At 48.9% G+C, this 65,761-nt stretch overlaps 2 protein-coding genes across 4 annotated transcripts; both read right to left on the reverse strand.

Annotated features, from left to right (window-relative positions):
- Positions 1 to 10,364: 10,364 nt before the first annotated feature.
- On the reverse strand, positions 10,365 to 36,719 carry usp36 (ubiquitin specific peptidase 36). 3 transcript variants are annotated; one of them, XM_036552427.1, is made up of 21 exons: positions 36,618 to 36,719; positions 24,822 to 25,083; positions 23,672 to 23,893; positions 23,188 to 23,298; positions 21,619 to 21,721; positions 21,371 to 21,438; positions 20,927 to 20,997; positions 20,581 to 20,663; positions 19,766 to 19,877; positions 19,227 to 19,367; positions 18,971 to 19,071; positions 18,651 to 18,789; positions 17,440 to 17,790; positions 16,848 to 17,069; positions 16,109 to 16,236; positions 14,958 to 15,587; positions 13,681 to 13,925; positions 13,127 to 13,312; positions 12,641 to 12,756; positions 12,031 to 12,175; positions 10,365 to 11,448 (listed from the first exon to the last, which is right to left on the reverse strand). In XM_036552427.1, the coding sequence occupies exons 2-20, from the start codon at positions 25,072 to 25,074 to the stop codon at positions 12,044 to 12,046; spliced, it is 3,414 nt and encodes a 1,137-aa protein (XP_036408320.1). In that variant the 5' UTR covers positions 25,075 to 25,083; positions 36,618 to 36,719; the 3' UTR covers positions 10,365 to 11,448; positions 12,031 to 12,043. The 3 variants fall into 3 exon arrangements, with proteins under 3 accessions (XP_036408320.1, XP_036408321.1, XP_036408319.1); XM_036552428.1 differs by lacking the exon at positions 36,618 to 36,719 and adding an exon at positions 33,039 to 33,517 and having other exon boundaries at positions 10,365 to 11,418; XM_036552426.1 differs by lacking the exon at positions 36,618 to 36,719 and adding an exon at positions 33,039 to 33,517.
- A 2,204-nt stretch (positions 36,720 to 38,923) lies between these two features.
- LOC118794082 (metalloproteinase inhibitor 2-like) lies at positions 38,924 to 58,531 on the reverse strand. The gene is made up of 5 exons (XM_036552228.1): positions 58,019 to 58,531; positions 43,805 to 43,905; positions 42,997 to 43,105; positions 42,372 to 42,496; positions 38,924 to 41,374 (listed from the first exon to the last, which is right to left on the reverse strand). Exons 1-5 carry the CDS (start codon positions 58,146 to 58,148, stop codon positions 41,177 to 41,179), a joined length of 663 nt encoding a protein of 220 aa, XP_036408121.1. The 5' UTR covers positions 58,149 to 58,531; the 3' UTR covers positions 38,924 to 41,176.
- Between the last annotated feature and the right edge of the window lie 7,230 nt (positions 58,532 to 65,761).

Below are 65,761 nucleotides of genomic sequence, written 5' to 3' on the forward strand. Positions count from 1 at the left end.
TAGGTAGGCACTCACGTTTCCAAGGTTACTGCATCACCATAGATTCTGTTTAGAGCCACTCTTTCAAAAAAAAACAAACAAAAAAAAACGGAAATTATGGTTTGGGGGGTTGGTGGCAAGAAGTTATTCACTTGATTAGATATGGAAAAATGAAAAACACAAAAAAGCAAAGCATTTCTGTTTAAAAAAATGTTCTGCACCATATTCTCCGGCTGCCAAATAAAAAGAAATGCCCATAGCTCATGGGAAAGCAAAGATACTGTGCGATACTAGTGGCAAAATACATTCCCACCTGTCAGAACACTGTGAGTAACAATACATTCCCACCTGTCAGAACACTGTGAGTAACAATACATTCCCACCTGTCAAAACACTGTGAGTAACAATACATTCCCACCTGTCAAAACACTGTGAGTAACAATACATTCCCACCTGTCAAAACACTGTGAGTAACAATACATTCCCACCTGTCAGAACACTGTGAGTAACAATACATTCCCCCCATCAGAGGACTGTGATTAACAATACATCCCCACCTGTCAAAACACTGTGAGTAACAATACATTCCCACCTGTCAGAGGACTGAGTAACAATACATTCCCCCCATCAGAGGACTGTGATTAACAATACATTCCCACCTGTCAATACACTGTGAGTAACAATACATTCCCACCTGTCAATACACTGTGAGTAACAATACATTCCCCCCATCAGAGTACTGTGAGTAACAATACATTTCTACCTGTCAGAACACTGTAAGCAACAATACAGAAGACCGAGTAACACAGCAGCAGCTCACCTAGTGAAAATAATAATTATGAAATTGAATATTTTATCTTTAATTAAAACCTGAGTTCATGTCTTATTTTAAATAAGATTTATTTTGTTCATTCAGCATGATATTTCCTACACACTCAGGAGCAATAAATAGACTGCATGCTACAGATGAAATATGAATGACCGTGTAAATATGAATGTGAAGCACACCACCATAATCCCATATAATCCCCTTAATCAGCACACATGGTTGATGGGCACTGATAGCCCGGTATTGAATGAACTGAATTAGCAAGCAGAAGGTTGTAGGTTTCAATGGGGCAACACCGCTGTGCTTAACCTGAATCGCTTCCATAAAAATCCAGCCGTGCATACAGATAATAAATACACTGGGTTATGCAGGGCACTGTGGATAAAAGCATCTGCCCCACACACACACACACACACACACACACACACACACACACACACACACACACACACACACTCACTCTCACGCACACATATACACACACACACACACACACTCACTCACTCACTCACACACACACACACACACAAACACACACACACACACACACACACATATATACACACACACAGACACACGCACACACACACACACACACACGCACACACACACACGCACACACACACACACACAGAATAATCTTCCACAGCAGACATCAGTTAAATCTAGGACTGGATGTACTCAGAGGTAAGAGGTTACGGGTCTGATATCAGACTGATGACTTTATCTTTTATCCTCCAGGTGTGCTGATGCCAATTATATCTACCCCCCCCCCCCCCCCCCTCCAAAAAAACCTCATCCACAATTCACCACAGAGGTGAGAGAAGGAGACTGATGGGCGGCACATGCACGCACACACAAACACACACTCTCACTCTTGTAAACACACTCATGCTCTCACACACACATGCACACACGCTCACAAACGCAATCTGTGAGAGATGAGGCAGCAAGAGCAGTCCTGTGTGAAAAGGGCTAGGGTTAGGGCAAAAATTTGTCACTTTGTTTTGGAAATAAATTACAGAATTGTTGACTTGAACTGAGCAAGAGAGCCGTGTTTGTATTTTAATTCTATCTCAGACCATTTTGGAACTCGAGTTATTTTGGTTTGTCAGATAAGCAGAAATATGAAACATTTTGTGAGCTGAGGGCGGCCCCTTGTGGCCGATTCAGGTAACTGCAGAATCAGTTCACTACAGACCTCTCCGTGCCTCACGCAGTTGGTGTACCGGCGGTACCCCAGCGGGATAAACACACAACTTGGCATCCCACTCGACATTTGGCAGAAACCGAGTCACTGCTTGGCGTCTGGCCTATAGTCATGTGACCAAACCACAACTGCCAAATCTGAGTTGTTTAATGTTCCAAACATATTCTACAGCGAAAGGAAAAAGAAACCTAAACATATCGGCAAAACAACATTAATGTCCCTGTGTCCGCCTTCCCGCGAGCACCTCTCCCGTATGGGGAACATCTGGTACAGGCACAGGCTACTGTAAAATCACAGTTTCTGGTAAATCTGTGCTGTATTGAGCCAGTCAGCCAGTTCTAATGAACTGATATTAAAACTAAAGGTATATATAAGTCACATTCTCATTTAGTCACCAAACCCCTGCAAATTCCCCTCACATTGAGTCTTGGCCTGACATTTACCACGTCAGACGGCAATATTTTCTTCATTTACTTTTTTTTTCTTTACTTTTAATATGACTGGCTTATTTTCTTAGCGTCATTAGCACAGCAACAGTGTATTTCAGAAGGAAGTGAAACGGTGACCACAGGACTGTTTGATCCACATCTGTGCTTACAGCGACTGGGGATTTTTGTGTGTGTGCGTGTGTGTGTGTGTGTGTGTGTGTGTGTGTGTGTGTGTGTGCGTGCGTGTGTGTGTGTGTGTGTGTGTGTGTGTGTGTGTGTGTGTGTCTGCCTGTCACACGTCTTTGCGTCAAACCCAAAGATTTAGATTTTCCGTGGGGATTTTTAGGCCTCGGTGAGACCTGAATTTTTCAAGATTTTCAAGATTTTCTTTTGTCTTACATTTTGTTTATCATTATACAAATACATGCATGGGTATATTATAATATACAAAATATATACACAGACAGAGATTGAGAGAGGGGGGAGAGGTAGACAGCTAGATAGAGAGATAGAGGGAGAGAGAGAGCGAGAGAGAGAGAGAGAGAGAGAGAGAGAGAGAGAGAGAAGCACAGAAAAAGAACCGACAGGGCAAGAACGTGTATGTAGGCAATGATTATCAGCCTCTGCGCCCGGGCAGATCTGGGCGGCTGTCACTCACACCGCCTCGGGGGGAGGGGCCAGCTGGCTGAGTGACAGCACAGCGGCGGGGAACCCGCAGACGGCAGTCGCCTGCACATCTCCTCTGCTTCCTGCAGGTGATGTAACCGCAACGGCTGCACGTACCTGGCTGCACCCCCGCGCAGTCTGTCCTGAGGAGCTGCACGCTCGCCTGTGCGGTCTGCGCCTGTGCGCACCGCAGCGTGTGGGGTGGGCAAACCGTCAGTGAAACTGATTCACTGGACGGCCAGTCCACACTCGTCCTCACTGCTGCGGAGAGACGTGAGAGACGTTTTCGAAGAGACAACTCGACGTTAGAGGTGTTTTTGTGTGAGGCTTTCGAGACTTGCCACACTCTTCAGTTTTCAAACGTCACCCAGCGGTTTAAAATGAGACACGTCTGACATTCTCCCAAGAACCCGATTCGGCAAGTTCTCTAATGTGTCATTTTGCCAGTACATCAGCGTGCATCAACTCATGCGAAGCACAAACTCTTGGCTGCGATTGCAGAGCCACGATTTACTTTTACAAAAATATTTAAATAAATAATGTATATTTTATTAAACAATCTGGTTGATCGACCATTTCATGAATCCCTGCCACGCTGGTCCCTTCTTTGAATTTTATTCTTAAAATGCAGGGATAGTTAGTCTTTGCTGGTTTCTGTGAGCATCTCAGACCCACTCAAAACAGCAATGAAGAGCACTGAGAATTCTGAAGGATGCCGCAAGCTCCTGCCTACGCAGTGCCACTTTCGGCAGGAGTAGCAGGGTTCTGGAGGGCCGTCTGAGCTCTCCCATACCCCTCTCTGGCCCGGAACTGTGATGCTCAGTAGGGTTGGTCAGCAATCTTATTCGGAGTCAGTCTGAAAGCCTCGGGTAACCGAGGTAACTGTGTAGTGTAAAGTAAACTGTGGACTGAGAGTACAACTGCAGCTGTTGCGCTGTGTTACATCATTGTCATTTAGCAGACGGTCTCATCCAGTGCAACTTCCATAGTTTACTATTTAATCCATTTATAGGGTTGGATATTTACTGAGTACCGTTGCCCCAGGAGTACAGCCGCAGTGCCCCAGTGAGAAATCGAACCAGCAATCTTGCCCTGCTCCTTACCACTATGCTACACTGCCGCCCCTCTGTTCAAGCAGTGAGATCTAAGGCCGTTGCAGGGTCTGTATATTCAAACTCTATAGACTAATATCAGTTACTATACGTGCTGGGCCTATGGGCAGACACACACACCCTATGCAAACAGACACAAATAGACCCAGACGGGGGAGGGTGGAGGGAGGTATTACTAACCTGGTATTTTGACATGCATTTTGAGGATGTATGAAGGAGCGGGGCCCTCATTGACGCCGTCTTTATCTGGCCAGTGACTAATTTCACACAGACAGACCGTTAGGTGCGCTTTTGTTTCGTAACGACATGAAAACACTTTTAAGGAAGTGAGAAGCAGAGCGGTCGCCCGCTCCACGCGCACACCGGTCTGGTGTGGGACTCCGGAGGAGTGCAGTGAAACCGCATAGCGACTGATGGGGTGATGCTTTCTTTTTTTCTTTTTTTTTTACTGGCTTCTGTTCGATTTTCATCCTGTCGCAGTCTCCATTTACACACAATAACGACGCCCCCCAAAAATGCAGCCTTCTGCCTTCTGTTCATACATCAAAGACAGATGGAAACGTTAAATTACAAAACTTATTTGACCCCTCCTTTACAGTGAGATGTCATACATCTAGGAAGCGATTTTGAATATACTCCGTGGTACCGATAGTCCATTTCCCTATTTGATAATGTGAGACCTGTGCCATTTGATGGTGCAATTTCTTAATTAAAAGCTTCTCTAAGGTACAAAATTCAAAAACTAGGCTACCGGTCTACTATACTAAAATCGCACAGCGAGTCTCACCCAGCCTCCGAGTGGGATTCCGACCGAACAGATATTTTTAGATGCATTAAGCACTTAGCTGGCTGGGACATAAATAATTGATAAAACTCTCCCACGTGGTCAGCCGGAGTTGTATGTAACTCAAGAGCATCTCACGTGCAGGGAGCAGCTCGTGGCGCTGGGCTTCGTCATCATATTAAAGGACATTCTATACTTCCAATCTCTGACACACAATAATGAAGGCTTAGCCAAATCTGACGCGCAACCGAGCAGTTAGACATTTAGATTAGATTATCAGAGCTATTTTAAGATGTGCCCTGCCTCACATCTTGAACACTCTTTACAGTCCGCTGTAGCGACATTCTCGGGCATTTTATTTTTGCATCCTATTTGGAGGTTACACAAAAACTAAGCACGGAATATGACATTAGCTTGCAAATTATTGCGGAGCAGCGTTCCATTGGCTGTCGGCTGAAATAACCATCTTCCCGACACATAATAGCTAGTTGAATTACAACCGCCGTTGGCCCTCGGCACCTCTAGACATTAGAAAATCACTGATAAAACTGGTGATAGCGTGTAGGTAACTTCAGAACACCAGAAAGAAAAGAAGGGAATCGGTGAGCAGATGTTTCCTGTCGTCAATACCAAGCTAGCTGTCTCATTTCTTGATCATATATCGCAGCCATGGTTCGGCTCGGCACAGCGCTTAAAAATACGAGCCTTCATAATCTGCCACTACATGATCTACAGGGTTGGCTGTCAATCTTTTACACTGCGGCAAAAACTTGAGTAAAATCTTGGTTCCACTCATAAAACTCCTTCGCGTATCCACGCTATTAGGTAGCAGGCAGCACCACCGAACTGACATGAGCATCATGCACACATCGCTTCAGCAGCAAGATGCCTGGGTCCCTGCTTCCCTCTCACACAAACCGCGAGTCACAATCTGGCCGGCGGTCTCTATTTTACACCCCAGGATAGAGGCATTTATGATAGCAGTCGTGAAACACAGGAGAGGTTGCCTTACCGTAGTTTTCCTCGTCCATGCTGTCTCTATATCGCAGACTTCCTCCACGACGCTGCCGCCGTGCTCCCTTCTGATGTAGAACCACCCACGCAGCTCCGCCTAAAACCTGCCCCGCTCTTCCAAAGTCTTTCTCTCTTTCGCGTCTTCTTCGACCGTCACTCACTCCTATGATTCATCCAACGCCACCCCAGCTACACGATGTTCAACTGCAGGCCAGTGTTGCTATTCCATTGCGATAAGTCCACCTATAGTATTTCCTTAACCCTCTATGTTCAGTTGCTCCCTGTGAAAAAAATAGTAAAACTCATGATTCTACCTTAACTGCCTTTAATCCCCTCATTTTAAACTGACTTCCTATATTTTCTCTTGACACTTTCCCAACAGACGTTTCAAATTTACGTTAGAGACAAAATCCCCCGTTCTAGAGAAATCCCCGCCTGGCAACCCTGCCGCAGGCTCTCCCCTCTACCGCTCGTGATGGTACTGTACTTGTCTCCTGGCGCATCCATGCCACTCCACGCAGACCTCCACCCGCGGCCCCTCCTCCTTCTCCTCCTCCTGCCGAGATGATATCACGCGTTGTAACCCGTATCCGTTAACTTTTTACCCAGGGCCGGATAAAGACCGCAAACGTATACTATAGCCTACGATTGCAGTCCAGACTGCCAGTCCGAGTTCATCTATCGACTAGGGAGGGAATCGCAAATTCAAAACCTCTGTAACGCTAGCTCATTTCCACATATCAAAATATTTGCTCACCTTCTGACTAGAGGAATTTAGCGTTTCCTAAGATGTTTAACCATAAGCCTCGGTTATCACCCGAGGCTGAAAAAGATGGGCCTAACATAGCAAGGCTGTATAGCTATTGATTGAACAACATCAGTAGCCAGTAAAAACGCTCACATCAATTTTCGGGACAAAATTGGTATTTTGTGTTTGTATGGGGCCAGTAATCCACGAACGTAACGTAACATCAATGCGCCATTGGAGACAACTGCACCGACAGGAAGACTTAGCAGCTTTAAATGAAGGCAGTAGTAAAAAGTCTAGTCCCTTTCACACGACCTCATTTCACCTCCACACAGGGACAGAATGAGCAGGATTAAATAAAGCAAACTCATCCCAAGTACTTTCACAAAAGTGACAATTTTATTGCATCTGTACATTTATACATATTTTTTTTTGTATGAGATCCTATCTTAATAATTAAAGGTCTTTCCTTGGTCAGAAAAATGGTGCAAAATATAGAACCATAAAAGCAAATATGGTACATGAATCATTTTAGACTACAATCAGTGTTCAAAAAAAAGTCAGTCTCATTGTCATTAAATATGTCTAATTTCAGGTTAGTTTCACATGAAACATTCATACACTCTAGAACACTGTACTCGTATAGCAATATGCCTCTTTTAAATACCACTCACTTACTGTAATACACTACAGTAATAGCATTAGGGCATCACATGAAAGACACTGCATCTCACATCTATATGCAGATAATTTCTAGTCACAATCCAACAACCCATAGATACGACAGGTTTTGAAAAAAATTCTGTGTGATGCGCATGTATTTCAAACCGTGACGCAATTCATTTCAAAGTAGATCCAAGGCAACCTCCCTAAAAAATGAAACAAGGGAACAAAGCATACTCTGCGTGTAATTCTTAGACATGGGAACACAAGATGTGCTGTGTGTGACGTACACTGGCAAAGCATTTCGTTATCATTCGTTTATAAACGCAATATATCTGTCCCAGACAAATGGAAGACCCCACAGATCTTTTTTTTTTCTTTTCTTTTAAATATACTTTATACAGGTAAGGAATTGCACCACGGAAAAAACGGCCAGGGGATATGCGTGATGATAAACCACCACTGCGACTGTCTTCGTGTTCAATGTGCAATGCATGATGGGAGAAGGTTTTGTGGTGAGGGTTAGGGCACTGGGAGGGAGGGGCCAGCTTTCCTGAGGCACACCCCCAAAATGGTGGGCTACCGGTGTGAATGTTCAAGGCCAGGCTTGCATAGAGAGTAGAAAAGAGGGCAAGACCATGGATGAGGATGTTTGGATGCGTGCGTACATGCACGCATACACAGACACACACACACACGCACGCACACACACAGAGAACAATACAGGCTCTGTGCATGATCAGGACAGCACTACAGCTCAACGGTCCTAAAACGACAGACTGGAGGAGAGAGGAAAAGGGCTGCCCTAGACCCAAATCCTGTCACCTTTACAAAGGTACCAGTCCCACCTTTCCGCTGTTCTAACACAGGGGAGACCAATGAAGACAGAGGTTAACAGGGTTTACTTGCACAATACAAACAAATATACAAAATGTTAAAAAAGCATTCACAAGGACAGGAGTTTTAATATCTTGCATATAAAGAATAACTTCACATTGTTCAGAGCATGTACTGTACACTGAATATCACTAGATGGGGATACTATAATCAGTATTCTTAAATATAACATCAAAAAATATTTGATTTATATTTTGCATCTAATTAAATTGAACTGTACACACATATTGGTGAGGGAAGATAAAGCTTTGCAGGACTGTGGCTGTTCTGGGGTCAGTCTGGCCACCCTCAGCTGTGGTCTGTCAGAGGACTGGGGGGGGGGGGGGGGGGGGGGGGGGGGGCACTGCAGGTGTGAAGCACCCTCCTCAAATGGGACCACCAGCCCGTCCTCTGAGGGACATGCTTTAAACAAGGCAGCGGACCCAAACGGGATTCCCCCACATCGTTTCCCCAAAACATGGCCCCTTACAGAGCCTGTCCAACTGTCCCAGGATGTGGGCCACACCTGGAGCTCCAGGGAAGGAGGGACAGCTGTGATTTACGGGGTGATGAAGCTGCTATGGGGGGGGTGGGGGGGGTGGGGGGGTGTGAGGTAGAGCAGGATGGGGGTGAAGGGAAGATGTGTGAGGTCTATTACAGGCCTGATAAAGATGTCACCTGTGAGTGTGTGTGTGTACACACATATCCAGGACACACTGACAGGACAGAGCAGTTTGCTGTTAAGTTTCAATGAATTTGAGGATGAGAATGAGGATGATCTTGTAATTATTTCAGATTGAAGGTTATGAAAAATGCAACATTACTGAAACTGCACACTGCACAAGCACACACACACGTGCACGCACACACACACGTGCACACTCACACACGTGCGCACACACACACGTGCGCACACACACACGTGCGCACACACACACGTGCGCACACACACTTCGTTTCCAGTGTGGAGATGATTAAGACAGAAATTGAAGTAGTAGTCAACCAATCTGTATTAATGAAGATATGCTCAATACAACGAATGTGAAATTGGTTATACATCTTTGTCTAAGAGACCTGAGCTTTTTGATATCACAAGCACTAAATACACACGTCAGCCACTCTTCCCTACACACTCCCCTACCCAAAAGAAACAAACAAAAAATAGCAGCCTTGAAAATTTAACTGGCAAAAACCGTCAATTCTAACCGGTTACTAACCCTGAAAAAATAGATACTTTCATTAAAGGAAGTTTTCCGTTGAGAAATGACATCTTACACACGGATACAGTTTTTCAGTAAGCTGCTTGCATGCAGATAACGAGCAGATTCTTCCATCTAGCAGGAACGGAGTCGTGTTCTTGGCATATGATTTCGATTCTTAACGAAAAAGGCAACAAGAAAGCATTGGTGGAGAGCTGCTCCAGGGCTCTGAAAGTGAGACAGGTTTTACATCACGTCCTGTTTGTAAGATTTACTGTGGTGTTCCTGTGGGTGATGGTACAGCCCACACCCTGCTGCAGGTCTTGTGGTTAAGGTGTTGCAGGTGATCGGCCCTGTACTATTTATCTTAAGTTCCGAAGTATTTACTTCAGAATAAGTATTTAAATTCTGTCACACCAGTAAATTACTCCACACCCTCCTTGATGCAAATACTGAATTCTGATATAAATCTTCAAGTTTATGACAAATTATTGTGGCATAAAAAATCATATATAAAAACAAAACATGAAAACAACTGAGCTCAACAATATTACTACATGCATGAAAGATCAACAACAACAACAAAAAAATCAACTACAACACCCTCTCCTTTAAGCATGCTCCACTTGAATGTGTGGGCCACCATTATCAAAAAGAAATTTCCACAAACGATGTATGACAAAGAACAAAACCAAGCCTTGGGATAAAAAAAATCCAATTTTCTATGCAGCAAGAATTTGGGTAGCTTAAAATTCCTATAAATACTTCCTTAGCTGTAACCACCTACCAAAAATAAAACTGATGTAAAAACTGGAAGCTTGAAGTGAAAGCTTGCATTGTGTTGCAAGTTGGGGGGGGGGTGTTTGGCTGGGGATGGATTTGGTTAACCCCCCAAAGATTTAAGCCAATGACAGGCAGCTGGAGGTGTCAGGGGACCTCAGTCTCAGTGGTCAACAGTTTGATTGGACTCACTACTTGTAAAGGGGGGTCAGCTCATCAGGCTTAGCCACAGACTGGGAGGCTGTAAACTGTGAAACCTGTAGGATGCAGAGCCCAGAAGAGCCCACCCCCGGCTCCTGTGTCACACCCACTTGCTGCCTGCACTGAGCCTTACGCACACAACTGTGTCAGACCTCACAGTGCTCTTCCTTAGATTCCCTACGGCGCCCTCTAGGGGCAGGAAGAGTGCACAGGCTGCCACTTCTATCGTACAGTAGCTCCCTCATTCCTGTACCTCCCCCCGCCATTACAGCTGGTTTAAATTTGCTAACAATGGCAGGGAGGGAAAAATGTGCCCCCCTCATTCACCAAGATTTCAAGTGCAACATGGTGCATGTTGGTCCGATGGAAAGAGGGACGCTCTTTAGCCATCACTACAGATAGGAAACACAATGAAAGGGGTTTCACAGTGAGGAGAGGTGGGGTAAGCTCACATCGGCTTACCGAAACACAGGGGGTTTTGCTCAGCATGATGTCTGAGGACTAGACACAGAACAGAGAGGAGAAACCTTGGTGAAGGAAGGCGGCCGGCTCATCTCATTCCCGCTCTGTCGTGGTACCACAGTGAAGAGGAGCGTGTTTAAATGCGCAGGAGCAGCTCCGGTGCTGTTCGGCGCTCGGGGGAAGTTATTCAGGTTTGGCACGGGTCCAGCTGTCGGTGTGTCCGACTGGCTCCGGAAGTCGATTCTCACCGATTCCCTGGCGGACGAAAACCTGGAAGGAGGCGGGGTTGGGTTGGGTGGGGGTGTGGGTGTTTCGGCCCATTTGTGATGTCAGAGCCCTGCTGGGCCAGCCGCAGCACCGCCCGGCCGTGCTCTGGTCCAATTCGCTCCTCTCTGACGCCTCTCCCACTGCACGTGGAGCCTCAGAAACCACGAGTCTTCCCTCTTTAAAAACGTCCACGGTTTGAGCTGGGTGGAGACACACGGCAACCGGTCACCCTGCGGAGTCAGGTACAGTCAGTGCCGCAGGCTTGCCTGCCAGACAGTGTGGCTGCCATGTCTTGATATTCTGCTGAAACGTACTGCCTGCTCTGGGTTTTTTTTCCCCCCCACTATGGCCGTAGTTAACCTGCTTGGGTGAGCAGCCCCAGTGCAGTGAATCTGACTACGCAAACAAGGAGGCTTTCCACGTAACGAAAAACGCTACTCTGCAAATAAAGACAGCTGCGGTCAGACAGCCGTAACCTCCCCCCGCTGCTGCAGCACAACAGTGCTGTAGTTTACAACATAGTTATACATGTATACAGCTGGATATTTACTGAGGCAGTTGTGGGTTAAGTACCTTGCCCAAGGGTATGGCAGCAGTGCCCCAGCGGGGAATCTAACCGGCAACTTTGCAGTTATAAGCCCTGTTCCCTCCCATTATGCTATACTGCTGCCACCTTCTTATGTTACGGAAAGTGGGAGTACGTGTCTGAATTTACACCACACGAACAATCTAAAAGGTGGGGTATTCAGATGTGTCTCTCAACCCTGAGGAACAGGGCAGGACTGGTGGGGCTCTGGTTCTGTCAGACTTACCCGGTTCTGCAGGTCAGTAGCGGTATCCCATACTGCCCTTCTTCCCTCCAGGAGTGACCGACCACATGTTCCTCCTGTCCTGAATCTTCTGGAAAACGTTAAAGCTCCTCCTCCTCTCCTTTTTGTACTTTTTCACCTTCTTTACCTGCTCGGCCACACACACACACACACACACACACACACACACACACACACACACACACACACAAACAAACACATCTGAACCCTGAACACAGCAGGTTTTCTTTCTGAATCTGTCTGAAACGGCACTCATTCTGCTAACAATGACAGAGATGGAACAGAGGGACGGAGAACCCGGTGTCAGTACTGCCCAGGGTTTCAGAACCGCTGATGTTTCACAGGCAGACGACATACAGAGGCTGTCACTGTCACACTGTCACAGTACAGCGTGTGTTTGAGACCGAACATGCCCTCAATCACTGAGCCCTGAGTTAAGACCACACCTTCCGGCCGCCTGAGACTAGCATGGATTTGACTGGGATTTGGCACAGGCGTGGGGCCGAATGCTTTGCTGTACTTGCAGCAAACTCTGTATGACAGCCAACCAGCATTCGCTTACACCCATCTGTCACAAGCCCCGCCCCCTTACCTTCCCGCCGTCGAAGTCCTCGTCCCATTCGTCGATCACAGTGTCGTGTTTGGAGTGTCGCGTGTCCTCTATGGCATCTCTGCTAATGGCGGAGACGCCCCCATCCCAGCTGAGCACTGAACGCCGGCATGAGACAATACCAATCACAGTCACTACATTTCTATCCCAGCAAAGGACGCCCCTGTTAGCCGTACTGTGACTATTCCAACTGAACCCGCTGTAACTACCGTACCAAACTGAATTCTGCAACAGGCTACATATAGCAATATGGCTACAGAAGCATATACGAAAAGATGAGTCCTTACATTGAGACTGCCTACGAAGAACCCTGTGTGCTGAGGTAGTTGTCACACGGTTTAGGATTTGCTTTTGACGAACAGTGAAAATTTCAACGAATATACACATTTTGACTGATGTGGTTTTTTTGTTCTCTTTTAGAACATTTGACCAGAGTTCTAGAACTAGAACGTGTTCTGTGCACCTCACCTTGGGTTCCGTACGCTCTATCTGCAGAGTTCTGGAGAAGCTCCTCCACCACGTCGCAGCTCCGCTTGCCGTCCCAGGCCAGCGGGGCGGGGCGGGGGGCCTCTCGGGACTCCGCCTCCCCAGTTGGGACCACCTGCCTGCGCGTGTACCCATCCCGAACCTGACTGTCCCACACGAACACCGGAGCTGCGGGAGGAGGTGCAGAGAGCACTGAGAGGGCGGGGTCGGGGATTTCCAGACAGGCTGAGGGGCGGGGCACATGCCTGCAGTATTCTGGGATATTATTCTAAGGCTTTCAGTGGAACACTGCCCAAGACAAAGACAATTTTAAACAGAAGGTTGTATCTCTGGATTACACTATGCTCACATTCATGCTGTATGTTTCTATCACAGCTGTAAATCAAAACAGAAGACAGACCGACCCAAAGACACGGGAGATGCCTGAAGGATTCACAAAATGGTAAATACTGACAGAGCACCGGTGGCATTCCACCCATGTGACATCACTAATGCAGGGGACGTGGCGGTGGAGACGAGGAGGACTCTCTCTGTACCTGAGCTGCTGGCAGCAGTCTTCCCCGTCTCTACAGCGCCCTCCTGTGGCGAGAGGACTGAATCTGCGGCAGCTTTTTCCTCATGGCCGACACTGCTCTTCTCTCCGTCTCTCTCCTTGTCCTCTCTCATCCTCTTCTTCTTCTTCTTCTTCCTCTTCCTCTCCTGCTGATGTGCGCTCACTGATGTCTCCGTCGAATCCCCTGCGTCCGTCCCGGCAGTTGCTGCCTCCCTCCCTGAGCTAGAACTGAACAAAAAAAAAAAAAACACACACACATTCCTAATGTCTGAGTGTACAGATCTGAGATCAGTGCATTACTCTTCAGGGCCAGACACTGGCAGCCACTTACAGCCTACGCCTAACACAGGGATTTTACATGACTCCTAACTGGCTCGGTACCTTGGGTACCTTTCGTGTGATGGGAAATATGGACATTCAGGACTGCAACTTCCCTGGTTCCCCTTTCCCCTGAATGCTCACTTTTACACCTAGAATTCCCCGGGGAAGGCCTGTACTCTCCCTGCTTCCAGTTATGTGGTGTATGTGAAAGTGCCAGTGAATACAGAAATGCTGGAAGCCGCTTCAGATTCAAACTGTGGTTTTCCACCCCGCCTACTAGCCAGAAAGTGCTCCCTCTTCACAGTATTCTCAAAGGATTGTGGGCCCCTCTCTACTACCCCTCTAAATAAAGCAATATTAATAATGAATAAAACACTCTCAATACAGGGCGATTAATACAGCCCTGTAAACAGACTCCTGGAGTGGAGAGTCCCTGGATTTTTTTTTTTTTTTAACAGAAGAGTGTCTGCATTACTTTAATCTTAAATAAAAACCAAAACCAAGACAACAGTCTGAATGCAGGGGGGCAACATGGGCTGCATGTTTCAGGCAGAAAGAGACGTAAATCATCATGATGGAAAAAACGAACAGACCGTGTGGCCTGGTCAGCAAGCTCCTGGGGGGTAAGGCTACCCACAGAGACAGGAAGCGGTTGAAATTAGGGAGGCTGTGGGCGGGACGGAAGCCGGTCCCGTTGGGCCTCAGACACGGTGAGGGTGGGGGCGTGCGCAAAGCCGAAAGCAAACCACAACGGCAGCTGACCGGCAGAGACCACATCATGCGTCACACCGAATGCAATTCCCATCCAGACCAATCAAATTTCATAACCGATTTCCTTCTATTTTATTTTTAAACTTTATCACCGTCTGAGCTGCAGCTGACCTGTGTGAAAAGGACAACCCTGGTTACTGTATGAAAGAGGAGCTGGAGCAGGCAGACCTTTGCGGGACAGGGTGAGAGGCGGCATCTCCCTCCCGTCTCTCCCTGTGTTTTCCCTTCTTCTTCTTCCTGGCTGCGTCTGCGGCTGGCTCTCCTGGGCCAGGGTGGGGCGGCTGGGCGGATGCCCCCCCAGGGGTGGGGGAGATTCTCCATGGCTCCCCCAGGCACCAGTCCTCCTCCTGGGGGGCCAGGGGTGGTGGGGGTGGCGGCTCCAGGTGCGTCTCCACGCTCTCCCTCCGGCTCTCCTGACACTCGCCCCCCACTTCCTCTCTCTTCCTCTTCTTCTTCTTCTTCTTCCTCCTCTTTTCTCCGGAGGCCTCCGCTCCCGCCCCTTCGTCCCGGCCGTGGGCCGCGGCGGGCGCCGTCTCCGCCTCCATCTCCGAGTGGCGGCGTTTGCGTTTCTTCTTCCTCTTCTGCGGGGCGGGGCAGGCGGGCTCGGGGCCAGTCGGCAGGGGGGCCGGGGAGGCGGGGCCATGGGGCTTCAGTGGGCGGGGATGAAAGCCATTGGTCTGCGCAGAGAGGGCGGGCGGCTGTCTGGGCGGGGCGCAGGAGAGAGTGGCGCGGTGGGGGTCCGAGTGGGGCTGGGGTGCGGGGGGAGACTGAAGTTTGGACGAATGGAATGGAACAGCTCTGAGGGCAGAGAAAGAGAGCAAGAAAATTAAAACATCCGTGAAGCACATGAAGAACCAGCTTTATCTGCAGGGAACCTGGAGTGTACAGGAAGACCACCCTAGTCTGTGCACGTAAGAAGCAGAGATGTACCTGTGAAGCTGTATATGCCTGTATACCTGTGTGTGACAGGCGGAGTCTGAGGGACGTACCTGTGTGTGTGTGCGCGGGAGGGGCGGAGTCTGAGGGACGTACCTGTGTGTGTGTGCAGGAGGGGCGGAGTCTGAGGGACGTACCTGTGTGTGCGTGTGCGGGAGGGGCGGAGTCTGAGGGACATACCTGTGTGTATGCGGGAAGGGCGGAGTCTGAGGGACGTACCTGTGTGTGTGCAGGGGGGGTGGAGTCTGAGGGACGTACCTGTGTGTGCGTGTGCGGGAGGGGCGGAGTCTGAGGGACATACCTGTGTGTGCATGTGCGGGAGGGGCGGAGTCTGAGGGACGTACCTGTGTGTATGCGGGAGGGGCGGAGTCTGAGGGACGTACCTGTGTGTGTGTGCAGGAGGGGCGGAGGTGAGGGGGTGGAGTTGAGCTGGATGCATGGAGTCGCTGGACGGAGGGCGTGACGGGGGGAAGGAGGCCTCACTGCCGCTCGGACTCCGGCTCTGTCTGGCCTGCAGTTATTGACATAAATAAAAACTTGGTGGTCTAAAGAAAAAAAAACACAGCCATGAACATGAGAAAAATGAGGGACAAAAAAAAGACAGGTTGGGGGGGGCGGGGGGGGAGTAAACAGGAAATGATGAGCAAAGCAACAAGGGGAAGGAAGAAAAAAAAAAACAGGAGAGGGTATGGCAGAGAAGAATTAGAAATGGTTAGAAGAAAAGAAGAGAAAATAGAAAAACAAAAAAAGACTGAAAAACAGGCTACGAGGTACAAAAAAGACAACGTTTGCATGTAGTTTGACGGGGCTTTGGTTAGACCGGACTCCAAACACAACAGCTCTGACAGCCCAAGGTTGTTTCCGAGGGCCGTTTACTGTTTAAAAGGCAGGAAAACAGGAAATGCTAAATTACTGGTTGGCTAACACTGACCTTGGAGACATAAAAACTGGTTTTGATGTCCAGCTGCTTGCGGTTTGAGAGTTTCTATGTGGAATTCTTACTGAGAAACCGTGACTCAGAGCACACGAGGGTGCTTAGCTCCGCCCCCACCCCGTCACCCCGCTAGGCTCCGCCCCCGACCCCTGTCGCCCCGTCCGGCTCCACCCCGCTTCAGCCCTCACCTTCTTGGCGGACAGAGCCAGCTTCTTGGCGGGTGGAGGTGACATGGTGCTGGTGGGTTCGGAGGCGACATTGGTCAGGGCCTGCGGTTTTAACTTCACCGTCTTCTGCTCCTCGGTGCTCCTGGAGGGCTCCAACGCCCGACCGGGCGAGGACGCCCCGCTTGCGCCATTCCTGGGGGTCGGCGACTCTCCAACCGGTGCGCTCCGCGGGCCCCCGCAGTCCTGAGGACACAGAGAGCGCGGTCAGCTGACGGCACAGCGATCTCTGCACCAATCAGCTCCTCTACAGAGCACAGAGCACGTCACATGACCCGAGGGAAACTCAACATCAACAACAGAGCCAGTTATCCAGAGCCAGTTCCAGCACAAAAGAACAGAAGTGTGTCCATTCAAGAAAGTACAACAGGCTAACAACACTCCCAGACCAGTGAGTGTGAGCATAACCCTGTTCAAGCCATAACACAAGTTAACTTGAGCAACCTGAATAGACAGCCTACAAATGAAGAGAAGCCATGTACACACACTACCACACATCACAGTCACTAGGATCACAGAATCCATAGCACACTGCGATACTTGCGGTTGGGGGTACCTTGGAGTCGGAGGTGTCAGCTGAAGACGAGTCAGAGAGGGACTTCATTGAGGTAGATGCTGCCAGGCCCCTGACCTCTGACCCGTGGCGGCGATCGGCGTCCGTCCTGGCGAGGCCGTTGGAGGGGACAGGGGTGCCGCTGCGGGCCTGCCACTGCGGGGAGGGCTTCTTCAGCTTCTTAAAGGGCTCCTCAATCAGGGTGGGGCCGCCGGGGGGCTTGGAGGGGGCGTGGGCCGAGGGCGAGCCGTTGGCCAGCTTGGGCGGCGGCCCGCTGGAGCCGCTGCGGGGGACGGGCACCCCGACGCCGCCATCCAGGGACTGGATCTTCCGCAGCTGGGAGGACTCCAGCTTCTGCGGAGGAAACAGTGACAGTCGCTACATGGTTAAAGACATGCACCTGCAGGCTGGCATATTATATTAAAATCAGTAACAATGCAGACTTTCTTAGCAACTTACCTAGGTTACAATTTTTACATGTTTTCCTTTTAAACAGCTGGATATTTACTGAGGGATTTCTGGGTTAACTACCTTCCCCAAGGACACAGCAGCAGCGCCCCAGCAGGGAGTCGAACCAGCAACTTTCCGTTTACGAGCCCTGCTCCTTACCACTGTGCTACACTGCTGCCCCAATAATGACACTTAACTACAAATACAGACACTGAAGACACATAGCTAAAGGTAGGGACATTAAGGACTCATAACTACAGCTAGGGACACCTGAACACCTGTACAACTCAATCTGCTCTACGACAGGCAGACCTCATGCAAGAGCATGTTTACAAGGAACGTAAAAAGGAATATTCAGAGCCAATGACAGGAAATATTTGCCCTGAGGTAACAGCCTCCCACAAGTAAACAGCAATCCGAGTCGACAGAAAAACCTCTGGACAAGTGAGAGCTCTGTGTGGGAAAAACAGGCGAGCCAGCCAATGTTCTCTGAGTACCTCCACACCACACTGCAGTAACCAGAAATCATAGCCAGTGTGGAGTGTCCTCATGCCTCAGCAGATAATGAACCCGTATTAACAAATCTACAGCAAAAGTTATACTTTGTTCAATATCATTACATCGGTCTCAATTTCAATACATTTCAGCTTTACACAAAACTACCCATGGTGCCTGGCTGCAGAGATACGTGAGAAGCATACGTCGATGTCAGAAGGGAAAAGGATTTTGTCACATGGTTTCTCCCTTCCCAGCAGGCCCCATACCTTGGTCACCTGTGGCGAGGACAGAGGCCCGTTGAGCGTGGTCTTCTTCAGCTGCTCCGGGGTCATGCTGTTCCTCGCGGGATGCCCCACCCCCTGCTTCGTGATTGGACCATCCACATTCTTCTTGGTTTCAGGGATTCTAAAGGTTAGACCACAGTTCGGTTGAAACACATTCCACATTCTTTCACTTGCAAAGTGAAGTGGCAAAACTGGCTTTAAAAATTTGATAAAATGGCACATAAATAAATGATATATGACTAAATTTAAATTAATGGCACATATCCATCTGGGTAACTCAATGAGAGTTTTCCCTTTTTTACCTCAGGTAAAAGAGGACATAAGCTTGCTGATTGAGAACCACTTTGATGTTACTGGAATGAACCATGGAGTCATTCATCTGGTACCACTGCCCATTGCTGGCCTGCAAGAGATGCACCGTGCAAAAAAAAAAAAACAAATTCCTCTGCGGTGAAGCTCTAAGCAAAGTCTTTGCGCTCATTGTTAAGACAGAATTGACACAAGCAGGCACTGTTATTTCTCAGTCTCTCTAAGAAATAACATCCTGGGACCTCTCACCTTGACGTAACAGTAGTAGTGGCCAGCGTGGCAGCTGTACCCAGAATGCACCAGGACAGCATAGAGGCCATACATGACCGGGTCCCCTGAGCTCTGTGACATGTAGGGCCGGATGTTCAGGAATTCTGGGTAACCCACATCCTGGAGGGAGCCCAGCACAGACAGGAAATCCATATTCAGGACAAAATGAAATTAATCAGCGATATGAACTAAAATGTATTGTGTTCAAATGCCTGTCAAACATGTCATAACCGAATGAAAACTGAACAAAGGGGTCCTGTGATTTGATCATGAAGAACTACTCCGAATATTGGACTGTTCGAATATTTGACCATGAGATTTCTGCTTGGATCAGTATTTAAACACCTGTCAGTTAAAAAGAATTTTTTTTTTTTTACTGCTTTTAGTTCATTCTCTTGCACTGAATTGCTGTTGCCTCTATTGATGCTGCTTTGAGACTGAGACACTCCTAAATATGTACCATTGACTGCTGGTGCTTAGGGCATTGAGGGACGGGCCACCCCCAGGAGGGGACTCACCTTGGTGATCTTCCCCCCGCTGAAGTTGGCGAACCTCTTGAGAGACAGCGTCAGCACGTTGGAGGTTCGGTGAACCGTGAAGCGCTTCGTCGCTGGCACTTTCTTTTTACACCTGAGGACACACCCAAACGGAGGGGTTAAAATGGCCCCCTTGGCGCCACAATCCACATTCCGCAGTCGGGGGGGGGGGGATGAAGCTGACCCGAGGCAGCCAATTTGGTTCTTTGGTGGGGGGTGATTCAGCTCTGACCCTCGGGGGGGGGGGGGCTGGTATCTCTGAGACGGTTCTGCACTCAATATGCAGAAAACAGAGGCTTCTTTCCCACATCCACTGTATAGGACATGACTCATCCCACCCCTCTCTCACAGCACTGACTCAGCAAAACTTAAGCACATGCTGGTATTATTACTCATTAACCTTTTTAATGGCCCCAGAGGACGACCCTAATTGGGCTTTTACACCAGACTATTCGCTACATCCACTCCTGGGAAACTCACCCGGCTCGAGCCTCACTTCACTACCTCCCTCATGCAGGTACAGGCAGGGGAGAATAACATGAAACAAAGAGCTTTTTAATTTGACTAATGCTGTAAGCAGAATACTGCAGTGGGCGGTGAATAAGTAATATGCAGTAAGTACACGGTAAGGGTTACTGAGGGAGTTGCAGATGGTGTTGAATTGCTTCACAGAGAGTGGAACAGACTGAGCTGTACCCAGATGCTGCTCAGAGCTGCCTGCAGCAAGTGTGCCGGAATGACACGCTTCTCTGACACAGTCTGTGTGAGTACTGACTGCGTTACGCGGCGAGTCTCACTTTGCACACATGTAGGCGTTCTCCCCGCTCAGGACGTCCGGTTTGACGAACAGCTCCAGCGCCCGCACGATGTTCGCCGCTTGCTGGAAGACAGACGGACAGAGGGACAGACAGACAGACGTCAGCCCGTCACCCTCACAGGAGACTGCCCCATTTGTACAGTAAAGAGGCCTGTTTGTACAGACTGCGTCACTACGCTGCTGTGAAAATACACTGCACGGTATTTCCCATCATGCACCTCACAGCACAGAGCAACTGCTTCACTGATGGAACAAGCAGGCCGCGGTCCTCAGAGGACAGAACCCCCAGCACGAGGGGCGGGGGCCGAGCGGAGAGGCACACTCACCCGGATCTCCACGGCGATGTCCAGGTAAGGATCATAGGTGTCTGACACACTTTTACAAATGGAGCACTTCACTGCAGGAGGAAGGACAAAGAACAAAGAACATGGAACCGGACACACACAGACAATCAGTCAGACACGGCAGAACATAAATGTGCTTTTTAATATTTCTTCCAAATACAACGATTGTTATTAAAGGGAGTGGCCAGTTTATTACTCTACCAGAGCATAAGCAAAAAGTAAAAAAGAAACCTTTCCATTCGTTACATTCACTCATTTTCACGAACGCAATGCATCTCACTAGCCTCATCAGAACCTGGCTGACCTATCTGCTGTGATAGGTCAACGATCTCAAAAGTATCTCTAAACAAAGACTGGCACATAAGCCGACCAATCCCCTTCAGCAGCTGGGAATAAAACGCAATGAATGCAGAGCGGCTGCCGTACCTCGTGACCTGAGGTAACCCCCGAAGATCTGATGGACCAGCGTGGTGGCCTGCGTCTGCCTGTCTAACCTGCAGGGGGAGACAGCAAGTTACATCTTTAATCCCGCTGACTTTAAAACACTTCACAAGCAAAATCTGAATGAACAGCACGGAAAGAAAGCCAGAGCCTCCGATTCAAACTTGACCAGCACAGATCATTTTTACGTATGGGAGAGTGACATGACGTCGTAGCGGGGTTCCTGATCTTACTTGGGGTAACCGTTGAGGCAGGCCTTCTGCATGGCGTCGATGGTGTAGCGCAGAAACTCATGGGCGTCTTCCTGGCTGCCAAAGCGGAAATGCCTGGCGATTTCTGGGAACAACAGGATGCATTACGGTGCATTACATCATTTACCCGAACACCTCTGTCAGCCCTCAGTCCCATCGGAGCAGAGAAGTACACCTCGGACTCAAACTGCAGCCAGTCAATCGATGCAGACACAATCATCCGGGGAGCCACAGGGCCGCCACCCTGCTGAGTCACTACTGAGCAAGGACACCTGCTGAGGACACATCACGACCCACAATAAAGCAGTCTGGACCGGTCAGGACCCGCACTGAACCGGTCTGTACCGGTCAGGACCCGCACTGAATCGGTCTGTACCGGTCAGGACCCGCACTGAACCGGTCTGTACTGGTCAGGGCCCGCACTGAACTGGTCTGTACCGGTCAGGACCCGCACTGAACCGGTCTGTAGAAGTCAGGACCCGCACTGAACTGGTATGTATGAGTCAGGACCCTGAATAGAACTCATTAGGTTTTTTTGGGTCTAAACTGGGCCTATTTAGAGAATTACACAGAATTGGTCAGGACCCACTCTGATGTGAATCAGGTCAAAAAAGCAAGCAGAAAAAAAGAGAAAAAACAGACGGAGGGGATGGAGAGAGGGACTGAGAGACAGAGAAGGGTGAAAGGGACAATGCTAAATTTTGGGGGGTGGGGGTGGTGGTGGAGGGAGCCAACGTCAGAGAAACAGGAAGCTTAAAAGAGACAAGGCAAGCAAAGAGTGAATAGAGACTGAAGAGATAAATCCAGGAGTGAACGAGAAAGAGAGGGAAACGCTGGGGATGTGTGCCAGAGCTCGGACAGCTCCTTCCAGCCCGCAGTCTCAAGGAGAGAGAGGGCACTGCAGCAGCAGTGGGAGGGGCCGGAGGAGGGACCCTCCCCCTGGGCTACACCACATGCTGCTACCCTCGCACATACGCACACACATACACACACACACACACACTGTCGTCATCACTGCTGCCTGATGCGCCCCACCAGGGCAGTGACGTCACCTCCAGTGACTGTCACCAAGGCAGGGAAGATCAGAGAGAGAGAGAGAGAGAGAGAGAGAGAGAGAGAGAGAGAGAGAGAGAGAGAGAGAGAGACTGATTCACTGTGACCTGGAGCCCCTCTCACTAACCAAGACTGCCCTGGACTAGACCAGCAGTGGATTTTAACATGACTGTTTAACAGTATGAACACCACAAGAAGCAATTATCTAACGACACATACACCCCATATATCAGGATCAATTTATACATGCTCAACAGCAGAAAATTTGATATTTCCATAATTTCTGAGCAAGGGTCAATTCCTTCAGAAAGCTGCAGACGGATTAGTTGTAAAACATTCATCCCAATACAATTTGCTGTTAGTGCAGTATATTGATAAATGTTGATGAATACTGTAAAAGATATCACAACAAAGCTACACACACATCCACAGAATGACTCGCACGCATGTGCACACACACACACACACACACACACACACACACACACACACACTTACTCTTCAGGTCTCTGATGAAGGACACGGGCTTGATGGCGTTCCCCGTGTTGGCAAAGGCCTGGATAATGTGGTTCTGCATCACGCAGATCATGCAGAAGCCCGACTGGTGACCTGCGGGGAAGAGGGGTGAGACCTCAAAATCCAGCAGGGACCACCTCCGTGAAACAGAGCTCACGGAGTCCCAGACTCGGACTGATCTAAAGGCAGGTTCTAAAGACGAAGGCTTCTTCAAAGTCCAATACAATTTTTTGTGCGTGGCTCCATGAGTCAGCTTTTTTGTAAAACAACAGACAAATAAAGGCAAATTAAACAAAAAAATAGCAGCAAAATATGAAATAAGAGAAGAACCACCTGTATATATAAAAAAAATATACAGGTGCTTTTTTTTAGTCCAATGGAAAGAGCTGCTTATGCTATGTCTGTTTGAAGGGGCGTGGCTGTTCGAAGGGGGTGTGACTGTTCAAAGCGGGCGTGGCCGACTCACAGGCTCGACTGTGCTCCTTGGAGAGCAGGTAGTTGGCGAGGGGCGGGGTGTAGGTGAGACACTGCACAGTGGAGTTGAGGAAGCAGGTGTTGCCCAGGTTGTGGAGGCCGGCTCCCACCCTGTAGACCCGCTCCCACCTCATGGACAGCCTGTTGACAGGGAAAAGCATCTTCTGGGGGGCGGGAATCCCGTCGCTCTGGCCCCCGCCCACATTCTCTGAGACTGGGGGGGACGACACAAGGGCTGAGTTAATGACATGACCTCACAGCACAGAAAAAAAACAAAGACAGACATCCACCATATGCACACTTTCACTACAACTAACTACAATAGAAGAGCTCTCCATGCTGGGGTAGGCAGCAGATGGTTTATGGTTTTACTTAGCTTCCCTTGCCTAATAAGGCTGCACATGTTAACTTGTGGTAGGGCTCAAATGGTCCTGTACTCGCACTCACTCATCTGGGAGTGTTGTGAGCCTGGTCTGACACTGCTGCTCATTTAAAGTGAAGCAACACACTTCTGTTCTCTTGTGCTGTAAGTGCCTCTGCTAAATGCATGTAATGTAATGACACACACACACACACACACACACACACACACACGTACTTCCTGTCCTTTGTAGCTGCATACGGACTGCCCTCAGCTATATATCAGTCAGATACACGTCATTACTCTACCTACTGACCAACCATTACATTACATTATCGTCATTCAGAAAACGCTATTAACCTAAAGAACTTACATAGGCTACAATTTTTACACGTTACCCATTTAAACAGCTGGGTGTTGACTGAGGAAATTCTGGGTTAATTACTTTGCCCAAAGGTACATTTGCAGTGCCCCAGCAGGGAATTGACCCAACAACCATTCAGTCACAAGCCCTGCTCCTCACCACTACGCTACACTGCTACCCATAACTAAGGTAAATAAGCTAACTTAGACCTCTATCCTCTATCCATTCATAGATACATGGCATTCAGCTCTGTCTGTCTAGCTGTTTAATATCACCATACAGCTGATCTCCAGAAACAACACATCTGCAGCTGCTCAATGGTAAACCAGCAGTGCCACATTTGGGATTTGAACTCGCAACCTTGTGGTTACAAGGCAAGTTACCAAACCCTGCACTGGCCGGGGTGTTTGGACATACCCTGCCTCTTGATGTGGACGGGATCGGAGGCCTTCTGTCCCACGGCGCCCTCGGCCTTAGGGTTGAGGATGACATACTTGGTCTTGAGCGTCTCCAGCTGGTAGGAGAAGCCCTTGCTGGCCGGCTCAAACTCAATCTTCTGCAGCAGCACCTTCTTGGCGGAGGAGGCCAACAGCTTGTTGAGGTCGCCCTCGTCAGGCGAGTCCTTCCGCCCGGGCTTCAGGGCCTCTTTCAGCTTGTCCACTATGGGCATGGTGCATCACTGCGGGGCGAGAGAGAGAGAGAGAGAGAGGGAGAGGGAGAGACAGAGAGAGAGAGAGGGAGACAGAGAAAGATTCATTGACTGCTGCTGTATGGTGGTTGGTGGTTGGCTGGCCAGTTCTTTGTCATCAGAGAGGGAGTGCAGCTGAAGGTATCGGGGCTCCTTTCCCGCTCTCCCCCTCTCCCTGGGGTGAGTGACTGGCCACCAACACAAGGCTACCAAACCACCCCTGTCCCAATAAGCAGGGCAAGCCCCACCCTGGATACCTGCATATCTGAAGGCTTCAATAACACATACTTGGAGGAAGCTAAACTCACCCTCACTCGAGTCCTTCAAGTGGTCTGCATGTAATAAATAAAGGAGAAACCGAACACAAATATAGCCTCCAAAAACGCTGAGGATGAACGTTTCAAAGACAGCTCCCTGCGCTGAGATCGCCGAGATGTGGGAGTCAGGTTTTCTGACAGCTCTGCACACACTGCACACTGCAAACCACCCAAAACCAACCACAGATTTCCTAACATTGCTGTCCAACATGCCCATTCGCTGCCTGCAGCGTGTCTTTATACAACAGAGCCAACATTCCCCACAGCAGGGTTCTCACCAAAGTGGGATTCACGAGAGGACAACACAATTATATTTAAAATTTGGCGTTTTTGTTTATTTTTTACATTTCTTTGACATTACTTTCATCAGTATATTCAACAAAAGCAAAAATCAAATATACCAACACCAGTTCCTCAATCAAAACACTGCACTGTGGCAGGCAGGTTCCTTAAATGAAGCTGTATGTTATCTACTATTGACTATATAATAGCTGCTACCAGGGCCTTGCACAGGACACACGGCTGAGAGCTGGCTGCACTGGGGGCAGTAGAGCTGGCAGGACTGGGGGCAGTAGAGCTGGCAGGACTGGGGGCAGTAGAGCTGGCAGGGCTGGGGGCAGTAGAGCTGGCAGGACTGGGGGGCATTGGAACTGACTGTACTGGGGGCAGTAGAGCTGGCAGGACTGGGGGCAGTAGAGCTGGCAGGACTGGGGGGCAGTAGAGCTGGCAGGACTGGGGGCAGTAGAGCTGGCAGGACTGGGGGGCAGTGGAACTGGCTGTACTGGGGGCAGTAGTATTGGCAGGTTTGGAAGAGTAGTGCTGGCATTGCTCATATCTACGTGGGGGGGGGGGGGGGGGGGGGGTTAGCTCAGGTCTTGGCAGCTGCTCCTTTCCATTATGTAAGAGAGAGACAGCGTGTGAAGCAGCAGCTGCAGCACTCAGCAAAGCTCAGGTCATCACCCGGGAAACACAGGTCAGCAGCTGGTGCCGCCGCCGTGGGGCCAGACCCGCTGCTCTTCATCAACAGCCATCATCATCATCATCATCATCACAAGCCACTGCCGTACCACACAAGACTACATGTGCGTTTGTGTGTATGTGTTTGTAAGATGCAGTATGAAACTGTTTCGCCTAAAGAAGTGTCAGGTTGTGTGTCTGTGTGACAGTATGCGTGTGCGTGTGGAACCATCTCTCCCTGAGCATTTTGGTGGCCACCCCCTGCCCCGTGTGTTTAGCATCCTGACAGGCCTCGTCCTGCAATCAGGCTCTCTCCTGCTCAGGTCTCCAGCAGGAAAACTGCTCCCATCACCCAAAGCATTAAATACGCTCAGATTAGAAAAGGCTCCCGAAATCTGTCATGAGTCTCGCATTTCCCCAAACACACACACACACACACACAGGCAGACATACATACACACACACACTCTAGCCTAAACACCACGTTGTTCATCGTGGCCTTGACTTACATGACAGCAGCAGCGTGGGGCCCATTAAAGTGAAATAAGCCGCCTGTCAGCGCTGATAAACAGGGCATTAGGCAGGTCTTTACCACGGCACAGAGACGCTGCCGATAACACCGCCGCTGACCGATCAGCTGCCACCGCGCGCCGGGCACCGAGCACGGGGATGAGCGTGAGCATGCACGCTTTCACACTCGCTGCCACGCACGGCGGCCACTCGGGCCAGAGGTGAACGACTCTGCGTGCTACCCGAAAATCAATGTGCCAATCATTTCCCCAGCTGAGCGGTGGGACGGGCATTCTGACGGGACAGGCGCGGGAGTGGACACAGGGATGGGCGCGGCAGCTCCAGGAGCCTCTCGGACAGCCACCCCCCCACTTCCATCATGACACCGTTCACCGTACGGCAGCTGTGATGCCCCATGGCTGTCCCCTCTGCCCACAGACAGCTGCATTCCGATTGATAAACGACCGCCTCTCTTTCAGCCTGGTCATTCCTCACACACACAGACACTCGTAAATAATGTTTGCGAAGCTGGTTTTTCACCTGGATTCTGCAGAGGGGGGGTGGAGAGGTGCTAGTAACACACAGGCACAGTGCTTAAGAACAGCGCGGGGGGGGGGATTTGTTTAGGGGAAAGGGCTCCAGCCCGCTCCACAAGGGGCGGTTATGTCATCTGCACGCGGCCACGCGACCAGGGTGAGCGTGAAACTGCTGAATGCAGAATGACTACCCAGAGGAGAGGGGAGCGGGAAGGGGGGGCGGAGGGAGAGGGGGAGAGCGGGAAGGGGGGGGGGCAGGGGGAGGAGCCCCGATACCCTCAGCTGCACTCCCTCTCTGATGACGAAGAACTGGCCAGCCAACCACCAGCCACCATACAGCAGCAGTCAATGAATCTCTCTCTCTCTCACTCACACACACACACACACACACACACACACACACACACACACACACGCGCGCGCGCGCGCGCGCGCGCGCACGCTGCACAAAGCGTCAAAAAACATTTCCACCCAATTCCAGCGGAGAGGCGGAACGGAAGGGGCTTGCTCACCACAGCCCGCGTCGGTGCAGAGTGGGGGGGGGGGGGGGGGGGCTACACATGTAACGCATGCACAAGGACAAGCTCACCTTCACCAGGAGACGCTGATATGATTAACCATGACAACGGTACGACCCAGAGGTGACAGCACAGTTGGACACAGTGACAGAACAAGGAGGGGGTTTGCTGGTGGGGGGCCCATTGACTGTTTTTCTTTTTTCCAACCCCCCCCCCCCCCCCCCCCCCCATATACATACATACACACACACACACACACACACACACACACACACCCTTCCTCCTCCTCAGAGCGTGACGGTCAGTTGGGCTGCCGTGTGTGTGTGTGTGTGTGTGCGTGCACGTGTGTATGCATGCGTTACATTTGCCTCGCTGACGGGAAGAAGCAGGAGTACAATCGTAAGGACGGCACTGCAGTGATTTGTGTGTGTGCATGCGAGCGTGTGAGCGCGTTTGTGTCTGAGCATGATCCACACACCGTTCGCCATACACTCAAAGACTTACGTCATTACCGTAACTTACAGTATCACTTCTATACAGTGATAGACATTTTTTTTCTGATTAATGCCCACAAATAAAAACAGCAGCATGAGAATGACAGCACAGTGTGCTATTCCAGCACTAACAAATGGCACACAACCCTAACCCAGACTCAAAGCAAGACAGCAGAAAGCCCGTTTGAAATATGAAAGAGGGGGGCCAAAAAAACACGAGGCTGATTTGGGGAATTATTCTGCTGGCTTCTGCTTTTTGCCAAGGTAAGCCTATTTAAATCAGATTCATAAAGCACTGACTTCGCTATAAAATTCAGCCAAGGTGAGTCCTTGTAAATAAACACACAAAAGCACCCCTCAATAGTGCTGGGCAGAGAAACGAGGCCAAGAGCGACCCGTACGAGCCGTATCCATGAAAGAGCCCAGCTCCATCTGCTCTTACAGCCTGAGCCACATGACCTGCAGAGAGTTACACAGCCGGATTTCTCCCGCTAAGGGAACCACCCCTTGTACCCTCTCAGCGGGGAGATTACCGCGCAAAATAATCTGGGAAAGAGCACTGGTGTAAACTGCTCACTGGACCTCAGCGGAGCAGCTGTGTTTGGTGCCTTGTGGCCGCTGTTTTCCCGAGACTGACCAAAACAATCACACAAAAAGAAACTAACGGGACAGGTAATTCAAACACGGCCAAGTACCAACAACCAAAAAACCTCATGAGCAAAATCAATGTGCCCTCACTACAGTGGAAGCGTGGGCGTACTCTCCAACAGCACAGCGGAAAAACCAAGCAATCGGAGCAGAGTGGGTGCTGGCAAGACGGAAATCACAGCACGGATACATTGAACTTTATTTACTTACACCAGGCCTTGTCCGGGGTGAGGCACAGAGCAAGCAAATAACGCAGCATCCAAACACAACCCCCAGCACACAACAGCTGGGAAGGCACAGAAAACAACCGCGACTACAACGAGTTCTCAGCCCCTGTATCAGCTCAACCAAGAAAAGCTGCATCTGAGTGTGCTCTGGCGCTCAGTCTAACCCACAGATCGGGGTGGAGGTTTGGGACGCAGGGGCCAGGAAGGAGGCCCAGTGACCGGGAGCATCTCAGGGCGAGGAGAGGCCCTTCAGCTCCTCTCCCTGCTAAACGCCTGTCCCAAACCTCACCCCACCCCCAGAGTGCATGGGTGCCCAGGTCGCGGTTTCACTTCTCAGGTTCTGGCACAAAAACTGAACCACTAGCAGTGTAAACATCTCCGCTGCTAACCCCGCACACAGCTACTAGCTCCACAAGTCAGGTAAAGTTACATGGCTATATCCGGTGGCAAGACGTGCAATGACATGGTTGATCTTCAGGAGAATTCAGCCATGATTTATTATAGTGATTCACCAAGCTTTAGTGAATACATCTCACATCTCACAAGCTCTGTCACACTATCAAGAAATGAAACCTTCCTTGTGAGAATCACGTTTCACCATCCAAGATCACCGGGAGCGGAGATTTATTTAACTCAACTGAGAGCTCGCGTGATCTAGCGATCGAGATTTAACTCGATCACTAGATAAATTAGCTACTTGAAGTGTGTGGCACTAAGACAGCACTGCTAGCAGCTGCTGAGCGTTCCACCAGCCCCACACTCCCGCATGGATGCATCTGCTCTGACACGGAGAGAGCCAGGCCGCAGAACCATGCAACAGCCAAGCACGTGCCACACAGCCTCACTAATCTGCCGCTTATTTTTAAGCATTTAGTGTCCTCGCCTGCCATTTAAATCACAAACCCCCCCCCACCCCACCCCCAATGCTGGGCCTGAAACGACACAAGAGTACTGCTACAACACAACAAAATGCAGCTGTTATGCAATAAGCCCACGTTATTATTTGTTAAAGTGCCCTCCTGGACTGTAACTTCATTAAGTAATAAAAAATTACCAAGTCATTATGCAATCGTTTTAACAACTGTCCTAGTCAGCACAGGAGACTCCGTATCCTGATCTGCACCAACGGTGAATGGCTGACGAACGACAGACATTAAAGGGCAAATTCATATGCAGAAATTTTTTTTTTTTCTTTTTCTTCAAAATGGATGGATAAAAAGAATTTGGGGGAATAAAAACACACAAGGGCACCAACAGTGTCTTTGCAGAGTCTCTCATCGCAGAAGGAGGCCTGTGATTGGTCGAGCCAGTGGCTTCTGTAATTGCGAGAGAAGTGAAATGAGTCATTCTCTTTCACTCTCCTGCTCACCAGCTATGTTCACATTAGAAGATGTGGGTCAGCCGCTCTCCTGACCGCAAGTTAAAAAGATCATTAGCCATCACATAATAATGCAATAACTTTTCATCACAAATTGACATTTGTGACACCTGTGTACATGACCTTATAACTTAATAAACTGACTATTCTGACAGCAATACACTTCTGTATGGCATACCTCGGTGCATGCTAGGTTATTCCAACAGCACTCTCAACAGGTTAGGTGTGACCCATTAACTAAATATGGTTCTATGCTCAGCATGCATAATTATGCTCATTTTAAGGCCTTCCTTCAAAAGAAGGTACGATTTCCTGCAACCAGTATTAAGTGGTTGCTTGATTGCTTTGCTGTCATATGCCTTCGCATTATGAATGAATCAAATCAAGATTCACCTGAATACCAACCTGTTCAGTGGATATTAAGATATTTCTTTAGTTTCCAATCACACAAACACCCCTTTGAAAACACTTCTTTTTCCACCACTGAAACCAGGTAACTGGCAAGACCTCACTAGTTAATGGCATAGGAACATGAACAATCACAGGATTCCCAAAACCAAGGCTGGGAAATGCAACCCATATTGAGCCTCAAAATAAATTATTAGTATGGGCAACAGACAAAACTAAAAAAAATGACCAAAACCCGCTCCTTTTTGTCCTGAGCGCTGGCTTAGATAAAGGCTGTCCTATTCTGTCCTCAAACACCTTGACTGCCCTTTCTGAAATAACCATGCTTCACTGTCACAGATGGTAGGCCAACATCTGGACTAGGGGCAAAAGGCACACACTGGAACATTTAGCACAGGCTGATGGGAGTGAGGTCTAGGTACCACCTAACCTTCACCTCCCGTGAAAACATTAGTGAAAAATAGCGCAAACATCATAAACGTCAAAAACTGCCATCACTTCACTAAGCGTTAAAATTTCTGCGTCACAAAAAATGGATGAAGATGTTTTACATGTGCCTGTTTTTGACGTGGACTAGTACAGTAGTAGATGTACTACAGTAACTGCTTGGTCTAAAGTGTAATACCAATGTCTATGCATACCAAAGCGATACCCGCCTGCGGAAAGCCTCGAAGTTACTTTATCTACGGAGACACCAATTTGGTGTGCCATGAATTATGTCGTTGGATGGCCCACAGAGCCGCAGAGGTTCCAAATACGTGTTTTGTTCTTGGTCTAAATGAGATAACGTTAAAACATTTTCCAAAGGTCCAGGTAATTACAATGTGGCTGTGTCTATATCTACGTACAGTGTGGCAAGCAGCCGCCTCGCAAGCTCGCTAGCAAACCAGCTACGTGATTCGCACCACATTCACATATAGCTACATACGTTACCCGCGTAAACAGCGAAATCCCTCTGGAGGACTGGACAGCCGTTTGGAATGGTTAAATATATCAATAAAATAACATTAGGGGGACACTCGAGCGGCCCTAGACAGCTACTAGCTCTACAAGTCGAGTAAAGTTAACTGGCTATATCTGCTGTAAAGGTATGTAATAACGTGGCCGGCTTTCAGGAGAATTCAGGCACAATTTGTTGCACAATTCAGCAATCTTTGGCTAGCCAGCGAATACATCCAGAAACACAGTGACCTCCACTTGCTGAGGTTGTCGTCAGCTCTCTCACACTATCGAGAAATGAAATCTTCCTTGTGACTATCACGTATCGTTAGCCAAGATCGCCCGGGGTGGGGGGAGATTTATTTACCTCTATCGAGAATTGGAGTGATCGAAATTTGACTCGATTAAGTAAACAAATCAGCTACGTGAAACGTGCGGGTAGGAAAACACCGCTCGGATAGCCAAGTAGCGTAACCAGCAAACGCTAACTACTAACCTCTTTATTTTAGCTAGAGAGTCTATACAGTGAAGTACTTTCTTAACCCGACTTCCCAACCTTCCACTCCAGGGAAATGAACCACCACCATGTCCCCACGCTACATGCACTTTGCTTAGCAAGCTAAGCTATGAAGTCACGATGTGGCAAGACACACGGCTACAGTAGCCAGTTAGCTGCGTGCAGCAAATATACACCTTTGTAAATAGCAATTTAGTGGGGTCATACGAAACATAATCGCCATTGACAACATTAGCTCGTTCCAACATACCAGAGAAAATGATGTGGCTACATCGTTAAAACATTATAATCATTAAACAGCCAGTCAGGCAGCTGCTAAGCTGCTAGCTAGATACGACGGAGATAGCTACTGTAGCTAGCTAGCTCGCTTCTCATACTGCAATGTGGACTCCCCCACCCTATCCGTTTAATTAAAAAATGGCTGTAATGAAATAATATTACTGCTCGACAGTTCTTGAAATTTAAGCTGACATTATCCTAATAACGTTGGTTATTACCTTTCCTTATCTTATAAACGCGATGTCCTTTTCGAACGAAGAAATCCAGCTCACTTGCTACAGTATGTATCTGAATTTTGTTACATTCTATCCTCCATGCTGCAATGTGAGAGGGCGTAGAAAAGGCTGACTGACAGCGTTATGGGCCTATCAGATACGACATTCTCGGTGAACGACATCTCTGAGTCGCAGTACTTGCGTCCAATCAGGGAGAAGAGGAGGCGGGCCAGCTGGCAACTTTCCCCAGGAATCCATTTTAAACTTGATTGTTTACGACTGTCAGTGACTCTACACCCTGTCAGTCCTGTTCGTGCTGGGCTGGGGTTACGTCCAGGACATCATATCCACCAGCTGTAATATTAGCTGTACATAAGGCTCTTGTATAGAAAATGTGGCAGTTATGTAAGCCTGTTAGCACAGCTACAGACCTACAGTATATTCTTTCTTATGTAATGTACTTGAGGAACTGACCAAGCAAGTCACTGTCACATGCGTGATCTATCATACATTTGCAGATGTAATCTTTTTTTTTTTTTACTGCCACTAGTACTGTAACATAGCCACAACATTTTTTTAAAGAGCAGAGCAGGCTGAACACACAACATACAGCTTAACTCTGACATTAATACTAGGAAACTGCATCCAGCTACGCCTACCGCCTTTTGAAAAGCTGCAACCAAGCCAGCAGTGCTCAAAGCTGCCAAAAAATAATGCTGCAAATACAAAACCTTGGGAGCTGAAAAGAGTCGGAGTGACAGACGGCAGGAGCGTGTGGAGCAGCAGGGATTCAAATAGGGAAAAAGGTTATAGTGTAACAAAACAACGGCTGCCCATCCTCAAAGGCGACAGAATCCCAATCAAGGGGTGGTCTGTAGCAACAGGAGATGGCAATGTACGATGTACGATATATATAATAGTATACATAATAATAATGTACGATGGCATGATCGTACATTATCACTGACTCACTGATTAGAACCAAGCATACTGTCTTGGGGCAGCATCTTTTGGTTGGTTCATAAGGGTCAGCCATTGACAGCAAGCACATTAATAGCTGCTCCCATTACAGAGTCAGTGCAGCCTCATTCTCCCACCGCTAGAGTTGGGGACCTCCACGGACCTGCGCTGGGCACATACAAAATGATACCCCAGCCTATGAACACAAAGCGAGACAAATGGCGGGCCAATCCATGAAGACGCACTACCCCGGCCTGCCCAACCAGCTCACGGGATACCTGCCAGCCAACAGGGTGTGTCTGTGTTAAATACGGATATGGAAAAATCAACAACATAGTAAAGCAAACTCACTACAAACAGGCTAGGCATGAAATCGAGAATAAAAATTTCAGCAAAATGCTGCTTGCTGAGACAGGGAGTCATTTGCTAAGGCTGATTAGTTGGATACAGTGTCCCAGCACAGGCAATGGGTTGCTTGTAACGCTTGGTTATCTCTTGGGTGGAAGCAAGTTTTGCACAAGGCAGGCTGAGCCCAGACGCAGAATACATGTGAAAACACAGTGTAGTGTCAGTGAATGACATCAGCCGGTTTTTGCACCTAGAAAAAGGCTGATGAATAGGCAAAACTCCCATTAAATCTTCATTAAGTTTAAAACTAACAAACAGTGCCTTATTAATTTAATTTTAGAAATTAATTTAAAATGAGAAATTAATTAGAATTTTTTGGATACAGTGTATAGTATACATGTGTGGGTGACTATTACAGATATTTAACACTCTCTGATTATAGTATAGCACTATCTGATTATAGTATAGCACTCTCTGATTTTAGTATAGCACTCTCTGATTATAGTATAGCATTCATTATAGTATAGCACTCTCTGATTATAGTATAGCACTGATTATAGTACAGCACTCTCTGATTATAGTATAGCACTATCTGATTATAGTATAGCACTCTCTGATTATAGTATAGCACTCTCTGATTATAGTATAGCACTCTCTGATTATAGTATAGCACTTTCTGATTATAGTATAGCACTATCGCAAATGTAGAGCTCTAAGAGTTGAGATAAATGAGAGCTTAAAAGCAGCATCACAGCCAGCTGAAGGACTGGCCAAATCAAAAGTTCGGTGAGTCAGCGATCACACACAAGAGAAGGAAGCAGAAGCAGTACTGGCAGCACGCAGAAATTGCCCACAAGCTTTCAAGGGAAAAAACAGTCTAGCTGTTGTTAATGTTCACGTATCAGTATCACCAAGATTGTTCAGTAGTTATGCCAGAAGTCACCACACTCTTTCACTGAACACAATGTAACTTGTAGGCCTACAACACAAGTTTGAAATGCTGACAATACAAGAATCTATGAAGGGCACCTTATCTCTCTCACAATATCGTAATTACTCAATTGATTACAGATTGAAACACTGCAATCTTTTTTTTTTGAGTCTGTCCATTTTCACTTTGTTTTCAGGACTGACATTTCTGGTGCAGGTAACCGTGCAGTGCGACGGCGGGTTGCATGGGACAGTGATGTCCCAGCTCGCACCCCGAATCCCGCATTGCAATTTTCCGCTTTAGGCACGCGCGACCCCTTCGCACGTGGTGGCTGCCTCGCGTCCGCGCGGAGAGCGCATGCGTGTGCGGCGGCCGCGGCACCAGCCGCTGGGACAGAGGTCGCTCCGCCGAGGGCGGCCGGGCAAGAGGCCGCGGTGACCAGCCGCTGGGACAGAGGTCGCTCCGCCGAGGGCGGCCGGGCAAGAGGCTGCGGCACCAGCCGCTGGGACAGAGGTCGCTCCGCCGAGGGCGGCCGGGCAAGAGGCCGCGGCACCAGCCGCTGGGACAGAGGTCGCTCCGCCGAGGGCGGCCGGGCAACAGGCTGCCATAAAACCAGCACAAATAATCTGTCATCTAATTTACATTTGAGTATGCGGTATATGTTCACTGCGCTTGCTTTCTGCTAGCTGGCAAGCTTCTCTGCTTAGCCGTCTAGCAAGTTTTAGATTACGGAATTTTTAAGGAGCATATTTTTTGCTAGAAACCCTCCATTTGTTCTAAACCGTACGACTTTATTTCAAATGTGTCTTTGGTGGGTTCAAAATAATCTTAATTTAGCCTATGCAAATGTTCACAAGCTAGCGAGCTAGCTAACTAGATAACACGCAACAGCTAGCTAGATCTCACGCATTGCACTTGTATATGTAAAATATGGAAGACAACATCGGGCGAGGAAAAACACTGAATTTCACTGAATAAACATAGGTAAATAACCTCCATCATGAAACTAACTTGGTCGGGTAGCTGGTAAAATACGGTAGCAACGCTGGTCAGTAAGCTAACTGAGTAAAATGTCTTTCACCTTGGTGTTGTAATGAATAGTTACACATAACTCGGCAACGTTAGTTGGCTATATAAATTTAACACTAATCTTGAAATGAACGAGTCTATTCGGTCATGACAACCTTATGGGCTGCGCAAATCGCCACATTCATACCCAGTTAACTAGCTATCTGATTCAATCACGCAAACCACAACAGCCAAAGAATATGCTTCGTAAGCCACTGTCAAAATTGAACATCTCTTAGTGTCAGCGATAGCTGTAACTATCTGTTCAGTCTTACCTAAAAGCGTGGCTAGCGAGCTGTGCGATTCTGTCAGATCGGAGCACCGTCGGCCTTCTTACCAAGCGATTCATAAGCGCACAGCAGCCCCTCTCGACCCCCCTCCCCTCTCTCAGACCCCGCAGGACATCCCGGAAACGCACGAAGCCGACCACGTGTACATGCAGCACGTGTGCAGGTAATCGCAGGGTCCATTACGTCGTCGCAGATGGCGTTTAAAAATCCATGTAAAATAAGAGTGAACTATTCTGAAAATGGGAGATCTTAAATGTGAAATACTGATGACATGCATGTTGTTCCAATTTAAATAATCCGTGGAGTTTCACTTGGTATTTCCAAGTGTTTGTTTACCTCACTGTTGGTCTATGAAAACTGAATATGCAGTTCGATTCATTTCCACAGGGCGGCTCCCTTAGCACGCGAAAGTACCTACCTTAGCCCAGTGATCAGTTCTTTTTTTTTTTTTTTTGACGAGCAACGTCACCTTCGACCTCATGTACCCTAGGACCATCTGCATGCTATTTCTAAGGCGAAGATTGTAAAAAAAAATATATGCGCAGGTTTACCAGTCCTCTTCTTCTATCTCATTCTTCAAAGCTGTGCCTGGAGAGCTTTATCATATAACATACGACATATATCATATAACATACGACAACAGCAAGCTACTCGGACATAAGACATAAGCAAGTCAGACGTAAGTTAGTAAAACACTTGATCTGCTGATGAAACTAGCAAAATGACGCAAAGTCTCAGAAAGTGTGAACTTCAGGAAATGACCACAGATGACGCGAGTGTGTTACTCTAATCTTTATTTGATAATACTGTATATTTTGTCCATTGACTGAACAACATCCACGTAGGAATTGTACAAAGCATCAAAGACATGCATAGTCTGGTTCTTACACAGCTACTCTCATGTGGTTCCAGCACAAGAAGTCTCGCACACTGCTCGTCTGCAAATCTTTAAAGAGAAAGACAAAGACTGATAAAAAACAATTACACTAAAAATAAAAAAACACAATATACAAGAAAATGGCATATAAAGTAAAAACACGGTTTGACCAAGTTTTAAATTACATTTGCATTTTCCAATATATATAATACTTGCCATAGCATGAGGAGTACGAAAACATGTAAACGTTTCACTTGATTGTTTTTTTTTTAATATGATTTTGTATGATTTCAAAATGCTCTTAAACAAAATTAATTTTATTTGGGAAGAGGGAGAGGGATTCTACAGGTAAAAAGGGTTTTGGGGAACACTGCTATTTCGGCCCTGTCATTAGACAGGAACTCGGTGACGTAAGCTCTATCTGGGCAGCAGTGTCACCGCACGGCCATTCTGTGACACAGCCAAACCCCTGCCGCTTTGCTCACATTGAGCCGCTGGTTCTGAAAGGCTTAGCAGTGGGAGGTCACGCTCTGGTCTCTTTGCAGTGAAACTCTATTGAGTGAAATGAAGGCATTAAATCTCTATAACACAACCGCCAATATAAACCGCTGCAGTCATTTAGCTGTTGGCTGTTACTTTGGCCTTTAGGTGGGGGGGGGGGGCTTAAGTTCATTTTGCAGCACCTCTGTCTGACTGCCTACTCGCCAGCCCACCAGACAGGGTGCCACCAGGGCCAAAATCAAAACTCCACATCAGTGAGGGGGGAGGGGTCTCACAGTGATGACAAATCAAGAGTCCGGGGAGAAAATAAACCAAACCCACAATCCCTTTCACACTCCGGCCTAACTCCCCCCATGCCCTGCCCTATGCCAGGCGATACCACAGCGATTCTGTGTCACATGACCTGACACGGGCACTGACCTACACAGGGGGGCCATCCAGCTCCCAGCAACTGGATTTCACGGGACCGTTATTAATACAAGGAGGGATAATGGGAGGGATGTTGCTAAGATCTATGGTTAGTACCGTACCAGCTTCAATGTCAACCATAGCTAATAACACTTTGACTGCAAAAGTTGTCTGAGATCAAAAATAAGACTATGTTGAGGGCGTCCAAGTCAATTACTGGAGGACCGTGCTTGCATGCTGCTTTTTGCTCTGATCTCTGCTCTTATTTGCTTAATTAGCCCACTCACTGGCTATTCTGGCGGGCTGTATCTCATCTTAGGATCAAAATTGCGCCTTCGACTCAAAAAACATTTTAGTGCAATGCATTTACAGAAAATGCACAAGTGTAAATGTGTAAACGCTAATTAACAAATTCGACTGATTATATCAGGGGATTTGTGGGGAAACAGCAGCCTGTGCCGGCCCTCCAGGAACTGAGACTAACCCCCCCAATCCCCCCCCCCCCCCGGCCCACACCCCGGCTCTGCACGGAAGCTTCTGGCGGGTCGACAGGAAACAGCTTCCCTGGGGGACAGCCTGAAGTCCCATGCAACACGCTAATCTGACAACACTCCACTGGGGAATAGGCAAAAAGAATTCATGTTTAAAAAAAATTAAAATAAACGGTAAACACATCTTATAGTAATAGTAATACAAAGGACAATCAATAGAAAACCACTTGTTAAGTTGTATTAAGGACTATAAAGAACTAGAAGGCTAGAAAACAAAATTACAAAATAACAAAAAAAAGGATTCAATCCTCTCAGTTTAAGACATCTGTCTTTTGACCAAATGTGTCTTTTGCAGGGGGTCCTTGAAAAGTGCAAGTCCACACCTAACCAGGATTAATAATCAAATCATAATCATCATAATAATACCTTATTAAAATGAATATAATGGTTGAGAGTGGGGGGGCATGGTGTGGGAACTGGAATGGGAATCACAGCAAAAGGGCTCGAAATGGCATAGACTGGACAAGTGAGACGTCAGAAATGGGCTCAGAGAGGTCAAAGGTCAAATCTGGCACTGGTTATTCATATTTTTTTCCTTGTTACAACAATTTTTCAATATTACTTTTATTAATCATGTTAATAATACTGTAACAGTGGCTGTTCACCGTTCATGGATGAAGACATGAATTTGCCACTTTACCTCTGAATTTGGGTGCTGGTTGATACGCAAGCTAAAACCGGGTCAGATTCACAGATACCTTTTATTTTTTTTTTTTGTTGACCGCACTTCCACAATAACTCTGAATGATTTAAGCGGCAGCAATATCAGAAAAGACGGCGCTGCAGTCGCTAACTCATTCATTATGTGGAAGGGTCTCGAGCCGCAGCCCTCCCAAATCACCGTACCAAAGGCCACTAGATTTGGAAACTTTCTGCTCGGGTTGGCCGCACCACCTGAGCCGATGTTTTTCTTTGGTTTCTAACTGGATCGGCCTGGTTTTGTTGTGCTCCTAACGCAGCTCCATTTGCTGAAGGGTCACTGAAAGGCTCTGCAGGCTGGTAAGTCCAGTGGTAACTGCTGTAGTGCAAACAGGGGATGCAGCAAAAAAACACGAAGTTCACTATCTTGTTTTTCGATTGTACCTGCAAGATTGAGCAGCGTGGCAGTTTAAGAATCGCTCACAGGCAGCAGTTCTCTTTTCTCAGTTCCAGCTCTGGCTGTCGGTGTCGGGTTTATGCACTTCATATCAAATCATTTGTCACATCAAAAGAAAAAAGCAACTGGTTGTAAGTTAAAACCAAATGTAACGTAACCCGATCTCTGTGTCACTGTGTTTTAATATGAAGTGCATGACGGCACTGTAACGCTACATTAGACGCTGATGAATGAATAAGAATTTGCTGCTGATGGGATCCTAACCTAAATCCACAAGCTGCTTAATAACGGATGCAAATTAATGATTAACGATTAATGAGAGAACAACCACAAAACGGTTCAGATCAATTAACAGCTTAAAGGCCTCCCCTAGGTCGTACTCCCAGGTCCTTCAGGGCACTCATCACTAAGGACATTGGCATTTCATTGATGGAGGAGGGTTCAATCAGCTTCAAATGTCTGTTCAGTCTCTCGCATGCACCGATGCATCATGGGAGGTGATGCAGTTTAATCTGCCAAGTGTGTGTGATCCATATCATTTTTACCCAGAGCACTGACTGTGGAGGCACAGTTGCGGCTTTGCTTTTCAAAAATATGCATCTCATAACCCATGCATCTGTTCTTCAGACTCGTAACATATATGGGAATAACGTGGGAAGTCCTGCCTCACCATTAATCTCGTTACAGCACGGTTTGAGAGCAACCGGCAGTGCTCAGATTTGACCTTTTATTCTGGCTTCAGAGAGACCCAAAGACACCCTGATTTTGGATTGTGACTGAAGAGTAACAAGACAGACATTTAGCAGGCAATTTTAATTTGCAGGTTTGTTTTTCGTTTTAAAGAGAAGGTTAAGCGCTTTTTGGGGTAGAAAGTGCTTTCTTCACAGAGTTCAAATGGTGACAATATTTCCTGCTATTAGCCAATTCCAGGAAGTGACATCATCACTCACCCAGTCTATCTGTGTTGCTTGTTCTAGTCCATATGAATTATTATTTTGCTGATTGTTTTATCATTAAGACTTTTTTTTTGCGTTTGTCTGCTCATTTGTTTTTACTTATTGAATTACTGCTTGCATTTCTAATCAGGCTGCGCAGTGGACGGCTGGCTAGATTAGGGGTCCTCGATGTCCATGAACTCCTTCTTTGGCGGCGCCATCCCGCGGTACCAGGCACAGGAGCCGTCGCTCCTCTTGATGCAGGCGAAGTGGTTGGCCTGGCGACCGTTGATGCTTTTCTCCATCACCCAGTCCGTCCACAGGCACTCCTCTGGGGAACTGATCATGCAGGGGATGGAGGGACAGCGGGTGATCTGGGGGACAGAGAGGTGAGCAGAGAGAGAGAGAGAGAGAGAGAGAGAGAGAGAGAGAGAGAGAGAGAGAGAGAGAGAGGGGAAAAAAAGACAGACAGAGGAACAGGCAAGAGAAGACAGGGAGAGGCAATGGAAGATGAAAAAAGGCAGTGAGAGACAGCAAGTGGAGAGAGAGAAAGATGGGCAGAGAGATGAGGAGACGGAGAAAGAGGGAGAGGCAGAGAGATGAGGAGACGGAGAAAGAGGGAGAGGCAGAGAGATGAGGAGACGGAGAAAGAGGGAGAGGCAGCGAAACAGGGGGGTGGGTGGAGCAGGAGGCATGTTATTATTGGCTTACTACCAATGCACAAAAATACTTCATGCAGCCCTCTAGCGCACTCGTGCAGTAACTCTGGAGGTAACAAACAGAATCCTCCAAAATACTCGCACGCCAACTGTGACTATTTTTCACACTACACGACACACATCGCACTGCAGTTGGCTAAACGCGCACTGGAAGATTGGCACAGCTTCCCTGACCCTATCAATGTAACCTGCAGGACTCAGCTTGCACTCAAAACAAACAACTTATCCACTGTGCCACGCTGGAGACCCCACAAAAAACACCAAAATTTGAAAACTGTATGTGGGATTTTTCCATTAGAAAATAGAAGCCTTGGGAAGCGTATCGTTGGATGTAAACCAAGGACTTCCAAATCAGGCTTCAGCTTGAGGTTCACTTTCCAATAGCCTGAAAGTTGTTTGACTTTTTCCCAGAAAACTTTAGCACCAATTTTCACTTAGATACAGATTTGAAATTCATCACAGAATTCATCACTGTTAAAAGATCAAACCCCCCAGGCATGCTTTAAGCAGAAAATTTCCCCTTGCCCTTGAAGTTTTTTTTTTTTGTATTATTATTGAGCTTCAATCTGTTTTTAATCTTGGTAAAAACAGCGGAATCATTTCTGCCCCCTGGGATTGGACCCCATCACCTGCTGGGTCAGCCCCCACTCACCTTGCACTCGCAGCCCATCTGGTAGCGCTGGGTCAGGCTCTTCTTCTGCGTGGGGCTCATGGTCTCCCAGGGCGTGATGAAGTCACACAGGGTCACGTGCATGGATCCGTCAGCCTCGGTTTTACCTGCGGGACAGATGGCAAGGGGGTGGGGGGGGGGGGGGGGGTCAGTGAAAAATGGGGCCACTGACACACGCAGGGTGACCGGCTGTCACATCCCAGGGCCGCGGCAGACTGTCGCTGCTGCCTTGGCCAGCGGAGGGTATCAGACGAGCGCGGGCTATGCTGGTCCCGGAGCAGTGACTGACAGCATGTGTTGGGCTCCGCCCATTAGCGGTGAGCAGTGATGAAAGGACAGAGCTATGTAGAGCAAAGGCCTTTGATTGGTTCCCAAAAGGTAGTGATTGACAGGTTATGATAGCTCCACTCATTATGGGGTTCAGGAGGTATCCCTCCCCCAAATGCGAGTAATGTGTAGCCTGTACTCTAGTGAGGACCCTAACTGTGCTGAGGTGTTCTAGTGAGGGCCCTACCTGTGCTGAGGTGTTCTAGTGAGGGCCCTACCTGTGCTGAGGTGTTCTAGTGAGGGCCCTACCTGTGCTGAGGTGTTCTAGTGAGGGCCCTACCTGTGATCAGGTACTCCTTCTTGCCAGTTGTGTCCAGAGTCACCCCGCACACGGCAGAGGACGGCGCAGTGAAGATGGCCTCGATGTCCCTGTCCGGGCCCTTGAACATCTGTGGCAAAGACACAGGAGAAAGACTCCATTTCAGGGTCAGCCACACATGCCCCTGTCGGCCAATGGAGAGGGGTTTCGCCTCCGGTTGGCCGCTTTTCCCCACTCAGCCAGCCCCTCTACAGACAGCTCATCTGATCAGCATTCTGTGTGTCTCTGTTCAGCTGGGGGTCTGACAATGACCCCAGCCCCACCACAGCAGCTATCCCTGCACCCACTTTAATCTTTGGGGTGTCCCTCGTCACAAAGACCGCCCCCCAACCCCTGACCCTGGGTCGGTTTACCCCCTCACATATGCAAGTAACTGGGAATTGGATTGGGGGAAAGGGAGATGATCCAGGATCAGTTATTGAGGACAGAACGCACACTTTCTCACCTCTGGAAACGCATACAGGTGTGACACTAGTGTGTGAGATGCAGACATAGGGACACCCCTCCTACGGTGCCTGTCCAATCAGCAATCTGCATGCCGACCACATAACACGGCCAAGTAAGAGGAATGTGTAAGGAGTGATTACATGATGGGTGAGACAGTTTACCCTCCAACTCCGTGTGTGTGTGTGTGTGTGTGTGTGTGTGTGTGTGAGTGTATGGGGGGGGGGGGGGGGGGGGGGGGGGGGGGGGGGGGGGGGGGTCTCATGTCTGAGTTTGTGTGTATGAGCATGAGAGATACAGACAGTGCAGAGTGTGTGCGTGTTACCTTTATCTGTTTGATTTCATACTGGATTCTCTTGATGGGGTTGCCGTAGACGTCATTCCCAGAATCCACCTCTTTCTCTCCGACCACCTTCGCCCTGATGACTGGGGGGGAAGAGGAAGAGATGCTGGAGGTCAGACTTTTTATGCCAAACACCGGAGCGATATGACTGACTGATCGAACAACACCAACCCATTCATCACAAGGGCATGTGTGCTAGCCGCTCTTAAATGTAGGGTAGTTTCCTACAATATTCTGTCCAATATTCTCTCCCTTTGCTCCAGAAACAAATTAGATCTAAAAGCATGACAGCCACAAGGGCCAAAACCAGCCGTAAAAAAAATCCTGCCCTAATATGCCAACCTTTTTCGCACAATTTGATCCATAAATATATCCATATTTTTATTCTGATATGTATGAATAACTGAGAAGCAATAAAAATAGTTATCCCCCCCCCCCCCAAAAAAAAAACACACTTGAGGTTTCCCCCGTTAACACCAAGTAACCTGAATGTGGAATGCGCCAAACACTCTCCAGGGGGAGGTTTGACAGTCTGGCATTCCTCACACACACAAACGTGGAACAAAGTCCGTCTGTTCTAACTCACTGCATCTTTTCTTCGCTCAGCAGTAGAGAAGGAAGAAAAGCAAGCTCACCCCAAACAGTTTTTAACCCCACGCAAATAAGTAGGCCCTATGCTGCCTCATTTCATATTCTCTCTCCAGCTTAATTCACATCCTCTGTAAGTCTGTATCCATGTCAGTTCTCAGACTTAGTCTGTATCTGTCTTAGTTCACAGTTGGAGTCTGTACCCATCTCAGTTCAGTCCAAGTTTGTATCTATCTCAGTTCAGTCTAAGTTAGTATCCTTCTCAGTTCAGTCTAAGTCAGTATCCGTCTCAGTTCAGTCTAAGTCTGTATCTGCCTCTGTTCATAACACAGTTGGTTTGTGTCTCAGAGCTGGAGTGTCTGCTCGGCAGTGCTGGCTCTGCAGATTGCGCAGGTGTTGGGGAACGGGAGCACATGAGTGTTTCATTAGCTCCCCATTGCTAGTGGGGGTGCGAGTGGCGGATCCCCCATCTTCACACAGCCGAAAGGAGCCAGTCAGCAGCCTTACAGAGTCCCCCCCCCCCCCCCCCCCCCCGCACACACACACACACACACACACACACACACACACACACACACACACACACACACACTCACCCTCCTCCACCCTCCGTCCCACCTCTCCGCCAGGTCAGCTGACTGTACTGGTGCTGACACCCAGAAAACTCTCCCTCACCCTCCTCCACCCCGCCTCACTCCCCGTCCTAACCGCCCGCACACAGCCTGATTCAGGGAATCTGAGAAGGCCTGGCTGAGGACGAAAGGAAGGGGGGAAAACTCGGCACCCGTGCCAAACGCAGCCGCTGCAGCTGAACTTTATTTCCGAAAAACGCAAAGTGCTGCCTCTGTATCTCCACTGCAGTTCCACCCTCCTCAACACCCCCCCCCAGCCCCCCCCCCCCCCCCCCGCCCCCAGCTCCCCCCAGCTCCCCCCAGCTCCACTGGAGCTCTGGCACCACAGCACAGCAGCACCTCAGGCCTCCTGCTTTGCCTGGCAGAGGCAGGGTCACATGCTAAAAAACAGCTGGTGATCGACCGTAAAACCAGCTACCCAGACTGCAGTACCATCAAACGTACAGGTATCACTGCTATGCAACCCCAAGGCCATCTTCACTGAGCGCTCCTGTCTCAGAGTGGGTACAGATATTCAACAGATATTCAACACTGTGTGCTTCACATCAAAAGTTCTGTCTTGCCACTGCTAAAGCTTTAAGTGTTCCGATTTGCCGGCTCACTCTGAAACAGGAGCTGAATATCTGGTCATAATAAACATATTATCTGTGGAATGGATGAACTTCTTAACATAAAGCATGACTGCTGTACAGATGGACTCCTGCCGTGTCCTGTCCTCATACTGTGGGACTGTGACTGTGTTTCGTTCAGTAAGGAGTAAGTGTCTGGATTTGCGGGTGGGGATGGGAGGAGGGGGTGTCGATGCTGTCCGGATTCACCGATCTCTGGATGACTCATCCTATTCACAAAGCCTAGCAGACCAGCTCCATCCACATGCTATAAACATCAGTGGGTTTGTGCAGCCCTGGTGCACAGACAGGAGCACGCACAGACGTGCTCTCCGAGTCTGGCATTTCGTTTTCTCTTCCCGCCAACGCCAGCTCACCCAGACCTAATTTTCACCTGCTGACGAAACAAAAAGTCACCCCGCCCTCACCTCCCGCCCCCACCGTCTCCGGCGCGACCGCACGACCGCGTGACTCCGTCCCCTCATAGGGTGGCACACCAAGCCTGACCGTAAGGCCACCCCCCCCCCCCCCCAACCCGCCCCCTCTCTGCAGGACCGGGTTAATGGCAAACAGATGGAGTTCAGACACTCCTCCTCCCCCCCAAAAAGGTACACTTCAGCATCTTACAACATTTGTTTACTCAATCCAGAGTGGAGTGCTGGCCTGTTTCTGCCGGTTTCATCACCACTCCTTCCTGCCGTGAACAGGTCTGAGCTGCGGAGTTGCGATGGGCCGAATGCAGCTGAGGACAGACAGAAGCGGAGAGAAAGGGAGAGGGAGGGAGAAGGAGAGACCAAAAGCAACGGAGAGACAAAAGGAGAGTGGGACACTCCACAGGTGTGTGTGTGTGTGTGCGTGCGTGTGTTTTCAGAGAGAACTCTGGTGGGCGGAGCGATTGTCACTACATCACACTCCAGTGAGGGACGGCAGCCGAGATGCCTGGAAAATATGAGCGGTGCGATATTACGAGCAGAGACATAACAGAGGAAAAAGGCGCGCGCACACACACACACACACACACACACACACACACACACACACACACACAACCACGCAGTCAGGAAAGTCAGTCAAGCTAGGATTCACTTTATTGCCTGGAAGCGATGCAACTATGAGGGGTTTGCTGCTCTTAAAGCTAACAAAGGCCCAGGCCAGGCGGAGTGTCTGTCCTGTGTACTCTGGCTTCCTGGCGCACTCCACCGCGTCGCCCACAGTGAGTCTCAGACAGAGGCACAGAGAGCTGACTCTCTGAGCCGCTCCACACTGAGCAGCAGCTGGGACAGGGCCTGTACAGCACCACGCAATCAGCCAACCTCCATTCAGTGCCATTTACTCACTCACACACGTGCACTCACATATACAAACACACACGTACTCACAACACACACACACACACGCACACACACACACACACACTCACAACGCACATGCACACACACAATCATCCATACACACTCACAACACACGCACACAAACAACACACACACATACAAACACACACACACACACACACACACACACACACACTCACAACGCACATGCACACACACAATCATCCATACACACTCACAACACACGCACACAAACAACACACACATACAAACACACACACACACACACATGCAGGGGCCGGCCTGCTTTAACTAGCGCTTTCCCATTTTCACACATTCCTTTCAGGTGAAGCAGGAGGCCGTAGCGGCGGCTCCAGCACCTGGGATTTGGAAGGGAAGCACGTGAGGAGAGGGGGGGGGCCAGCAGCCCCCGCGTTTGACTTATGAGATAGGTAATCCCTTTTTCCCTTTCCCTGAGTTTGCACAATCGCTTCTCTCCCGAATAATAAGACGCAGATCGCTGCCTCCCCCCCCCCCCACCCCCTTCGCTTTTTTAAGTAGGTCACGCAAGACTTTCCAGCAGGCCCGATAAGGAGCATTTAGGATGATGAGAAGAGCAGGCCGCTGGGCCCGGCTCAGCGCCTCGCTGCTTTACGGCCCGGCCCGAGGCATCCAGACCAGCTGCGGGGACAGACGCAGAGGCTGCGACTACTCCACACACCCCAGCCAGCTCTTCTGCGCACCTCTGCGCAGCTCCCGGTACAAGGACACACCGTCAAACGTACACACCGCCCCGTGACAGTGTCCCTGTTCTGCCTTATATTTTGGAGAAGCATTCAGTGCACCCTTTTTTAAATATGAATCCAATCCATCAGCCACTGTGTTCCAGCCTTCAGGCCAGGATGTGCACTGCTATTTTACCTCTGAGCTCTTTAAACGCGCTTACATGTTTGACCTGACTCTGAGACACTCGGTACTGAAACCACACCTGGGCTTCAAACCTATGACCATGTGCTGTGCTGCAGACTCCTATGGGTCTTATGAACTATGAGTGGATGTCAAGCAATTTTAATTCCTGAAGATTTAAAAAAAAAAAAAAAAAACAAGGGCTCTTCTGTGTGGATTTCTAATGGAGCAAAATGTATACTTATACAACTATGGCTGAATTACACTGTAGCCATGGCAACTGCACGACAGCCATCAGTGCGGGCAAACGGCTCCCGCTGCAAACCACAGAAGCCCCATAAGCAGAGGGCAACGGCCAGGGGTTTTGATGGAAACGCTCAGCGGACTGTCGTGTCTCGCAGTTACGGTAAGCGCTTCCCAGCGTTTCAGGACTGCACGAGTGACCAGAGGGCTGTCGAACAGCCTCGGAAAACCGGAAACCGGAGCGGTGACGCACGGCGTGGCCCCGCATCAGCCTCGGAATCCCCAGTCCCCCCGTGAGTCAGACCAACTTACAGCCTGCAGCACTTTAATCATCTCCAACGCGCGCTGCGCCTTGCTGAAACCGAGGAGATCACGTCACACTCGGTGACGGCAGAGGGATCTGCAGGAAATGATTGCTTCGGTGTCACTGGAGATGTTTCAGATCGCTGGTACGATGACCCTTTAGTTCCTCAAACGTTACACTTTCTAATTTCTCAAGGAGGTAGGAGGCAAAATTCAGAGCAGGTGGGCCGGTTCATGCGCAGGAGCTTTCCTTCCTGAGTCAGACGCAGAAAGACTCCCTCCGCTCTCCTCTGTGGTGCAGCACTGGTGCCCAAATCACCCACCTCTGCGTTTTCAACGCCCATGTCCACAAACATCCCCCGTTTCTGGCAGCGTGTTCACGATTTATCCATTCTGTCACAGCCCCCAGGCTCCCCCCCCCCCCACGCTACGCCGCAAACCGCTGCCACCGGACTCTCCCCCTGCAGCTGGGTCCTCAGAAGTTTTACAGGAAGCCCCTGGCCTTACGCAAGCAGCCCAGGACACGGGCATCAGAGGGGTGACCGGGCTCTGTCAGACACGGCAGACGGCAGCTCCCTGCCATCAAACGGAGGAAATCGGCCAACACCCCCCCCCCGAACAAAAGGCTTATCTTCTGCCAGTAATCATCCATCAGCAGTATGGGCGTGGTGAGAGGGGGCTGAGTAGAGGAGTAAATAAATTTCAGCCCTTTTTGCAGACTCACTGTGATGTCTGACGGAGGGTCATTGCTCATTGTAAACACCTCTGTGGGGCCTTCTGGGGCTGGACAGGCCAGACGCTACACGTCAGCGTAAATGACCCCTCGGGGGGGGGGGGGGGGGGGGGGGGGTCAGTCCACACTCACGCCCCTGCTCAGAGCTACAGGCACACAGTCGGTGCCCCCCCAGAGCAATGTCTGTGTAAGGGCAGCTCCATCGACGGTCCCTCTCAAGGCCTACAGAATTAAACCTGAGAACTAGCCTTCTGAAAGAGCACCTAGACATCTTAAACAGTGCTGCCCCCCTCCCCCCCCGACCACCCACACCCCCCTGCTCTCAGCAGCATACAGTACACGTCCTCACCCAGGGCTGCGGTGAGGCAGGGCACCAGGGTCGGAGGTCGCGGCCGCACGGTGTCCCGCAGACAGTGGCGGTGGAAATTCCCTTGCGCTGTCATGCCATGACTAACGGTGAGGTTGCACACGTGCGCCCGCAGGCCGAACCGCAAACAGCCCCCTCCCCCCCCCCTTCAGCCATGGGCAAACTCTCTAGCCCCGCTCCCTGACAGGAAATGACTGGCTGGCGGCTGGCGGGACAACTCCAACGGTCACAGTAGCGTGTGAAAGAGACCAGGCGGGGAGGGGATGGGGGGGGGGGGGGCGTTGCACCACTGCCCCGGTGGCAGACGGCTTGCCGCAAGCTCTGGTTTGCTCAGAGACAGGATATGTTGCCACAGCCCAAACACGCCCACATAGTTGCAGCAATCAATGGAGACTCACCTCCGAATCCGAACTTCATTAAAAATAAATTAAAAATAAAATGTGCAGACTGGAAATGTCACAGCATGCAGTGACATGCAACTCCACTCACACACACACACACACACACACACACACACACACACACACACACACACACACACGCACACACACAGTGTTTCCCAAGCAGCGTGTCCCTTCCTCATTGACCTTCACTGTATCTGGTCAAGGAGTTGCTGGAAACAGGTGTTTTTTCCTCTTGCTGGTCAGTGTCTGGGATGTCAGTAAACCATGTGATTCACACAGTGAAAGAACAGGACCCCACTGCCCTGGAGTACGAGTCACAGGAGTCCGCAGTGCTGTGCAGGCCTCTAACGTCCACAGGAAAAACCCGGGCCATTCGCAGACTCTCACCGATTTCCTCCCGGCTCGGGGGGGGGGGGTCTGGGAGCTGAGCTCTCATTCCTCCCCGCGCTGCAGGGGACGTCTGCTGCGATAGGGTGCCGGACGGATCGGGACACGCCGGGAAAAACAGGCAGACGCCGCACCTGCGGGGACTGCCCGAAACCGGCTCTACAGCGTCTCCTCGCACAAGGGCCCCGGCGGCTGCAGCGCACACGCCCTGACAGCCGCCACACGCACGGGGGGGGCAGCCCCCCCAGGAGGGCGGGGCCCTCTCACCTCTCACCTCTGCCAGCAGCAGGGTCCCCTTCTTTCTGCAGCTCCACTGGTCCGTGCCATGTGACTGTTCTAGAACATGCCTTGTACTGACGGCAGCCGGATGCCAAATACTGGACAGGACCAGGCAGGTTCTGATGCAGACCGGTTTCTAGGATTCCTGTACGGAGCGGGCTACACAAAACAAGCACTCCCGGGCCCCTTTAGATCAAGCCATCTCTTCCTCCTCACCCCAACTCTTCCCCTCCCTCACCTCACACCCCCCACACCCTAACTCTGCCCCTCCCTCACCTCACAGCCCCCACACCCTAACTCTGCCCCTCCTTCACCTCACACCCCCCACACCCCAACTCTGCCCCTCCTTCACCTCACACCCCCCACACCCCAACTCTGCCCCTCCTTCACCTCACACCCCCCACACCCCAACTCTTCCCCTCCCTCACCTCACGGCCCCCACACCCGAACTCTGCCCCTCCCTCACCTCACGGCCCCCACACCCGAACTCTGCCCCTCCCTCACCTCACGGCCCCCACACCCTAACTCTGCCCCTCCCTCACCTCAGAGAATGATATAAATAGAAAGACATTTTTTTTTTAAACTGACTTCACCCAAATGCCTGGGCCAATGACTCTCTTCCATCATCACCTCGTGGCCCGCCCCCTTGCTCTGTCCAAACTTCCAACTACCAGCCACGCCCCCTGACACTCTCCCACCTTTACCTCATGGTCACGCCCCTTGCCTCTCTCGCTCTCTTGACTCACATCCTAATGTAAACTGCCTTTGGGCTTCGTAGCTAGAGAAGAAGACCAAACACGACAGGAAGTCTCAAATCCTGAAGCTGTAAAACAAAGGGTTTTATACAAAAAAAAAAGAAAAGAAAAGAACCTGAGTGCGACTCTCACCCCAGTGTTCCGAGTTCCGGAACTCTGCTGCCGCTGCCTCCGCCAGCGCATCTGTTACACTTGACCCGAACGGGATGATTTTTGTTTTTTTTCCATGCCTCATCGGTCTTCCCAGCATGCAGTGCTGTCTCTGGGCAGAAATCAGTGAGGTTTAGTCAGCTCAGCCTCCCTTTCCAGGCCCGAAAACAAAGGCGCTAAACATTATCCGCCACCCTGCCCATTCCCGACCGCTCCCTTTTGGGTGACTGGGGTTTGTCTCCGCTTCACAGAGGTCACACACGATGGGAAATACACACATCTGACATCCCACACACTGCAGGAGGAGAAAGGCAAAGGATTCAGATGTAGGTGCCACTGAAACAGTCCTGTACCTGGGGTTTTGACCCACAGGTAGAACGCGAGGGTTGCATTTTCAAAAGCCATCTAGGGCTTAACTGTGCTAACCCTGCACAATGTTTCTGAAGCCAACCATTACTCTCAGTGAGGGTAGCCTTCCCTGTGGTGCTAAGTCAGACACAGTAGGGAAACCAAAGCTACCCCCCCCCCCTCAACCCAATCCTCCCTGATTTTGTGAGTCTAAATGGCAAGCAAGCATAGAACCCACCTGCAGGTGCCCAGGGATCAGTACTATCGGACTACCGCTCCTCCCAGACAGTGTATGTGAGACAGGTGTTTGGATCACTCGGCCCCCACACCTCCAGGTCAGCGCTGACTCAACATCACTCACACTCATACATAAGGGAGACAGGATGTACAAACTATCACCTCCCCGAAATCAAAGGGGCCGTCTTACTCAGAGGTCCCGGGTCAGGTTGCAGCGCACACATGGTTTCAATCCAGACTCTTTAACTCAAAACAAAGCAAAAAAAAAAACCTCCGGCCTGCTTTCTTTCCTTGCTCTTTATTCTGAAGGGAACTCTATGACCACAAGGCAACATTTCAGGCCACGGAAGAATAAGGACATCATTACTAATTATCATAAACTTATTATAAATTCACTATTTGCTCAAAGAGCAGATGCCCAAAACAAGGGACATCCTTTGCAATATTTCTACTCTCGCAGGATTGGGAGTTTTTGCGATTCAGGATAGGTGCCCTCAGGTAAAACAGATGCATCCAATCACAGGACAAAAAAAAAAAAAAAAAAATCATGTCACCATGTCTCATAACGGTTACAACGACACCATGTTTTGTCTGTGCTGTTGGCTGTTGCAAAACGCAGACTTCTACACACCATTTCCTCAGACAGTTGCGTGAGACATGCAGCACAAATCTTTGTGTGTCTCAGTGTTTATTATTACGAGAAAGGACTCATTACCAAACCGGGGGTTTCATGCACTCATTAGGAATGACAGCGCATTACCAATGCAACTGCGTATTGCGAAACCAAACTTTCTCAACTTTTTAAATCAGAAAACAAGTGAATAATGCAATATTTTTTTTATTGCAATCCATGCCACTGTGGAAACGTACAGAGGAGAAATGGGTGACCTTTTAATAAGGAAACTGCTGTGCTGAACACAGGCCTATCCAGCTAGCAAGGGGAAAAAATCCAACAAGCAGAGCAGTATGTTAACAGCATCTGTGCAAGACAAGCCCATCACTGTGAGGTGGCTCATTAGCATGTGTTTGTACACGACGAGGAGGCGGCAGCAGAGAGCCGGTAAATAACACAGAAATCAAAAAGTATATTCACACGGCCGTCCGGATGCCAAAACGAAAAACGGCCGGAGATACAGTTACATGGAAGTCTCCCTCCAACTTTACACGAGCTTTACACATTCGCTTAGCAGGCCCCCCTTATACAGCTCACGTTTTCACGTTATTTGGTCATACAGCAGGATGTTTACTGAAGCAACCCAGGCCAAGAAACTTTGCTCAAAGATGACACAGCAGGTCCCTGGAACCTGGGGTTTCAACTTGACCCCTCTGAGTGACAAGGCAAGCCCTCCGAGAGGGCTGTCCTTGAATTGAAGCCGGTGAGACGACCTCACGCTGTCAGGTGGCACACGCTGACTGCCAACATCACAGAACTGATACGCCACTCACAAGGTCACTAAGCTGTTCTGCACATAGCACTGTTGCACCAGCAGCACAAGCTGGGTCAAATTACAATATCTTGTTTATTATTTCTTCTTATTTACTTTCTACACTCCTTCATCCATAGTGACTTCTTATATATTATATAAATTGTTCATTCTAACAGCTGGAAATTGCCTAAAGCAATTCACAGAGAGGATCTTACAGCAGTGCTCCGCCAGCGATACAACCCCCACACCCTGGAGTTTACAGGTCAGACGTCACAGCTGGGACACCACCCATTCACACATCTCTTTTTATTGATGCTCCTTTTCCTCTCATTTCTTCCTTCTGTTTGTGAATGAGCTCATCGTGGTGAGCCCTTTAAAACCTCACGGAAACAGCATCATTTAAAAAGAAAAAAAATAAAAAGCGAGTGAGACGGTGGATTTAAATTAAACAAAAAGAGAGAGAGAGAGAGAGAGAAAGAAAAGGGCCCACTGGAACTCTGGGAAAATGAGGGCCCTGCTCCAGCAGTGTCAGCATGTGGATTAAGTTGTGCTTAGCGCTGTGCCACTGAATGGCGGCTGCACCGGGCGGGACGGCCGCGCCGGGACCCATCCCAGCATTCCTGCCATACTTCAGGCCCTCTGCTGCAGTGTAAGCCAACTATACAGGGCCTGTTTACCACTCCGAGTCCAGAGGGAGGAAACGGAGAGAGCGAGAGCGAGAAAAAGAGAGGGGGGGGGGTGAAAGAGAGAGAGACAGGGATGAGAGAGCATGAGAGAGGCAGAGAGAGAGAGAGAGAGAGAGAGAGAGAGAGGGAGGAAGCGAGAGAGAGAGAGAGGGATGAAAGAGAGTCAGAGAAAAAAAACGAGAGAGTGAGAGATAAAAGAGTCAGAGAGGCAGAGAGAGACAAGGGGACAGGAGGAGATGGCCACAGAGAGATAGGGGGACAGAAAGATGGAAGGACAGAGAGAGGGAGTGGAGAGACAGAGATGGAGAGGTACACGCAGAGCGAAAGAGGGAGAGGGGGCAGGGACAGCACAGAGAGGGACGCAGCAGCTCTCTGCTCATCCTCCCTGTGTGAGATACGCACAGCTGAGCACAGTCTTCCCCTGCAGCCCACGGCTCCACCACAGACGTCCAGTTTGGGAGGAACAGGCGTCTGCTCTTTCCGAAAGACCCAACCACCAGCTGACCTCGCCAGCCCATCCGGTAACCGCACAGTTGTGTCAATTTTGACCCGTGCTTTGACACCCCCCCCCAATACTCCTACCAAGCCCCACCACCAAAACGAAAGGGGTGAACGGCTTTGGTCTAATACGCAACATGCCTTCCACACAAACGGGCAATTCTTGCAGGGTATAAAAACAATACAGTCACATTCCATTACAGTCAATGGCCCGAACTATGGCCAAGCAACTTTTCCCCTTCTATGCAATTTCTCTTTCCCTGTTTGCCAATTTCTACCCTACCGGGATAGGAATCCACCCAGCGGTCTCCCAGGCAAACCCACGAAACGGCCCCAAACTCGTGCACGCAGCACAGATCTGGTCTGGAGAAACAGTTAAAAATCACAGCTGTCAAAAACAGATCCTCACAGGCAAACTCTGTTTGGGAGAAATGCTACGCAAATTCTTCTCCATCGATTAAATACAGTATGTAACCGCAATCACCACAAGACACTCATGGTCATGCACATTCTTTTGTGAACCGTCATAGGCATATTCCAATAATAAATATCTGCTTCGTGGCTGGAGCATCAGAGGAATATTGGTCAAACTCATAAATGTATGTAATGTAACGTAAATGGTAACCCAACTGTAATGACACAGAGTTTGAGATTCAAACCGTCCCGAAGCAATACTTTCTCAATCTGTACCTCAGCACCATTGTTCCCAGGAAACAGACATCTCCACAATGACTTGACCGTACAGTGGCTTTCGATACGCTAACCTGCTCATGTGCTTCAGCATCTCAGCCAGCAGGAGTCAAAGCCATGATGGTCATCTCCACAGCCCTGTGTTCCAACCCCTACTCTTCATTGGTGGGCAGTGCAGCATATTGGTTAAGTAACAGGACTTATAACCAAAAGGTTGCTGGTTTGATTCCCAACTTGGGCACTGCTGCTGTACCCTTGGGCAGGATACTTAACCCCCAATTGCCTCAGTAAATATCCAGCTGTATAAATTGATAGCATTTAAATAAAAAAAAAAACTAACCAATGTGATGAGTCTCTGCTAAATGCCAATAATGTAATGCATTGCTACTGCATGCTAGCTGTGTGACATCACACCATCTGATCAGCAGCTGAACCAATCAGACACAAGAGAGCAGTTCCATCCCTGCGAGGCTCACCTGAACAGCTAAAGGGCCAGAGCACAAGAGCAATGGTACTCTGTTAACGTTCTGGCAACGTCTGTCCACCAATGGTCAGTATTAAAGGGCCACCACCTCTCCCTACAAACCCACAACAGGCAATAATGGGACATCAGCCACCACTACTATGGCCCTTCCTGTAGAACCTCCCTGGCCTAACTGTCCAGTTGATTTAATACGATAAACTTTTATACAAAAGCTCAGTGGCAAAAGATCAGCCTCTTTCTGCTGTTAAGAAGGACTGCCACTCTTGTGTTTCCCCTGTACTCCCCCTGGACACTGTTGATCTGGCTGCTGAACTACCCACCAATTTTTCATAAGGCTGGTTAAAGCTGGGAGAAGTGGCCTGGTTGAGGGGGAGTGGATGTCTTCCTGCTCATCCTTAACATGCTAACAAGTTCACTGAACTTTGCCTGGGGATAAAATAAAATTAAAAAAAGGAATTTCAAAGTCATTGTGGTTTTTATTCTTATTTTTCCTGGGCGTGTTTGAGTCCATATTCCCCAGACTGTCTGGATTGTCCAGGGAGCAAAACGGAGCCACAACGCCCGTGCTTTAGAATCCAGGGAGGATCAGAAGCAGGAAACGGAAAAGAGACCAAAAGGATGTTAGGTTTGCCTGACACTGCAGAGAGAGGAAAATAAGGAAGGAGAGAGAGAGAGAGAGAGAGAGAGAGAGGCACAGACGGGCAAAAATGTACCCTGACCGCATGACTTAAGTGGTTGTCAATCTTTTAATGTCCTTAATTGTGCGACAGGCTGGAACACACAGGCTACACAATGAATGTGTTACTTAAATAACAGCGAGGGACACCTGGCTCCGAGACAGAAAATAACAATTGGGTTCAGTACGCCAAGAACTGGTGTGGTTGCTTACAAAGTATTGTGGCCAGTAGAAAGGCTTAAATGTCTCATAAATAAACACCCTGTATCCAAACACAAACACACAAACACACACACACACACACACACTATTGATTTGCTCAGATGAAACCCTTCAGTCAATTTAATAACATCCTATCTAACGCGCTCTTACAGGAGCAAGAATGGTGAAACGCTGCCAAAAGGTACAACACGAGTGCCCTCAGACTTAAACCAAAGACAGATGCGTCCGCCACTTTCACGTGATTTAGCCAGCGTCCAAGAGTCTTTACCCGTTCCGCAAACAGGAAACCGGACATCGCGCTACCGAAAAACAGAAAAATCCCGGACTTTGATGGAACAGCGAACCGACAATCGCCGCACCTTGGATCTGTCGCTGCGTGTCCGTGACAGCCGAGTAACAGTGTCTGAAAATAGAAAGTAATGACGGAGTGAATTTTCAAACCACACCAGTGCGAACTGGACAAGTTTTCTAGAGTCTTCCGGAGACGTCGCACTTCTTAAAACTGTATTAAGGAAAGGAAGAGAGACAGAGCGTCCCGCAACAACTTAGTGTCTAATGGTAATACCGTTAAATAACGGCTGCAAACATGCCAACAAACGGTAAACGGCCCTGAAATCATCTCCGCACATGTGGCAGTGACTGTCTACTGTTATTACTGGAATTTTGTACATGGCAGTTTGCCTTGACGTTATTTAAAGCCATATCCTCCCCTCCTGCTGCGTTCTGGAGTCAATAAAACTAACGTCAGCTAGACAGCTTCGTCGTAAAAACCCTTCCCTCACTTAGCGTCACATTTATCATACAGGTGGGCTTAATATAGCATACCAACTTCAACTGTCTGGCACGTCGGTTCCGCCTTATCGCGACATACCATCCATACAAGGATCACGGCTTCTTTCGAACAGTGACCAAAAACACCCAGCTGGGCCAATACCTGTGATTAATCGGGATATTTCGCCAACTGGCTACCTACTTAGGCGACATTCTTTCCCATGTAAAATCTAAGAAGTGTTTTGAACGTCTCCGATTAGGAACCCGAGGTCCAATATGTACAGTTTTCGACTTGGTTCGTTTCCATTCGACACAAAACTGGCCACCACTAGCTTACGTTGCATATCTCTAGGCTACTATTAGCAAACATTCTGCAGCGGGGTAAACAGCGGGAACTTACCGTAGTGTCAGGACAAGCTGACAGCGTAATAAAGGGCAACATCAGGCGCTGCCAGACGGTATTCTCCTTACCTACATCTGCATTGCAAAAAGCCTGTTGCGGATGCACTGGCGAGCAGCTGCAAGCTTCTGCCACTTCCTCCGCCCGCCACAGAAGGAGAAACGTCAGAGTAGCCACGACTCTACGAACTGTGCAAGTCATTTTCGTATCCCTTTCCCTTTTTTACCGGCTGCGAAAACAAAATGTACGTGTGTACGGAGTTATATGTATTCACGTATATATGCAGCTACGTATGAATCGCGCACAAAAGGAAGACCGATCTTACGCCACGGTGGCTCCGTTAACAACAAGGCAAAAAAAAGGTCGAAGTTGCCGTGCTCTGGGGCGAGTTAGTTGAGGAGTCGAAGCGGCCGACAAAATTTATCTCGGAAAATCCACCAAAACGGTCCGTTAAGAGAAAAAAACGATCTGTACTAGTTTCTGCTCAAGTGAGCCACCAGTCGTCCTTTTTCTACAACCTTCCGAGAGTCTGTTTTCTTTTAGCCGATCTGCCTCAGTTTTATGGCTGTCCGGGCTCCACCCCTTCTCCACTCTAGAGGAAAGGTCTTACAGTTAACGACGGGGATCACCGTGTCCGTCTGCACGCTCTAATCACGATACGATATTGATCGTGCGATTTTTTTTGGCTTTTTTTTTTTGGAGTTTGTTTAGACTAAGTGTTTGGACAGATGTGATCCGTTTAACAGAGATAAGGGACATCTCTGGCCCCGCGAGCACAGTCAGATCTGTTGATTCGCCCTGGTTCTCAGTCTGCCTCTCACAAAACAATATGCAGCACATTTTGAAATTAATGATAGAACTGGAATATCGTGTGTGAGAAACACTTGCCGTTTATGGGTACTCCTGTGCTCCTTCAGCTAGGGAGTGCTGTGAGCACACACGTGTACCCTCATAACCTGTTTGGCAGGACTCCACATATTGTCTTAGCAACCATGGATGGACCATCTTTCCATGAATGCAACTTTTGTGCATCTATACAGAAGAACATTTTAACTCAGTTAGAACCAGATTAAGAACCTCACCTAAGGGTTACAAGTAGTGTCTCACCTGGGAACTACACCTTCAAGTCCCATTCCTTCATTAGTGTGCCACACTACTGCCCACTTACATTACATTTACATTACTGCCATTTAGCAGATGCTCCTATCCAGAGCAACTTCCATAGTTACACAGTTTTACATTTGGCAGACACTTTTATCCAAGTGAGAGAGAGTGCTATACATATATAGCAACAACGCTAGTTAACCAGGTCTCAGGGAGTGACGTAATGTAACTGCTGCAACGGCTACCTGCTACCCACTACCTAAGGGTTTACGCAGGGCTCACACAAGCTTCTCACTTCAGCTCTGCCATAGGTAGGTATGACTTAATGACATCAGGTACAATCACTAGATGAACACTGTAATCCCTGTATGTGGAGCTACTGTATATAACAAAGCAAAGAATTTAAATGCTGGGCACACACATAGGCAGGAAATCTTCAGCTGCTTCTGCATTGGTTCTTTTCAGTTGCTGTAAAAACTGCTGCCAATGCTCAGCGCACAATTCAATTTATGTACTTTTTTTTTACATACAGTTTTCCCCCCTTTTCCCCTTGCAACTCTGTGGCAATCTGATTTGTGGAAGGAAAAGGTGAAAAACGCTTCCATATATGCCAGCCCATGTTTCAGGGCTGCCAGGTCTCACCCAGTTGGCCGTGACCTCTGACCTTCGGGACAGAGAGGGCAGGTTTCAACAAACCGTGAGCGTCACCGCAAACGCATGAAGTTTTGAAAGCCCGTCAGTCCCAACAGCGCATCATCAGTAGTCTGGTGACACACAGAAACCAGCCACTTTAGCGTCATCACTTCCCTGAAGAGTCACTCCTCCTTCTGGATTCTCCTTCTGGGTCCTCTGGTTTCCCCCACAACTACTCAACTCAAGTTCAACTCCAGGTGACCTGGGTTCACCCTGACACATTAGAGGAACTGGGGTATGGAGGAGGTGACCCAACACAATGACAATAAAGCCCTCACTTCTCTTCTCTCAAAGAATAAAGAGAAGAGACAAACTTTATAATCAGTAATTTATTTTAAAACAAAAGCACAAACAAAAGAAACCAACCTGAACACAGTCTATACAGTTTATAAAAAAAAAAAAAGAAAGAAAAAAAGAAAGTGCACCTATGGCTGTTCTGCCACATACCTGTATTCAAAATGCCCCTAATTAAGCAGGTGTGGCTCGTTAACCAAGGGCTGGTATTGTTCAATTAAACAGGTATACTGACAATCACAATCAACAATTAAACAATGAACCTGTTCAGATGCATTTGGTGTGAAACCAGGTCAATTATTGACAAGGTTGAAAATGGAGAGTCAGTGGTGCTTAAACATTTAGCAGATCGGCAATTAAAGAGTTTTGGGGTAAAGGTGAAGGTGATCCTTCACACGGGGTCACGCTGAAATACTGGGATACAACACCACGCATTGGGACAGAGGAAAGGACGAAGAAGACAAAGGAAGAGAGACACAGAGATAGAGAGATAATAACCGGACGACACAGGAAGAGGAAGACAGACATCGGAGAGTTAGACAGAAAGCTGGACAGATAGCAAGAGTGAGATGGGAGAAGAAGAAAGTTGTGATATCTTGGTGTTCAGACACTCACCACAAACTGGGCTCCATTTCCACTCTGTGCTCTGTCCCTCTCTCTTCCCCGAAGAAAACATTGTAATCAGGTTTCTCTGGGTGTTCCCACCAATTCTTGTAAATGCAGTTTACCCGGAGTTCCTGGCACTCCTCCATCACCAGTGTTGTCAGAGGGGCGGGTGGAGATGTCCATCTCTGTAAATCTCATGCTTCAGATAAATCTCACGCTTCTGCCAGAGAGGAACAGGAAATGATTCTGAAAAGAATAAATTTCCTATGATGTCGGAAGACGATGAATAAACCATTTGCCTGACAGCTAAACAGGCCCTACTTCCGTAACCTGAGGGACAACGGGTTTACAAGCAAGCATTTAACAATAATGGATTCTGGATTCAGTTCACTTCAGTCAAATTCATTTTTGCTCACTTCAATTAAATTCTATTCTAATTTTTTAATGGTTTTAATGGCAGGACAATAACCAAACTGTCTTGACAAAATATCCAAGTGAGCAACAATGTATTTATGTCTGCGTGTATATGTATATTGAATTATATTATATTGAATTGAGACGACTCTTTATTCCCCTCTGGAAAAAAACAAAAAAACAAAATTGTGACACAAGAGGAACTAATGTCGAGCTGGGCAACAACGGGTGTGGAGCAGGGCCCGTAGCCAGAAGGTGTTACAGGGGAGTTTTCCTCTAACACCCTTGATCAAGGTTTAGAACAGCTTCCGCAAATATTTAGCTATGTAATAGGTGTAATGGGTCAGCTATGTCCCAGACGTCACCCTTGGACGCAGGAGTTTCCTGAGGGAACAAATGGTAAAAAATCAAAAGTAACAGGCTGGTGAAATATGCTGTCCCTCAGAAGGCCGTATTGCATGTCTGCTGCGGGTGCCTCCCCCAGAGTGCTGACATCATCTTTGGCCCGCAGCGGTGGGGCCCTCCGGACTCACCAGTAAGTATTTCTGCACTTTTTTTCCAGGGAATTTGCATTTTGCAACCCCGCTATTCCGCAGGCCTCCAGCACCCCCCCCACCTTCACACACACACACACACATACACCCCATTGTGGAAGACAGCGGGCGAATTATGCTGAGAGAGAAAGGGGAGAGGGGAGAGAGAGTTTCCATGATGAGCTGTTCTACAGCATGTCACAGCTGTGCTCCCTGCCAGCTGTTGGAGGAAAAAAAGTCCATGCCTTCCACCTCAAAAATGCAGAGTACTGCAAAAGGCCATACTGTCGGCTGTACGCTATTATAACTGTCTGCCTTTTTGTGTATGTGTGTGTGTGTGTGAGTGAAAGAGAGAGAGAGAGAAAAAGAGAGAGAGAGGCAGTTTTTCAGCTACACAATACCTTAGCTTGCACTGATTGACATTAGGATGCAGTGTATTATACTGGATAATGTATGTTGTCCATGCTGTGTGCGTGACCATGCAGGTCAGACAGGCAGAATGAAGAAGCATCCCATTCTGATCAGCCCACAGCTACTTCCCAGCCCCTGTCCTGCACCACTGTCTTACTGTGTAATACACTGCCCCTATAGTGAAGTGAAGCTAATCATGTGGGCAGCCACCATGACAGGATGTGACCATATTGGAAACAACTGAGGATGTGGTGGGGCGATGTGGTGGTGTGTTAGAGATGTATGTGAGCGTGTGTGTGTGTGTGTGTGTGCGCACATGTTTTGTGTGTGTGTGTGTGTATGTATGTGTGGGTTGTATATATATGTTTGTGTGTGTGTGTTTGGATGTCTGTGTGTGTTGTGATGTGTGTTTGTGCGTGTTATGAATGCGTGTGTGTTTCTGTTTGCATGTGTGTGTGTTCTGAATATGTTTGTGTCTGTATATATGTCTGTGTGTGTGTGTGTGTGTGTATCGTGTGTGATACCAGTGGGATGAAAAGGGCAAAAATCGCCTTTGCCTCCATTCCAGCATGAGTGGGCGACCACAGGCTGAAGGCAGAGGCGCTTGTCTCTGTGAGCCCAATCCTGCCGCCCTGTGCAAACACCTCAGCTTCCTCTGGGCCTGGCCCTCTCCCCCTCAGCTCATTGATGTGGCCGTCCCGCTCCGAGGCATGTCACAGGCGGAGGGGCTTTCCACATTCCCAAAGTGCCGAGGCGGCCGACAACCCACCCCTCTGCTCTGAGTCCGGAGCTTTGACAGGACTCGGGGAGCCCAGACCTGTAGGCTGGGAGGCACACCAGGTCTGTTGAGTGAGGATGTTTTTCCTCCATACTCCAAAAAAAAAAAAGCACAGGGAGAAACGGGTAGCACACAGCGCAGGGCAGGACAGGGCGCTATTGGCGTTGCTGAGCTCAACACCTTCCTTTTGTGTGCACGACGAGTCCTCCGCTCTCCCATCATCAATAAATCACAAACATGTGAAGCGACCAAATTACGCCGCATTCCAGAGTAAAGACCAAGCTCGTATTTTGGTTCTGGGGAATTTCTGTTGTGAACAGAAAACTCCTTGTTTGGTAGATAGCGCAGTGGCCCTGTGGATGCGGGTCAGAATGTTATAATCAAGTTGCGTCACTCAGTGGGTGCCTGTAGTTTTACTTGTCCTAATAAAAGTTCGCCACAACATGCAGTACCACAGGGCAATGAAATGGCCGTCAGACGCTACACACTGCGTTTCATGTATTTCCAATGACTCAGGCAAAAAGAATACTTTCCATGTCCCCCCCCCCCCCCCCCCCGCGGGGTAAACACCAGTATCTCAGACGAACCAGCAGCAGTGTGGTGTTTTCGCAGGAAATGCCATGGTTTCCTGTCCTATTCTGAGTAAGGAAAGTGAGTGGGTACCTTTGTAGAAAAATTTGGATACAGCCTCTGTTGGGGGGGGGGGGGGGGGTCAATGTGGTGGCTAGCGGCAGCATCTGACTCATTGCTCGCCACCCAAACCATCAAAGCCAAGAGTTAATGATACCAGCCAGGCAGATCCCAGAGCCTGCAATCACCCCCCAGCCAGAGGGAAGGGACATCCAAGCTGCCCCCCGGGGGGGTGGCCCACGCACCTCTGTTCCTGGAGCCTGCCCTGTCTGCTCAGCCTACACAACACCACCTCTCAGAAGCCTGCCCCCCCCAAACCCACCAGGGCGACCCGACCAAAGCCGCTACGCCCAGGTCAAAGCAAACCACCGGGGCCGTGGCCAGAGAGATCAGAGAGCTTTTAAACGCCCCCAAACAGAGGGGCTCGTGCAGCGAGATCTGACAGGGGGTGGTGCCGCACAGGGGCCGGATGTGGTGGGCACGGTGGGCGTGGGCCGCTGAAACGCCCACCGGTTCTGTGGTGACCCTCAGGGCGCCTGACCCCCCCGACCCCCTCCAGAGCGAGGCTGGACCCCTTGTCAACCCGATGTAGCAGTCACAGTGTGAACTGAAGCCTTTATAGGCCCACCGTCCTCCTTCACCAAAGAGGCCTTTCACTTTAAAAGCAAACTCACAGAGTTACATTACATTACATTACATTAAATGTAACAGACGCTCTTATCCAGACCAATTTACATAGGTTACGATTTTAAACATTTGTAACAGCTGGAAATTTACAGAGGCAGTTCTGCGTTAGGTGCCTTGCCCAAGGGTACAGCAGCAGTGCACCAGCGGGGAATGGAACCAGCAACCTTTCGGTTACGAGCCCTGTTCCTATCCACCACACTCCTGTTACCATTGTGCTACATCAGTCTTTGGCAACTGTGATGTCCTGCTCGGGATTTAAACCCACAGCCCCCTGGTGCTGAGAGCAGTTGCCTGAGAGTCCCTGAATTTTGTTGGCATCTTCATGTAAATGACCCTTCTTCTTCACCCTCGGATGTTTGTATTCTTCCGGTTTCACGCCAGTCGCATGATAGAAATGCCATCAACACGCCCACTCGCTCGCTGTGAATTCTACGGAAATTGACCTGCTCTATTCACACATGGACTCAATCGGACATTGCACGAACTTTGTACTAGGGAGCTGGCAGGGTAAAGTCCGTTTAATGTCCGGTCCAACTGATGTGAACATTTGTGTTCTCACATACAGCTCCTCCGGGTAATGTCTAGATAAGTTCAGGGTTTCAGTGCATGTCTGAAAGGGGCTACTGTGACATCTGTACAAATGTTTTCCTGTTAGAGCTTGTGTTTGGTGTGACAACAAGAACACCCAGACACAACCGCCGAAAGCCAGGACAGAGCACCCCTGAGGAGGAAACAGCAGCACCCCCCAAAAATGGAACAGCAGCCCTGGTTCCCCCTACACGCCTCGTACGGCGGGACCACGCCCAGTGCGCAGGAAGTCTGGCTTGAACTCAGTGGCCGCTTGCTGACTCCTGTTATTCTGCTGCTCGGAGTGGCTGCTGTGTCAGCCACAGGACGTAAACCCTGCGGATAGAAAGATAACAGTGGAATACAGTGGGAGAGATGAATGGTCCTCGTCATCCTCCTCTTCCTCACAGGAGTCTCCTAGGATGTGGTGAATGTGGCTGGGTGTGTGTGTGTGTGTGTGTGTGTGTGTATGTACATGTATGTGTGTGTACATGTCTGTGTGTCTGTATGTGTGTACGTGTGTGTGTATGTGTATGTGTATGTGTCTGTATGTGTGTGTATATGTCTATATGTGTCTGTGTATATCTGTATAAGTATGTGTACGTGCACATGTCTACTTTAGTATACTTCATTCTTTGCTTCCGTGTGACCACCCACACAGTCAAGAGGACGTCTGGTAAATTTATCATAACATTGTAATGATACCACGTATTTAACACACTTTTACCCCTTTATCCTGAACTGTAAACTTCAGCGGCAGAAGAACTAGATGTTCCACCTGGGCAAGACGACACATTGAAACCACTTTATCTGGAATCTATGAGAAAGACAAATTACCCAAAACAGGTGTAACAGGTGTAAAAGGTGATGCTGGCTGGTGTGTGTCGATCATCAGTCATTTATAAACATCCGCTATAATCATTCACTGCATCTGCCTCTGAGCAATACAACCATGGCGTTTATAGAAGACAGCTGTCACTGCCTCCCATTGGACAGCTTACAGGAAATCAGTGACAGCCAGACGTCTGGCCATTTCCCGCGAAATCTCCGCAAAAAACGCCAGTCCTAGACGAAGAGGCGGTGCGTTCCTTCACCGC

Source organism: Megalops cyprinoides, chromosome 19 (genome assembly GCF_013368585.1).
Source record: "Megalops cyprinoides isolate fMegCyp1 chromosome 19, fMegCyp1.pri, whole genome shotgun sequence".
NCBI classification, from domain to species: domain Eukaryota; kingdom Metazoa; phylum Chordata; class Actinopteri; order Elopiformes; family Megalopidae; genus Megalops; species Megalops cyprinoides.

Excerpts from the sequence above, each read along its gene's own strand:
- usp36 (XM_036552427.1), bottom strand. The coding sequence starts at position 25,074 with ATGCCCATAGTGGACAAGCTGAAAGAGGCCCTGAAGCCCGGGCGGAAG. Across the intron at positions 23,299-23,671 it reads CAAGGAGCACAGTCGAGCCT|GTCACCAGTCGGGCTTCTGC; the intron begins GTGAGTCGGCCA and ends TCTTCCCCGCAG. Across the intron at positions 20,998-21,370 it reads GGGTTACCTCAGGTCACGAG|TGAAGTGCTCCATTTGTAAA; the intron begins GTACGGCAGCCG and ends TTCCTCCTGCAG.
- LOC118794082 (XM_036552228.1), bottom strand. The coding sequence starts at position 58,148 with ATGACTTGCACAGTTCGTAGAGTCGTGGCTACTCTGACGTTTCTCCTT. Across the intron at positions 43,906-58,018 it reads TTTTTGCAATGCAGATGTAG|TCATCAGGGCGAAGGTGGTC; the intron begins GTAAGGAGAATA and ends CTTCCCCCCCAG. Across the intron at positions 42,497-42,996 it reads GAAGGAGTACCTGATCACAG|GTAAAACCGAGGCTGACGGA; the intron begins GTAGGGCCCTCA and ends TCTGTCCCGCAG.